Source organism: Cervus canadensis, chromosome 5, assembly GCF_019320065.1.
Source record: "Cervus canadensis isolate Bull #8, Minnesota chromosome 5, ASM1932006v1, whole genome shotgun sequence".
In the NCBI taxonomy this organism is placed as follows: Eukaryota; Metazoa; Chordata; class Mammalia; order Artiodactyla; family Cervidae; genus Cervus; species Cervus canadensis.
The window spans coordinates 19,492,486-19,564,574 of NC_057390.1; the positions used below are offsets into that span (position 1 = coordinate 19,492,486).

A 72,089-nucleotide genomic window follows, 5' to 3' on the forward strand; every position below is an offset into this window, starting at 1 on the left:
ACTTTCTCACAACATGGAAGCTGGGATTCAAGAGGGAGTGTTTGAACATAACAAACCTAATTGTTAAGTTGGTTATGAAACTTCTGCTTGTGTCACACTTGCTAAAGCCTCATTGGCCAAGTCAAATCACATGATCAAGATCAACTTCTGTGTGTAAAAGGGGACTTTACAAGGGAGTGAATACCAGGAGTTATCACTGGATAAGGAGGCCACAATGTAACAACCTACCACACCAGTAATAATAATAACAGTGGTGATATCTGTCATTTATTGAGCACGTACCATGTCAATGTGATTTCTATTTCATCATCATAGTAACATAGCCTATCATCTTGATATCTTTATCATTTCACAGGAAAGGTAATGGAGGCTCAGTGACTCTAACCTGCTAAGATGACAAGAGTGAATTCAAACACTGGTCTTTCTATTTTCAAGATCCCAGTATAATAGATGAGGCTTCCCAGGTGGCACAGTGGTAAAGAATCCATTTGCCAATGCAGGAGACACAGGTTCAATCCCTGGGCCAGGAAGATCCCCTGGAAAAGGAAATGGCAACCCACTCCAGTATATTTGCCTGGAAAATTCCATAGACAGAGGAGCCTGGTGGGCTATAGTCCATGGGGTCTCAAAGAGCTGGACAATACTGAGCTGCTGAGCATACACACACAGTATAATAGATAGAAGTGTGGTATGCAGAGAAGTAATTTTTTTTCTAAAAGAGGAAAATGTATTTTTAATGTAACAATGAATTTTGGAATTTGGAAGGGAAAAAGAAAGATTCTAGTCAGTGGTTTTCTGTGCAGGGTGTTCTCGTGTGTTTGGGGCCTTCTTTGTCCCAAGACTGACGTTCTTCATTTGCAGTCATTCTTTCTAATTCTGGCATTTCAAATGGAGAACATAGTCAGTAAACAAGATTGGGTATAATTAGACTAATCAAAATGCAAAAAGAGTATAATGCAACTTTTCTTTTAATCAGCTCTTGTTTTAATCCTTGGCAAGAAGAGCCAGTCTCTACCCTGGCTATGTTTTCAAAAGTTCTTCCCCAAACCATTTAGGAAGCAGAGAGCTGGAGAAAGAAGAGGAGGGGAGGCAACTAGACCCTATAATAATGCAGATTTCAAAACATAGCTCCGATTTTTGGAAAATCCCTTCTAAGGCATAAAAAGTGCAACAACCTATGTTCAGATGCTTTTGCCAGCTGAAAACCACCATGACACTCGAATGCGGTTTGCAAATGTTCCCTTCTTCCCCACCAGGACCCACGGCTGTGTTCCAGGCAATGAACACAGTGTTTGGCCTGTCTCAGGGCTGAGAGTGTATGAAGCATGGGCACTGTTGGGTGAGCCTGGTTGGGAGGGCAGTTCTTAAAATCAAGGGAATCATGTGGAAAGATTAATGGAAACTTATATTAAAATATGATACCTCCAAAAATAATTTCTTGCAAGCAGTAAGAATTAAAGCATTGTGAAACAAACAGAGCTTTCACTATTAACCTTAGGAAAGAAAAAAGGGTGGCTGGCTCAGTGGAAAATGTCAGCTGTGATTTTTTTTTTTTCTTTTGGCCCTTTTCATGCTAGATGGCACTAAATGATGGAAGGGCTTGGTTGTTTGAAGAGACTCCCAGAGAGGGAGGGATAAAATCAGCTCATATGATTTTTGATATATCAGGGTTGGTGGGTTCCTATTTTATTTTCAACCCTCTGTTGTCTCATTACTTCACTATTATTTTGGTTTTAGAGGTAATTTTAATCTTAAGTAGAGTGTTTGGTTTTTCTGAATGTAGGCACTTGGAGGAAAATCTGACTAACAGGTCTACCAAATCCCTGGAGTGAATGTTGACTGACATTTGCATGGCACTTCCCTGTGTCCTTTCCCCCCACCCTGCACCCTAGTGGCAGTAGTTCAATGGCATGAAGTTCCTGGAAAATAGTACTCTTAACCAATTTCTTTCAAAGTGAAGTCCATAGAGAAAAGGATCATTTTATCTGAGCAAATAACAAATTCTTACAGAAGCTTGTAATCACTGTCAACTCTCCCTCCCACCCCTCAAAAATAGACCTTGTGGTGTGAAGTGAGGACAGCAAGTGATTCATGTGTGAGTTTATAATTCATTTTAGAAATAAAGCTGAGCTCGTAAAGTACAGTCCAGGAAAAATAAGGAAGAATGAATAACATTAAGGGCACATCAGAATACATGGGCCAAAATAAAAATATTTGGTATAACTTAAAATAAGTCTATATTTATTTTTTGAAAGGTAATGTGCAATTAAAATTTCCTCTGTTGAATAGTCACTTAAAAATGCTTTTGTAACATTCATAAAATGATTTTTAGTTTTAGGAAGAGATTGTATACTTTGATCTCAACAGCAGTTCTGTGAAGAAGGCTTCTCATGCAAAGATGTCAGTGGCAAAATGGAGGCTGAAAGATTTTGTCATGTCTAAAGTTTGCAGAGGAACCAGAGACCAAATTACCAACATCTGTTGGATCATAGAAAAAGCAAGAGAATTCCAGAAAAACATCTGCTTCATTGACTATGCTAAAGACTTTGACTGTGTGGATCACAACAAACTCTGGAAAATTCTTCAAGAGATGGGAATACCAGACCACCTTACCTGCCTCCTGAAACCTGTATGCAGGTCAAGAAGCAACAGTTAGAACCAGACATGGTGCAATGTCTGGTTCAAAATTGGAAAGGAGTACATCAAGGCTGTATATTGTCACCCTGCTTATTTAACTCACATGCAGAGTACATCATGAGAAATGCTAGGCTGGATGAAGCACAAGCTGGAATCGAGATTGCCGGAAGAAATATCAATTACCTCAGATATGCAGATGACACCACCCTTATGGTAGAAAGCGAAGAGGAACTAAAGAGCCTCTTGATGGAGCTGAAAGAGGATAGTGAAAAAGCTGGCTTAAAGCTCAACATTCAGAAAACTAAGATCAAGGCATCTGGTCCCATCACTTCATGACAAATAGAGGGGAAACAGTGGAAACAGTGGCAGACTTTATTTTGTGGGGCTCCAGAATCACTGCAGATGGTGACTGCAGCCATGAAATTAAAAGACGCTTGCTCCTTGGAAGAAAAGCTATGACCAACCTAGATAGCATATTAAAAAGCAGAGAGATTTTTTTGCCAACAAAGGTCCATACAATCAAAGCTATGGTTTTTCTAGTAGTCATGTATGCATGCAAGCATTGGAACACAAAGAAAGCTGAGCGCTGAAGAATTGATGCTTTTGAATTGTGGTATTGGAGAAGACTTGAGAGTCCCTTGGACTGCAAGGAAATCCAATCAGTCAATCCTAAAGGAAATCAATACTGAATATTCATTGGAAGGACTGATGCTGAAGCTGAAGCTCTAATGCTTTGGCCACCTGATATGAAGAACTGATTCACTGGAAAAGACCTTGATGCTGGGAAAGATTGAGAAGGGGACAACAGAGGATGAGATGGTTGGATGGCATCACCGATTCAATGGACGTCAGTTTGAACAAGCTCCAGGAGATGAAGGATAGGGAAACCTGGCGTGCTGCAGTCAATAGGGTCGCAACGAGTTGGACACAACTGAGCAACTGAACAACAGCAACAAAAGGTCGCATGTGTTGTAAGCGATAGAACCAGGACACAAACTTGGATGTTATGGCTCTATAGCTCAATCTCTTTCCATTGAACTGTACCACACATCCCTCCACAGGCCTTTATAATAATGATGGCCATGGGTCTTCTCATCTCTGATCCGGGTGGTGAAAAGAGTTTTAGATTTAGAATTAGGAGGAGTAACTAGATTAAAGTCCCACCTTATATTTACATAGCCAAGTGACTTGTTGCACATTAGTAAAGCTCTCCAAGACTCAATTTTATCATCTGTAAATTGGGGGAACAATATTTATCTACAGGGTTGTGGAAACCATGTGGAAAGATCATTCAAGAATATAAAAGTTCTTTAAAAATGGTGATGTGTTCTACAAAGATATACTATTATTATTTGTTAAGCATAGACTATATACCTAGGGCTTCCCTGATAGCTCAGTTGGTAAAGAATCCACCTGCAATGCAGGAGACCCTGGTTTGATTCCTGGGTTGGGAAGATCCCCTGGAGAAGGGATAGGCTACCCACTGCAGTACTCTTGGGCTTCCCTTGTGGCTCAGCTGGTAAAGAATCTATCTGCAATGTGGGAGACCTGAGCTCGATCCCTGGGTTGGGAAGATCCCCTGGTGAAGGGAAAGGCTACCCACTCCAGTATTCTGCAAAGGATCGGATATACCCAGCAAGAAGGCAGGAGCTGTGAGAAATTCAGAAAGCTTGTTTATAGTCTATCCTAACAACCTCTCTTTCTTTCCCATCCATTCTAGAAGCTCCATGCCCTAATCCCATTGAACTTTAAAGTTTTTCTACATAATTTGCTTTTTCCTATCTCTGTTCCTTTACATATTCTAGTCTTCCTGTCTGTAACACCCTTCCTCTAGGAGTTCTTATGTATCCTGCAGAGGCCTTTTCCAACTCTCTTGGGTAGAGTTAATTTTTCCTCTTCTGGAGTCCTATACACTGTTTACATTCCTGTTATATCACTTCCTACAGTGTACTGTAATTCATCTGTTTATATATCTGCTTTTGCCCCTACCCAAACCCTGAGCTTCTCAAGGGCAGTTGCTACCATCTGTATTAAGTGTGCCTGGCACAGGGAGATACCCAAAGTCTTGCTTATTGAATGATTAGAGGTATAAGAATTATTGCCCTGACTTGCAGATACTTTGCAACCTGACTGAGGGGCAAGACAGAGAGACATGAAATGCTAGCAAAGTACACAGAGCAATAGATTATATGATATGATACGTACACCCCTTAGCAGTACATAAAGTCATATGAGCATGAGATCATTTAAAGCTTAAGTAATCAGGGAAAGACCAGTACGTTGTGTGGTATTAGTTAATGATAGGAAATGAGTCGGGGTAGAGAGCAATGAATTCACCAGAATCCCTTTAAGGAGGAAATCCTATGGTTTGGAAGCCCCACTGTGGTGGACACAAAGTGCTGCTAAGTACTCAAGGGATCTGCTTGAGGCCAGAACTGTTCTCTAAGAGGAAGAGAATTTAGAATTTATCTGAAATCCCAAAGCAATAAAGGATGAGTAAGAGGAGAATGGAGATAGATTGAGAAAGATGACTGAAGACTATAATCAGTGAAAGTCGCCTAAATCTTAAGAGCTTAAACTGAGTAGACTTTTTTTTTTTTTTTAAGGAAGCAATGGATGGACTTGAACCAGTCATTTTTCATGAATCCTAGAAGAGGGAGGCAGAGAGGAAAACAAGGCTCACATACTCCTAGAAAGCCTGAAGAGGACTCCTGAAGGTCCAAAGGCATGATTTGGGGTTTGAGCTGGGTTTAACCAAATCTCTAAGAAATGGAGCTGGGGCTCTGAGCGATGGGGGGAGGAAGTGAGGCGGTGGGGGACGTGGCTGATGTCTGGATGACAACATTGAAATGGAGTTTCCTCCAAAGTAAAGAGTTGGCTGTGATTCTTCAGGAATCATTCTTGTTAAAGCAAAAGGCTTCTTCAGTACTCTTTACAGACATTGCTGCAGCCACGGATCTTTAGACCCACAGTCCATTAATACCAGCCTGCTGATCATGCTGAGGTTACAGGAAAAGTGTTCACCTGCGTCTGGCTAAGTGAGGAAAGGCAGCGATAATGTGAGTTGTTTATAATACTTAAATCAGTTAATTTAAAGGACTGTCTTTATCTCAAAATTATATTTTTTGTATATCTCTTTGTTAAAAATGTCCTTTATCAATTGATGGTTTCTTTTTGATGTCCTTACATGGCAAAGTTAAATTGTCCGTCTCCTAAACTTCTTGGAAATTTCATTGATCTCTAAACCCCCAAATTCTAGAAACTACCTCTCTTAATGTGTAATTAAGTATGATTTCAATTAACTAGTTTGTTCTGAATGAAATGGAAGAAAGAAGATTCATTTTCAGCTCCTAAATGCACTATTGCTGGTCTTGATTGGTGTTGTTTAAGGCAATGCCTTATGGATCACATTCACAGCCTCTTCAAATTAAAATCTGTAAGGGAAGGAATTGCCACAGCATTGCCCTCCCTCCCCCAATACTGCCTGCCCGACTGTCTGTATATGCTGGGTTTGTTTCTATAATCAGTATGCCATTTGACAAAGTAAAAATGTGAGTGTGAAAGTGAAGTCGCTCAGTGGTGTCCGACTCTTTGTGACCCTATGGACTGTAGCCTGCCAGGCTTCTCCGTTCATGGGATTTTCCAGGCAAGAATGCTGGAGTGGGTTGCCATTTCCTTCTCCAAAACACAATATCTTGCTTTGTGTTATTACAAAGCAGTGTTTATGTAATGATTACATATTTTCACTTACATAATTACGAAATGCTCAACTGTTATTATGCTGCACAGTAATTGACCACAAACGGCACATATTTCACGTGAACGGCTGCAATTCCTGTGACTTTTCTTATCAGGGCCAGCTTCATGGGCGTGCAAGCCGTGTAGTCCCACGTGGCCCGGTGCTCTGGAGAAACTATTCTTGGTTTAAAGCTCTGCTGTTACTGTCTTGAAATTGTTAATAATTTCTGAGCAAGGGGGCCCCACATTTTCCCTTTACACTGTATGCAAATTATATAGTAAGTCCTTTTTTATATCCATCCACTTTTGCAAGGAATCAGGTCAGGCTAAGGGGTAGACACAGAGAGACTGGGCAGAGGGTTGAGAGACCACGCTTCTCTGGAAATTCCAATTCAGGAGTCCTTGCCTCCAATCCAGCCTGGGGGGCTTCTCCTGTTACTTATAAGATCCTGGGGCTTTTCTTCCCCTGGATGAAGGAGGAAGTTAGCTTTTCAGAAAATAAGTGATTTAAATTAGCTGATTGTAAAGGGGGGAGGCTGAGAATGTGTGTGAAGAGGAGGGTCTGCTGATGGAGAGAGTGGAGAAACAGGAAAGATGCATTTGGAGGTTTGAAAACATGAGGTGATGCTGGAAGTCAGTGGCAGCCCCTGAGCCCTTTGGTACCGGGGGAACTGGGGAAGGAAGTGCTCCAAAGGAATTCTTTCTCAACCCTCATCTCCCTCTGGTCTTGGCCTCTGCCTTAATCTAGAAGCCAGACTCTGCTAGCTTTGTCTTTTTCTTTTTAGAAGAGACTTTTTCTTTTTTTAATTTATTTGGCTGTGTCAGTTTTCAGTTCTGGTATTCGGGTTTTCTAGTTGCGGGTGCAGGCTTAGCTGCTCTGCAGCATGCAGGATCTTAGTTCCCCAGACAGGGATGGAACCCATGTCCCCTGTATTACAAAGCAGGTTCTTAACCACTGGACCATCAAAGAAGTTCCTGGCTTTAAGTCTTATTGAAACTACCTGGTGGGAGGATGAGCAGAAGATTCTGGTCTGTGTAATTTTTTTTTTTTTTGCAGAAAGAATTGGCCCCAAATATCTCCCCATGGCCTAAAATCCCATCTGACAGAGACCATTTAGGTTAATGTGGTGCAGTCACCCTGGAAGGATACAGGGTAGGACTGGGGGGCTCCTCTTCAGTCCCTTCTTTGTCGTAACCCTTGTGCTGGTGGTGTCTGCAGCAGCAGGTGGGCTCTGCTGGGAGAGGAACAGAGAGAACAATTCACAGTGGTCAAGTGGCCAAGGAAGGGCCTTCAGTAAAATGGAAGTACTTAAGGGGGTTAATTGTTGCAGTGAATATGCAGTGCAACCTACCTAGCTCTCTCTGACTCTTCTATAATATCTTCAGTGAAGATGATATTGCACCTTATGGTTTTGTGTTAGTGAATTTCTTTGGGAACTCAAAAAAAAAAAAAAAAAAAAAGGCAAATTCTGAATCCAAGTTGATTCACCTGAAAATAAAGTTTTTCACATGGGCTCAGGAACCAGAGCAAAGGGAGAGTGGGCCATTGGCTTCTGGGTGGTGTGACCTCCGTGAGAATTTCACTTCTGCGGTGATCTTCCTGATAAAGTCGGGTCATGAGAATGAGGGTCTGTGGCCCAGACTGTGGTGGGGATGGTTGATGCTCCCGTGAGCAGAGTCAAGCCTGTGTAAGCTGTGAGCCTGTCAGCTTTGGGATTTGTCATCCTTACTCAGGTGGTCTATAAAACATTTGCATTGGTTAGGTCCATGTTTTGTTTAACTCGTATAGTAGACTTCAGACATCATGGGAAACAGTACTGATACTTTGTCACTAATTATGATGCTTTTAAAGTTCTTTTTCTTTTTCTTTTTTTTTTTTTAAGTAAAGTTCTTTTTCAAGTTTATCTTTTATTGCTTTTTCTCTTTCTCTCTTTCCTCCTTTCTGTTTATGCCTCCATACACACACACACGTCAAGAGACTTCCCTGGTGGTCCCATGGCTAGTAATCCGCCTGCCAATACAGGGGACACAGGTTTGATTGCTTGTCTGAGAAGATCCCACATGCCTTGGGACAGCTAAGCCCCTGCAGCACAACTACTGAGCCCTCACTCTAGAGCCCAGGTGCTGCAGCTACTGAACCCATGTGTCCATGCTCGACAACAAGAGAAGCCATCACAAGGAGAGGCACACACATAGGAACAGTAGCCCCCACTTGCCACAACTAGAGAAAGCCCATGCACGGCAGCAAAGAATCAGCACAGCCAAAAATAAATAAATAAATAAAAATTAAGGAAAAAAGTACATATAAAGCTTTACCAATGCGAGGTGGTTAGCTTTACCAGTGCTAGGAGGTTAACTTAAGTTTCCAGCCACAAGCCAGAACACTGGGAAGCAGAACATTTTGGCAGCAGTATAGCTTAGGAAGCCAATATTTTCACCATAAGTTACAGTAAATATTTACAAATTCAGTCTCATGTGGGTGTTCAGATTTTGAGTGAAAAGCAATCTCATGCACTGATATTTACTTTGAATATGTTCCTCTCTTTTCAGTAACCATGACTAATTCCCCTTTACACAGAGAGTAGAGAGCAAGTTGGCTTTCAGTCTACACATACACACACACACCCCAAGTTACTATGCGCATTCTGTCAGTAGACATACAGGTAGAATGCAGAAATAAGATAACAAATGCAGTTCCTAAAAGCGTAGTTGTTGTTGTTTAGTCACTAAGTCATGTCTGACTCTGCAACCCCATGGACTGTGGCCCACCAGGCTCCTCTGTCTATGGGATTTCCCAGGCAAGAATACTGGAGTGGGTTGCCATTTCCTTCTCCAGAGAATCTTCTTGACCCAGGAATCAAACCCATGTCTCCAGCTTGGCAGGCAGTTTCTTTACCACTGAACCACTGGAAAGCCCTAAAATCATAGTACCAATTAATAAATGAACTAAGCATTGTTGCTAAAAAGACTCAATCACAAGTCCACTGATTCTTACTCTTATTTTCCTCAGAAAGGCAAAGAATCTGCAATTTCTGAGTGTGATGCAGCAAATGAACTGAATCTAGTAGAGACATTTTTTGAGTATTGTTGATGTGGTGAGGGATGTGAAGATAAGTAAATTGCCTTCAAGGAATTCACATTTTTAAAAAGATACATTAACAATGCAAAATTAAGCCACTATAAAAGATGTGAACGACACTAGAAGATAACAACAGAAGAGAGACAGAGATGATGAGTATTTAAATGGAACACGTGGAGTTGTCTCAGAGAGGTAAGAGGTTACTTGGGGCTGTCAGGAAAGGACAATCTCTCAAGAGGAGGTAAATTTGCATTGTGTATTGTAAGGGGGCATTTCAGGCAGCAGAAGCCATGAACAGAATCACAGTGCTGGTGAATGGTTTCTGTGCACAAGAGTGAAGTGAGTAAGCCAATCTGCCTGTGAAAAAGTTTTAGGATGATAAATAATTGGAGATAGCTGGTATGTTGGCTCGAGTATCAGGAACAGGATAATCACCATGCACCATGAAAGACTTGCTCTGACATGGTAACCATCTCCGAATCCACTTTCCCCTTCAAGCCATCTTGGCCTTCTTTCCCTTTCAGCTTTAACCTTGAAGCCAAGAGTCTGTTCTTGTTGGATAGGCCTGCCCTTCCTGGCTCCAGTGGTCCAAGTGTGACACAAATTTAGGCATGGCAGGTGAGTGTCAAGGCCACGTAGTGAAATCGCTCAGTCATGTCTGACTCTCTGTGACCCCATGGGCTGTAGCCTACCAGGCTCCTCCATCCATGGGATTCTCCAGGCAAGAATACTGGAGTGGGTTGCCATTTCCTTCTCCAGGGGATCTTCCCGACCCAGGGACATGTAGGAACTCCTTAAATCTCATTACTATTCCAACTTGGACAGGGCCAGTTTAGGAAACGGAGTGGTGAAGGCTTCTTACCTCTGAATGTATGGAAATTCCCTCTATGTGCACGGTGAAAACAGAAAGGCTTCTCCTATTTACTATCCCCAGGACCCACTCACTTGGCTCTCAACCCAAGAACTCAAGAAATGGGTATAAAATTGAGAATTTGTTCGTGTGATAAGTATTACATCAAGATTCTTTTTTTTTGTTTGTTTTTTTGTTTTTTTGTTTTTTTGGCCGTGCCATGAGGTTTGCAGGAACTTCGTTCCCCAACCAGGGATTGAACCCAGGAGACTGCAGTGTTAAGTGCTGAGTCCTAACACTTGACCAGCAGGGAATTCCTTCAAGATTCCTTTCAATCCCTGAACAAGGCTTTATGAATGCAGACCTGATAAGGCATTATTATAAGACATGAAAAGCACAGACTTTGTGGTGGTACCTTCAGAGTGAAGTAATTCTGGAGAGTAATTATGAAGCAGGAGAATGATTATACAAACGGCAGACTAAACATTTAAGCCACGTGTGTGGGGCCAGCTGACAAGCAAAGGTAATTAATAGGCAGTTCCAGTGTGGAAGATTCCGGAAAATAGAGTTTTGTCAACTGAAGTACAGTTTCTGACAGAAAAATATTAGTAGGATGAATGTTGTTGGATCAAATAATTTTGAGAGGAAGGGTATTCTCAAATCATTTTTGAAAAGAATCCTGGCGGTGTTTGGTTTCTTCTGTCCCTGTATGTGTATGAAAGAGTGTTCTCCTTGTGTATTACAGTTGGCAAGCATGTGAGGAAAAGAAATGTCCCAAGCAGCCGCTACAGCTGTACAAGCAAGCTGCCGGGAGGATCAGACTCTTGTTAGTTTTTATGAAGTTAGGTGTCTGGTCTCTGTTTCTTTGCCTTCCAAAAGCACTTCCTGGCAGAGAGTTACAAACAGTGTCTCACAGAAAACCCAGGTCGGCAGCATCTGCTCTAGTGCTTCGCAGACTACAGCTGGCCCTGAGCATGGCTTGAGAATTTTCTGGGTCAGGTGTGGTTATGGTGGTGATGGCCTTCAGCCAAAGAGACCCAGTAATCACTGCTCCCTTCTCCTGCCCCAGATGTGGTATTATTAACAGGGATTATTCCTGCCTTCTTTTGGGTCACAGAGGGAAAAGAAGGGGAGCCTAGTGGTTTTTCTGGAAGGGCCAGAAACCCAGTTCCCAGAGCTAAGTTTTAGAAAATCATGAGACTGACCTTTGTTGACCATCATCTTCTGTGTTCTTTTGGTGTACCCTATCCTCCACACCACTCTCATCCTCACTGCTAACAGATCCCTTTGTCCTACTCTCTAAATGTCCAATTTAATCTTCCTTTGGCATACCACCAAAGTCTTCTTTTCTTTTACTCCAATACCCCACCTTCCAAAATGATTCCTATAACCCATCTCTTCAGAATGGCTCAAAATCCTCCAAGCTAGGCTTCAACAGTACATGAACTGAGAACTTCCAGATGTTCAAGCTAGATTAGAAAAGGCAGAGGAACCAGAGATCAAATTGCCAACATCCATTGGATCACAGAAAAAGCAAGAGAGTTCCAGAAAAACATGTACTTCTGCTTCATTGGCTATCCTAAAGCTTTTGACTGTGTGAATCACAACAAACTGTGGAAAATTCTTAAAGAGATGGGAATATCAGACCACCTCACCTGCCTCTTGAGAAATCTATATGCTGGTCAAGAAGCAACAGTTAGAACCAGACATGGAACAACGGACTGATTCAAAATTGAACTGAGCAACTCAACAACAAATTCCCTGAGGGCCAGCCTCAGAAGAAGCAAAGTGACTAATTTACACAAATATGTGATTGCTTGGTGCCCTTGGAGGGTTATAAGATTAAAGTGGTTATTCATTATAGAAGACCTTTAAAAGTCAAGTGGTTGAGAATATTTTATATCCTGTTCTGTTGTGATGCAAATCTCAGTTTTACAGTGTTTATGTGTGCTCAGTCATATCAGACTCTTTGAAATCCCATGGACTGTAGCCCACCAGGCTCCTCTATCCAGGGGATTTTCCACATAAGTATACTGGCTTGGCTTGCCATTTCCTCACTCCAGGGGATCTTCCTGACCCAGGGACCAAACTCACGTCTCTCATGTCTCCTGCATTGGCAGGAGGATTCTTTACCACTGCACCACCTGGGAAGCCCTAGTTTTACAGACTGCAGCTCAATAAACATAAGCAACCTACTAAAATAGTCAAGGTAGGTCTTGAACCCAGATCACTGACTCCAAGAGGCCGTGTCCATTCCCTCACACTCTGCTGCCTGAAAAACAGGGGAAAATATTTTTAGATAGTTGATTCTTCTCAAATTTCATTAATAGGGTAATGGATAGTTTAATCTCCATCAATTAGCAATCTGCTAAGGGGGTACAATGAACTGAGTTGTGTATGTGTGTGCATGCTAAGTTGCTTCAGTCATGTCTAATTCTTTGTGACCCTATGGACTATAGCCCGCCAGGCTCCTCTGTCCATGGGATTCTCCAGGCAAGGATACTGGAGTGGGTTGCCATGCCCTCCTCCAGGGGCTCTTCCCAACCCAGGGATAAAACCCGAGTCTCTTATGTCTCCTGCATTGGCCAGTGTATTCTTTACCACTCACATTACCTGGGAAGCCCAATCTCTAAAAAGTAGCAGTCTGCTAAGGGAGTATGAACTGGGTTGTATCTCCACCAAATAAATTCATATGTTGAAGCTCTAACCCCAGTGGGAAGGTATTTGGAGATGAGGGCTTTTGGGGAAGATTGTAGTTGTTCAGTTGCCAAGTCGTGTCTGACTCTGCAACCCCATGGACTGTAGCACACCAGGACTCCCAGTCCTTCACCATCTCCCGGAGTTTGCCCAAGTTCATGTCCATTGAACTGATGATGCCATTGAACCATCTCATCCTCTGTTGCGCTCTTCTCTGCCTTCAGTCTTTCCCAGCATCAGAGTCTTTCCCAATGAATTAGCTGTTTACATCAGGTGGCCAAAGTATTGGAGCTGCTTCAGTTTCAGCATCAGTCCTTCCAGTGAGTATTCAGAGTTGATTTCCTTTATAATTATGCATAAATGAAATCACAGTGGGGGGGTGGTCCTTACGATGGGATTAGTGCCTTTAGAAGAAGAGACACCAGATAGCTTGCTTGCTTTCTCTCTCAGCCATGTGAGAGACAGAACAGGGCAAGTCAGGAAGTGTTCCTACCAAAACCTGACTGTGCTGGCACCCTGACCTCAGACTTCTAACTTCCAGAACTGTGAGAAAATAAATTTCCACTGTTGAAGCCACCCAATCTGTGATACTTTGTTGTGGCAGCCCAATCTAATACAGGAGAATGCAAAGAGAACTAGGACCATTGTGCCAATGTGTTTTTAGCCATATCTTTTTTACTTATCAAATGCTCACCTGATGTATCCCAAGAAACTGAGAAAGAATTTGGGGAAAAAACAGGAAATTATGTTGGTGTCTTCTTACTAGGTTTTCTTAAAATTATATTTTGCTTTGAGACTCTGAGTACAAGCCACTTGCTACAAAATAATCCATAATTTCTCTTAACCTAATGATATTAGCTTGGAGTTTTCCTTTTACCCCTTTCCAAATTGAGTACAATGTTCCCAATTGTATTAGTGATTTAAAAAATGCATAAAGTCATGCATAGTCTTTTAAAATAATTATCTTTTTGACTTAGTTGGTTTCATCTGGTCTTCCAGATGAAAGAAGGCCCTCAAATGAGCTTTCTTCTCTGCAAGTTACTTTCTTTGATGCCAAAGCCACACATCTGGTGAGTGGCAGACAGGAGAGCTTCCCCCAGGATAAGCCGAATGGGGATGATTCATATCACCCAAGGGTGATGTCATAGTCCAAGATCAACTGAAACTTGCTTAGGCACAAGAGGAGCTCATTGTTTCTCATAACTAAACCACGAGAAGCCAGGGATGTGGTTGGGCTTTAGGGTAAAGGAGATGAGGACTCAACCATTATAAGCCTCCATCCCTCCTTTCATGGCCTCTTTGCACTCTACTTTTTGTTTCCATTCTGCCTGACAACATCCTCCTGACAGCTGGAAATAAGACCAGCAGAAGCAACCAATCCACTCAGCTCATAACTTAAGTCCAGGGCTCACCCCCTAAACCAGTTGACACTGATTTTTTAAACCACTTGAATAGGATGGAGGAAGAGATTATCTCCCAAAGATAAGAAGAAATCCTATTCATAAAGGAAGTGTGGAAAGGAGCTGTATAGATTCCAGATAAATGATGTTATAAATGGTTATGGAGAATCACACGTAAATGATGGTAAACAGATTGTTTACATATTATATGTACTCTTGAAATATACTTATTCTTCAAAAAATTTGATTTGTAACATCTACAATTCCCACTATTTTATATTTCTGAAGTAGAAATATGAACAGAAACTTTCTATTTTAAATACATAATAAAGGTATACTTAAAGACTTTTGATTCACACGTTTTAAAGACTGGCAGTTTTCAGATGGAAAATAACTCTAAGGAGAACTTTTCAAAAATAATAGTAATGAGGAAGAACTCAAGTAATGAAGTATTTATTCACCTATCATTTTTCCTTGAGTGTGTACGGTGTAACTGTAAAATAAGGAGACCAAAAAAATAGTGACTAGAACCTTAAGCCAGTAAGTTTAAGTTGTAGTCATTTTGTTGGTATGTGTGTGCTTAGTCACTCAGTCATGTCTGACTCTTTGCGACCCCGTGGACTGTAGCCCACCAGGCTCCTCTGTCCATGGGGATTCTCCAGTCAAGAATACTGGAGTGGGTTGCCATGCCCTCCTCCAGGGAATCTTCCCGACCCAGGGATCGAACCCAGGTCTCCTGCATTGCGGGTGAATTCTTTTCTGTCTGAGCCACCAGGGAAGCCCAAGAATACTGGAGGGTAGCCTATTCCTTCTCCAGGGGATCTTCCCGGCTCAGGAATCCAACCAGGGTCTCCTGCATGGCAGGGGGTTTCTTTACCAGCTGAGCTACTAGGGAAAGCCTTTGTTGTTTTAATAACAGCTAATATTTATTAAATGTTTGTTAAGTGTGGGTGACTATTATAAAGCTTTTATTGGTATTATCTGAATTAATGCTAAAAACAAGTAGTTACCAGACTAAGGTCTATGGACCAAATCCAGCCCACCATCTGTTTTTGTATAGAGTTTTATGGGAACACAGGAGCGCCCCTTCAGTTATGCATTGCCTGAGGCTACTTTCATGCTACACAATCGTGTAGTTGCAACAGACTGTATGGGCTGCCTAAAGAATCTATCAACCAGTCCTTTATAGAAAAAGTTGATTCCTGAAAACAATCCTACAAAGTAACTACTGTTATCCCCACTCGTTGTCAAGGTCACTTACTGGTTAAGGGTGGTAAATTAGACTCAGGTCTGTCTGAATATAAAATCTATAGTCTTTTTAGATATTTTCACAGCAGAGGACACAGGTCCTAAAGTTAGACTGTTTGTTTTCATATCACACTGTACCACTTAATAGCTGCACGTTGGACATTTGCTTGACTGCCCAGTGTCTCAGATTTCTTCACAACTCTTCTGGTTGGTAATACCTGCTGCTGGAGACCTTGACATCAGCACAGCCCTTGGACCCCAGTGTCTGTCTGCTTTAAAATGATTTCCTCAACATTTTCAAAGTTCCCCTCAAATACTCAAGAACAACCAGGGTAGCAGTGTTATCTGGGCAGGGTCCTTGTGGACCCTGGTCCCCTTTTCTCCCTTTGGGGGTGTTTTTAGATCTCTACTCCTCATCCACCATGTTGAATTGACTAGATGCCCCAAAGAGCTCCAGGCCTCATATCTATGGGATCATTCTGGGGTCCCTGCCCTGGCCCTGATTTTAGGAGGGTGACCTGAAAAGCAGTTGTTCCTCAGGAGGGTTGTGTCTTCTCTAATGAGACTTGGTGAGACTAAGTCACCATACAAGTACAGACACACTGGTGACTTCCATCTGGGAGACACGAGTTCATGACTCTGGGGTACCCATGGCCCACTGTCAACCCTTGGGCTGCCATGTGTCGGGTCCATGCATCACCTCTCAGCCTTCCATGTTCTGATATATGGCACTGTCTGGTTTCCATCCCCCCACCCCCGCCCCAGGGCAGCAATGGTGGAATCATACTTCCTTTACTTTGAGACGCTCCCTTCAATGGCACCAGGATGGTCAAACCTCCTCCCTGCCCAGTCCTCCAGAGATCTGTGACATTCTCCTCAGAGGGCTTTCCAGCTGTTGGCCTGCAATTCCTGTAAATCCTTTCTGACTGACACCTTCACTAGGCTCCAAATATTCATGTTTAAGCCATGTTGGTGAGAGATAGGCATTCTTTGCGCAAATAAGACCACTCATGTTTGTATACTCCCAGGCTCTTCCCTCCCCTCCCCCTCCCTCTGATGATGGTCTGTGGAAGGCAGAGGTACAGACAACATTGGAAGAAATCACATTCTAGGAATGCAGTAATTCCCCAAGGGAGTTCAAGAGAAGCTATGGCCTGAAAATGTGATGTTCTAGGTTTATTCCAGAAAATTTCAAGCAGTGAATTTAACACTGTCAGAAAGCCAATTAACTTCACATTTTCTTTTATACTCAGGGTGAGTATAAAAGGGGAAGGCTTGCCTTTGTGGTCACCATCCACAAAGCCAGTAACAACCCTTGAGAGAGTCACTGGAAGCTGGAATTCATGGGTGCCAGGATAGGTGACATAATCAGCATTAAATACATAAATAGTATCAGGGAAATGCAGAGGCAAGCAGATCTTATGTTGTTTCAGTACAAACGTGTTCTGAAGGGCTATGATGCTGTGAATAATAACAGCTTCTCCTGGGGACAAGGAGGTGGGTGGAGGTGAAATTAGCACATCTAACAATAAAGAACACAAAGAGATGGTTGTGGCACTTGCATAGGAAGTGTCTACATACTGTGAATAATCTTCACTCACACTCATTAGACAATAAACAAATGCGAAAATACCTCTTCTCTACCCAGTGTTCTGTATCTCCATTAATAATTAGTATGCCTCATGCAAAACCATGAATTTTTAAAAATATTAAAAAGCCAAATTGCAGGGACCCTGAAAAGTATATTTGTCTGGAGACACTCACCTTAGGGACTGTCTGCCTTGGGGTCATCTTATTTTCTTTCCTATTAAGGTGCTCTTGCTTTTATTTGCAATTTCTCATATCTCTTTTAAGGCTTGTGTTTTCTTGCATGTTTTTTTTTTTTTCCTTTATTTATTTATTTATTTTTTTCAGTGGGTTTTGTCATACATTAATATGAATCAGCCATGGATTTACATGTATTCCCCATCCGATCCCCCCTCCCACCTCCCTCTCCACCCGATTCCTCTGGGTCTTCCCAGTGCACCAGGCCCGAGCACTTGTCTCATGCATCCAACCTGGGCTGGTGATGTGTTTCACCATAGATAATATACATGCTGTTCTTTCTAAACATCCCACCCTCACCTTCTCCCACAGAGTTCAAAAGTCTGTTCTGTACTTCTGTGTCTCTTTTTCTGTTTTGCATATAGGGTTGTCGTTACCATCTTTCTAAATTCCATATATATGTGTTAGTATGCTGTAATGTTCTTTATCTTTCTGGCTTACTTCACTCTGTATAATGGGCTCCAGTTTCATCCATCTCATTAGAACTGGTTCAAATGAATTCTTTTTAACGGCTGAGTAATATTCCATGGTGTATATGTACCACAGCTTCCTTATCCATTCATCTGCTGATGGGCATCTAGGTTGCTTCCATGTCCTGGTTATTATAAACAGTGCTGTGATGAACATTCTTGCATGTTTTCTGCTTACTTAGATTGCTCTTTCTTTGTTGTCTCTGTTTCAAAAATCAACTTATGTCTCATAATATTGTGTACCCCTCAACTTCTTTTCAGGCTGATAAACTGCCACCCTTTCTCTTTATCTCTTTGATCATCTGCCTGTTTTAGTCTGCCATTCTCTTTCTTTCTGTCTCACTCTCGCTCTCCCCACATACACACCATACCACAAATATACACACACAACTGATGAACGTATTGCTTTAATGAATAGGCAGCATGTTTACATAGAATTTATCCCTTGCTTTCAGTTCAGTTCAGTTCAGTTCACTTGCTCAGTCGTGTCCAACTCTTTGCAACCCCATGAATTGCAGGACGCCAGGCCTCCCTGTCCATCACCAACTCCTGGAGTTTACTCAAACTCATGTCCATTGAGTTGGTGATGCCATCCAGCCATCTCTTCCTCTGTCATCCCCTTCTCCTCCTGCCCCCAATCCCTCCCGGCATCAGGATCTTTTCCAATGAATTAATTCTTCACATGAGGTGGCCAAAGTACTGGAGTTTCAGCTTCAGCATCAGTCCTTCCAATGAACACCCAGGACTGATCTCCTTTAGGATGGACTGGTTGGATCTCCCTGCAGTCCAAGGGACTCTCAAGAGTCTTCTCCAACACCATAGTTCAAAAGCATCAATTTTTCGGCACTCAGCTTTCGTCACAGTCCAACTCTCACATCCATACATGACCACTGGAAAAACCATAGCCTTGACCAGATGAACCTTTGTTGGCAAAGTAATGTCTCTGCTTTTTAATATGCTATCTAGGTTGGTCATAACTTTCCTTCCAAGGAGTAAGCGTCTTTTAATTTCATGGCTGCAGTCACCATCTGCATGAAATTCATGAAACAAAGAGCGCCATATCTGATGCAGAAAATACAGTCCAGAATTACTTACTGTCATTCTCAGATTTGGCATCCAGACAACCAAGTCCTTGTATGCTGAGAATGCCAAGATGTCCAGCATGGCACAAGTGGAAATTCTTCTAGATGTCTGTTGGGCATTCCTGTTTGTGGTTAGAACTTAGCTCTTTTGAATGTTGACTTGCCTGTGGATCAAGTGTCCTGTGACTTGTGACAGCTGCAGTGTTAGATGAAATAATGGGATGTTATGTGTAATTCAATGGCTAGGGGTCTACATTGTTAGTATGGAAAGCGACTTAACTAAAATCACATTTTATATCACTTAAAAATATTTGGATAGCCTAAGATTCAGTCTTTGCTGTCTACCAGGAGAAAATATAGTCAATTTTTACATGTTAGTCCTCTTGGTTACTGTGAATAATTTATGTTTTTATTCCTGACACAATTTGACTGTTCTAGAAATAGCCAGTGCCACTGATTAGGACATGAAATCAGTTACTGCTGACTTCCTGTCCTATTATGTATTCCTGCAGCAGTAGGGTAGGGTATTTGAATGCATTTGCTTGAGCACATTTAGATAATGTATGGTAAAGGTGACAGGCCTTTTTTTCTTTTTTGCCAACTTATACATTAGCGTCTCTTAAGAGGCAGCTTAAAAATTTCATAAAGCACTAACGCTGATTAAAAATGTTTGTTTAGGCTTGTTCAGGACTCTGAGTGCTTATAGACTCCAAATTACATTCTCGTCCTTCTTTAAACCAACAATATTTAAAAACATGCTGTAATGGCTTTATCTTTTTGGAGCAAATAATAATAAATTTCTATAGGGCTATATTTTTCTTTTAGAATAACGAAAATGTGTAAACATGTAAAACAATCTGTGGAAACATTTACATGTGTATATATTGGTGCTTTTAAATGTTTCAATCCTATTAGTCTCTACCACCTCCTTTGAATATGTTGAAAACATGCATTGTACTTTATTTTTTTTTCCTTAAAAGTGCTTTCTCAGTATTTATGGCATTTTTCTCATTCATTAAGGCTCCTGAGAAGTCTTAACTTCTTGTGGACTAATAAAAAGAACTCTTCTGGTGAGCTTCAATTTTATTATCTGCTTTATGTCCATTTATCCATTTAAATGATCAAAACCTTTAAAAAAAACACATCACCAACAAAATGAAAGAAAATACATTGGCAGAGGTCATACTGAAGACAAGGAAGTTGTTACAAATCTATTGCCCTCATAGAAGCAAGGAATAATGAGGATCTGAAAGTTAGTGGCAGTGGGAATGGAGAAAAGAGGTTAAACATGAAGAATGTCAAGGGGGTAGAAGTCGAGGGTTGCTGGGGGTGGGATGGAATCAATTCCCAGGTTTTCATCTCAGGCAGCTGGCTGGTGGTGTCATTCGCTAGGAGAAGAGGAGGAGGAGAATGAAAGCATATTATTGGTGATGGTGAACTCCATTTGGAATAAAGTGAGTTGGGGGTTCCTGGAGGACCAACAAGTAGAGAGGAGCAGTCCTTGGTTGCACATTCAAGTAAGAAGCCTAGGAGTTGAGTTTGGACAGGAAACACAGATTTGGGAGTCATCAGAAGTAGCTGGAAGTTAAAGCTCTGCAACCAAACTGAGGGACCAAGAGAAGGACAAGGATGACCCCACAGGTGTGCAGCCTGGACAAGGCACATAGAGGAAGAGGAACCAGGAAGGACCCAGAGTGGGGTGGTCAGAGGGAGAGGAGGGTGTGAGAGACCAAGCAGCACCCAGTGGAGTCAAAGTCTGCAGAGAAGGAAGGGAGGTGGGATGGGAGACGTCTGTGACTTTAGGAACAGAATCTATTGGTGACTGTTCAATGCAGCTTTGGTGGCATGGTGGTAGGGGTAGAAACCAGGGGCTCAGCGAGGTCACAAGCTGGGGACATAGGTGTCAGCTACCCTTTGAAGGACACGAATGGGTCACAGCTTCAAGGCTGGCTGTTTGGTTTCCAGTGGGAGAGACTTGAATAGATTCTCCGCCTCATGCTCTCTAGCAGTCCACGATGCTGAAAGGACTGTTGCGGCCACCGATGGTTAGAAGCCGTCTCAGTTGGGCTTCTCCTATCGCATGGAAGACTTTACTTTTACTTTTCCGACTCACCAGATGTCTCGCCAGCTTCCCAGGCTCCTGGTCCTGGGTGTGCTTCCTATCCACTGTCAGAGGCAAGCAGCTCGCCATGCCCCTGCCGCCGCCTCCACTATCACCACCTCCACTGCCGCCTGGCAGTCAGGCCTCACCTCTGCCTTATTCTGTGTCCCCTCTAGACCCATACTTGCTCCTCACCACTTGTGCCCACATGGGTCTCAGGACTCCGAGTCCTAGCAAGAGCCTGGCATGGTCCCATAAGTAGCCAGGTGACCAGTGTGATGATAGGGACCCTGGAATGGGATTTTCCACACCCCAACTTTTGGGTTTTGGATGCATTACAAGGGTGCTGAGGTGTTGCCCCTGTACCAGCTGGGGTAGGCGGGGGCAGGGCTGCCTCAGTCTAGCAGCCCTCTCATTCCCACAGGCTGTCCTTTGAAAGAAAGTGAAAGTGTTAGTTGCTCAGTCATACCCAACTCCTTGCCACCCCATGGACTGTAGCACACCAGGCTCCTCCATCCATGGAATTCTCCAAGCAAGAATACTGAAATGCGTAGCCATTCCCTTTTCCAGGGGATCTTCCTGACCCAGGGATCAAACCTGGGTCTCCTGCATTGCAGGCAGATGCTTTACTTTTGAATCCCTGTTTCCTTTGCGAGTTGTGATGTGGGAAGCTCTACCCTACAGGACTCCAAACCCCCCTCCCCGCCCCGCCTTCCCGCCCCGGGAAGATACCCTTTCTTCCTAGTGTAACTCAGAGTCCCTCTGCTGTCTGTCTTCTCCGCTTCCCTTTCCTTGTTCTCTGGAGACAGGGACAGTCTGGCCCCTGCCCACATCAAATGCTGTCTGGGGCTGGGACAAGCCTCAAAACACACTTTAAATCACTTCTTTCCCTCCATCTTCCCCAAGTCTGCCCACCACGCACACCCTTGACCTGTATGCCGTGAGTGACAGTGACCTTCCTGAAGGCAGTTGACTCTGCCCCCATGGGCCAAGGCATCACACCAGTGTCTGATTAGACTGTGTTACCCCGTGGAAACACATGGTGCGTGAATGTAGCTTTCTCCTGGGCTCTTATAGGTACACGTCCTGGGACTGTTAATGCGGGGCTGGACTTTGCTCCTGCTGATCTCCTGCCTGGAGTATCTTCCCCTCCCTCGTCACCACTGACTCAGTGTAAATCTTGTCTTACAGGGGAGACTGACAACCAGGGAGGTGGGGTCAGCTGGGCTTTATTTTCTTGAAGAGCCTAACTCTTAAAAGGGGTCTTCTTTGTCAACTACTTGGGCTGCCAGAACAAAACACCACACACTGGATGGCTTAAACCACAGAGATTTAGTTTCTCAAGAGTTCCAAGGTGCCACTGATATTGGTTTCTCCTGAGGCCTCGCTCTTTGGCTTGCAGATGCCACCTTCTTGCTGTGCCCTCACAGAGCATTTTCCGGGGTGGGGGAGGGGAGACAGGAAGAATGAGAGGGAGGAGGAGGAAGAGAAAGGGAGAGTTTCCTTTCTCTTCTTGTAAGTCCACAAATCCTGTTGGATTAGGGTCTATTTTACCACCTCACTTAACCTTAATTACCTCTTTAAAGGTGTCATCTCTAAATACAGTTGCATCAGGGGTTAGAACTTCAGCATATAGATCTTGAAAAAAGTGAAAGTTAGTCGCTCAGTCATATCTGACTCTGCGATCCCATGGGCTGTAGCCCGCCAGGCTCCTCTGTCCATGGAACTCTCCAGGCAAGAACACTGGAGTGGGTTGTCATTACCTTCTCCAGGGCATCTTCCCCACCCAGGGATTGACCCTCCCGCAATGCAGGCAGATGCTTTACCTTCTGAGCCACCAAGTAAAGGTATATAAACCTTGGGGGAACACAATCCAGTCCATAACATTCTATCTTTAACACATTCTATTTTTCTGCATTTTCTCCAGTGCTTGGGTATTGCATTAGTTTCCTATGACTGCTTTAACAAATTACGACAAACTTGGTGGCTTAAACCAACACTAGTCTATTCTCTAACTGATCAAGAGGCAAGAAGTCCAAAATTGGTATCACTGAGTTGAAATCAAGCTGCCAGCGGGGCCTCAGTCCCTCTGGAAGTTCTAAGGTGGACCCTGCTCCTTATCTCTTCCAGTTTTTGTGCTTAATAGCATTGCTTGAATTGAGGCCACATCATACCAATCTCTGCCCCTGCAGTGCTCACTTTCTTTCCTCCTCTTCTGTGTATCAAATTTTCCTTTACTACTCTCTCATGAGGACAATTGAGATTGCATTTAGGGACCCCCTGAATAAACCAGGAAAACAACCTATCTCAAGATCCTTAACTTACTCATATCTGTAAAGATCTGTATTCCAAATGTTACATTTTCAGGTTCCAGGGACTTGGAACTGCTACTTTTCGTGGGGCCATTATTCCCTCCACTACAGGTATATAATTCATATACTATCATTTGGGGGTTTTCCTGGTAGCTCAGAGGTAAAGAATCCTCCTTCCAATGCAGCAGATGTGGGTTTGATCCCTGGATTGGGAAGATCCCGTGGAGGAGGAGGAAATGGCAACCCACTCCAGTATTCTTGCCAGGAAACTTTCATGGACTGGAGGAGCCTGGTGGGCTACACTCCGTGAGGTCACAGAGTCGGACACGACTGAACACACACACGCACTATCATTTGGTGTTTTAGTAACGTAGTCAACCTATGAAAGACTTAAAAGATGTCTTTCTTGGGTGTGTGTAGGCAGGATCACACCCCTCCAAACCATCCGGCTGGACAGGTTTGTCCATCCAAAGGACAGCTGCTCTGTCCTTTGCTGTGGTCTACTCCTAGGACCTGAAGGGTGGTCTGGAGGTTGAGAAGCTGAGAAGTCTCCCTGGAGAGAAAATGCTTGGATGATCAAGGATGGGAGAGCAAGGAAAGGAGAGCATCTTCCATGGATTCCTATTTCACGGCTGATTAGAGGGCTGGGTATCTCACTCCTATAAGCCATTTCACTTGCAATAATTTTACTTCTAGTTAGAGCAATCTCCAGGCTGAGTCTCGGGCAGTAAGACTCTGCTTTCCCCCCTCTTACAAAACAGAGTCTGTCCCTAATCTGTGTTCTGTGTCATGATGCTTTTTTCCCCCTTTCTGGATTACTTAAAGTACCTGATCAATTTTCAATTTACTTATGAAGTCCAAGGGCTTCCATGATAGCTCAGTTGGTAAAGTATCTGCCTGTAATGCAGGAGACCCTGGTTCGATTCCTGGGTCAGGAAGATCCCCTGGAGAAGGGATAGGCTACCCACTCTACTATTCTTGGGCTTCCCTTGTGGCTCAGCTGGTAGAGAATTTGCCTGCAATGCAGGAGACCTAGGTTCAATCCCTGGGTTGGGAAGATACCCTGGAGAAGGGAAAGGCTACCCACTCCAGTATTCTGGCCTGGAGAATACCATGGACTGTATGTATAGTCCATGGGGTCATATGAAGTCCAAAGAGGCAACTGTGTTGAAAATTAGCAATTTTAATCAATGGTGAAAGCACCACTTTTTTGTTTTGTTTTGTTTTAACAAAGAGGGTTACTGCAGAATCAATCTTCACAAACAGTGCTTTATTTGGTCACAGGATCCATGGTCCACTATTAGGATGGGAGAACTTTATTGGATGCTAATCTAACATCTAAAATTATATTTGTCTGCTCTTCTTTCTTGCCATTTATGGTAAAAAATCTGAAGCCAGAGCACCATAAATGTTTTGCTTCTCATTTTCTAGTCTCATCCCAATTTCATTTTCTCGCAATGAGAGGAGGGATTGGAAGATAATTAGCAATGTTCTTCTCCCACATTTAACAACATCTCTGCTTACTGTGCTCTATGTTACTGCTTACTCTGAAAAATTCAATATGTAACTTGAATATTGTTTCAGGCTTTTCAAAGTTTTGTGTGTTTCTGGGACATTACTAATGGTTTACCTTAAAATGAATAGAAACTATTATGAAGGAGACTTCAGGATAAAAGCATAATCCCCTCTAGGAACCACTTCACTAAAATGCCATTGTTAAGGGATGGGGCGGAAGAAGCAGAAGGAAGGTTAGACAGTGACTTAGAAATATCAACATTTGGTGTCAAGGCATTGATCCCTTTATACCTGTTGATCTGTAGGGTGAATGGAACCATGTTTATCACTGGGAACTTTATATTCATGTTCTCTTGTACTATCTAATTTGCATCAATTCAGTGCATGCGTGCGTGTGTGCTTAGTCACTTCAGTCATGTCAAACTCTCTGCGACCCCATGGACCATGGCCCACCAGGCTCCTCCGTCCATGGGATTCTCCAGGCAAGAATACTGGAGTGGGTTGGCATTTCCTTCTCCAGTGATAAAAAATGAAGCGAGTGAAGTGAGTAAAGTGAAGTTGCTCAGTCATTTCCGACTCTTTGCGACCCCATGGACTGCAGCCCACCAAGCTCCTCCATCCATGGGATTTTCCAAGCAAGAGTACTGGAGTGGGTTGCCATTTCCTTCTCCGCACCAATTCAGTATTAGATTTAATTGCACTGTTTGCATTTATTCCTCCGACACCAGGGACATGAGTCAACTATAACCTTTATTATCTCTTCTGGTGAAGGTAGCCCCATTGGTAATGGGTAAATCTTTTGGAAAAGACTGTCTCCCCACTCCCTCTTTTTTGGGGTGCCAGGCAAAATATTGCATTACATGAACTCACTCTTCATGCTGTTCCTGTTCTCGCTTATTCTCTGTGTTTCCCTTGACCCAGTCCAGTTGCTAGAGGCTTATGCTCCTAGAATAGACACCTGATAAGTGAGTTCACATCCTGCTGTTGGTGGCTTTAAGATGCTGATATTCCTGGGAGTGTTTTAAGGAGACTCCGTGCTTGGCATAACACCTTATCTAAAGGAACCAATCTCCAATGGCAGATTTTCTGGTCCTAGGGCAGTTACACAGAGGAGAAATTTTTTGAGCAGTTTTGTCTTTCTAGGGTCCCTCAAGTTCTGCCAATTTCACTTACAAATAAGACTGCTCATGGATATGGGGACAACATCCTTTGGGGATTGTAATACACACTTCTTGTGACTCCTATTAAAGATGGAATTTTCCATGGAAGCAGAATCTCAAGGGTCTCTTTGTTTAAGACCCAAATGCAATGAAAGGATCTTTCCACTTCTCACTGTGGATATTTGCGGTGTAAATGTTGGGGACTTCCTGCTGTGCTGAGATGACCTTTTTCCTGATGTATCTCCTGGGTAAGGGCTCATGCTAGGAGAGAATCTGGACTTTGCTGAGAGGTGCACGGCCCACAAGTCACCCCTGGGAAGATGCAGGTCCTGAGACAGGAAACCAGTCTGGAAGTCTGGACTTTCGTCTCTCTGGGCCTCAGTTTTGTGAGACTGGGCTCGAAGGAGTTGGAGAGCATCTCAGGAAGGGTCTGTTCGCCTCTACTCCATTTAGCTGGTTTTTATCCTCAGCCTAGACTCTTCACTGATACTTAGACTTTCCTTTCTGTTTTCTGCGGCACTTTCTCCTTTAACCCTGGGCTGCTCAATCAGAAATTACAACTAAGACCTGGGGAAATGAGTTGAAAAGGGGGCCAGAGGAAACTCTGGAGTGCTGCTGGTGGGAGAGCTGCCCGAGTGTTCATTCCAGGTGCCAGGACATGAACTCGTTTTACATGGTGCTGTTTCAGGAGAAACGTAGCCCCTCTCGCTGCTTTCATCATGAATGACTTTTCCTTGATACCCAGCAGTCTGCCTGCCTTCAGGTTACAGCACAGGCAGGCTGGCAGGAACTTTCACAAGATGGTGGCTTATTATACACAGATTCCTAACCCTGGGAACCACCTCTTCAGCACTCTCAGATTCCAGTCTTTTCTTAGTCCACAGGGAAAGACTTCCCAGGCTCGGACCCAATCCTTTCAGGCCTGGAACTGAACATTTTTTAATTTACTTTTTAAAAAATGTATATATTTTTGACTGTGCCGCACAGCATTTGGGATCTTAGTTTCTTGATCAAGAATGGAACCCTCACCCCTTGCATTGAAAGTGCGAAGTTTTTAACCACTGGACTGCCAGAGAAGTCCCTGGAACTGAGCATTTTCTATGTCAATCCCTTTTCTGACCCATTTTGAGTAGAAACTTTGCTAGGATGTAGTGGATCCTTTTATTTGCTCAAAATCTTCCTCCGTGAGTATGTCCCTCGCCCTAAAAAAAAAAAAAAAAAAAAAATCTCACCAGTCCCTTGAGGCCCCATTTGGGTCCTGCTCTTCCATGGAGCCATCCCAGGTCTTTCCCTCCCCAGAACTCAAAGCTCTGTTTTCCCAGTGATTTGGCAATGAAGCACACACATGCCTGACGACTTCATGATACCAATTTCACGTTTTCAGCATCACTAATTTTGATGTATGGCAGACATCTCTGTCTTCGTGATGAGTCTCTAAAATATTAACTCTATTCTGCATAGCGGTCTTGATTTGGGCAGATTTTTAAAACCTATCACCTGCTTCAATCTGCTTCCCACAAAGGAAATTTGGCTAACCTTCAAAGGATGATTATTGACCTCCCTTAAAAGCCAATGGAAGTAAATTCTCTATCAGAGTATCTGAAGTAAAGATGGAAGATAATTAAATGCAGCACATTAGTTGTAAAACAGATCTCACTGTGTTGTACCTCACTTCATAAAATAAGCATACCTCTCATTCTTCCTCACAACTTCCTTTGCAGCACTTTACCACAGAATAATGACTCCCTGACAACTCAAGTTAGATGCTGAGGCCTACTTTTTGATAAGCACTTGCTCTAAGAATAAGGTGAAAATTAAACATTCTCAGGAAGGGAAGCCTGGCTGGATAAGATGGTATGCCATCAGAATAAAGCATGTGATGTTCCAGGTATTGTCAGATGAAACATTTCTTGAAAACCTACAAGGGAAACCCTCTGCTTTAGAAAATAAACATACTGCTTTCTCAAAACCAACACGCTGAATACGTACAAGTATGGTTTTGAGTTGCATGATGTTATTGAGTCACATACAGTCAAGTGAACCAGAAGGCTACCCATCTGGGTCAGTAGTAGCTTTTCACTTGGCATCTGTAAAGTACAATTTTATTTTCTCTGTTTCAAAATATTTATCAAGTTAACTCATGGACTCATGAAATTCCTCCTTACCATGATTTCAAGTGTTTTCATGGGGAGACTTGAGAAAAAATGGTAACTTTCAGTGACATAAAAAAGGAATAGACCATGACTCTGGAAACTCTTTTTTATGTTCAACCAATTTAGTCTTTTGTTTGTGACTCTGACTCACTGAAATGTGATACTTAATGACTTTACATTTGTGAAGACCTAAGTACCTTGATATTTTATCTTTTTCAGCAGGTAATTTTAGGTACAAATAATCTGTCTTGTTCTTTGTTAGACCTACTCAAAGGGAAGAACCTTGACTGCTACAACACCAAGGGTCTCTACCCTGTACAAACTGCATGGTCTTTTTTTCTGGTTGTTGGGTCACCGGGGGCTCACATCCTGGATCTGCAAATAAAGTGCATCTTGGTAAATTAGGGTAAAAGTGGCAGAATGGTCACTGGCTGAGAAAATCAATTCAGCTCTCAGCAGGTGCAAGGAGGAAGAGCTTTTTTGCAGGAGAAAATGTCCACCAGCCCTGCACCTGCTCCCTAGAGAAGGAACTGAGCATTAGAAAGGCTGCCACAGGAGAAATGACTCAACAGTATGGTTCAAAAGCCGGATGTGGCTGTTTCCTTTCTTACAGGGTATGTTTGTTGCCATCTCAATGGTATCTAACCTAACGGGAGGGACCATATGTAAAAGGGCTCAGAGAAAGTCTAGCAGATGCATGATTGCTTAGATTCTATACACGAACCCAACCCTGGCAGAGCTGTCCTCTCTACCTGTCACAGAAGGAGCAGAGGAAATACACAGACGTTCCTTGTCATTTCACCTAACAGTTTAATCTGCAGATGAAGAGTAAAATGAGAATATGATCAGTAAAAAAATTAAGATGTGTTGAAAGAGTCTGCTTAAAAAGGATGAGATATACTGGACTCTTGCTCATGCATAACAGTTAGAAGAGGCTGGGAAGTCTCTGTGTGGAACTTGAACCATGAGTGCATGTGGTCTAGCAGAAAAAGAACACTGGAAATTGTGAGGCAGAAAGACAGCAGGGAAATTAAGGCAAGAACTCAGTGCATTAGGGGAGCTTGTTGCCTCTTTTACTGTGTTTCACTTCTAACTCAAAGATTCTTTCAGCTAACCAGATGACAGAATTGCAACAATTTCAGACATGGTGACAGAATCGCTGAAGTGTTTGGAAGCAGTAGTCATTTCAGGGATACATTTCAAGGAGAAATGAAAGAATGAAAGTTTTTGTGAGTGTTTGTCTTAGAGGGGGAAAGGGTGGTTGACAACAGGACAGGAATCGATGTGTACATTTCCTGTTCCTGTTTCCTTAACCAACATTCTCAGAGCATCTCTGTCTCCTTGGGGGGCCAAGTGCTTTCTACTGCCCTGTTTTTGGCCTCCTTAATCTTGTCTGTATGGTACCCGCAGCAAGGAGACATCCATCTGATAGGGACAAGGTTAGGCCTGCATGAGTTTGCTGTGTTAAATTTAGGTTGGAGATTCATGGAAATGAATTTTTTTGAGAGGTTGGCGTCAGTGTTGCCTAAAAAAAAAAAAGAAAGAAAAATCGTCTCACATGTTCAGTTTTCCTAAAATTGAAGGGCCTTGTTTCTGGATAATAATCAAAATAATCAAAATTACTGAGTGAGTAGAATACACCTCTTACCTCATTTAAAGACTTGTGTACACTTTACAGAAGCAATTTTTTCTAGCCTTGGATGTCAAGAAAATATAACCTTTGTCTTATGTTTTTGTTTAGTACTATAACCAAGCAAGCTGATTTTAACATTTACTCTTTATTGTGTTGTAGGAAGTACCTATGTAATGCAAGTATGTACTGCACTAAAATACCCATATTTCCAAAGAACATTAGGTGGTATAGCCCACAGTCTCTGCAGAAGCATTGTGAGTAACCTGTGCCTTTACACTTTACAATCCACTGTTGGCTGCTGTGAAAAGTATAATAGATGAAGAAAAAAAAAATAAAGCTAAGTATGAGTACACTTTTCCAAACATACACATACACAGCTTACAATGGAACCCAATGGAAAAAGTCAAATGACCACATTCGATGTAGTATCTATAAAATGTAGACTTTGCAATAAAAAGCCAAAGGCACATAAAAATATATTTTAACTTTAAAAATAACTTAGTTACAGTAATACTTCGCTTGTGTCTTACCAACATGTAGCTGACAGTCAAAATTTCGCAATATAGATATAACATATAGGGATATATAAGAGCTACAAGCAAATCCCTGGAACCCAAAATGTTCAAATGTGGAAACAAGAGAAAAGTTTTAACACTGAAGAATTTGCTATGGTGAGCCCAAACCACATAATATAGAAAAGAGTCTAGAAAAAAAGGCGTGGGTGTTAAATAAATTTTGACTTCCTCTTGCTCAGAAAATGCAAGTCCTGTAAAGGCCCTTAATGTGACTGGCACAGCCCTTCATAGCTAAGTAATGCCAGTCCTGGCCAAGTCATATTTCTCACGTGTCTGGAAACAAAAAATGTGAGCTGTATACATTAGCATGGCCCGCTGAAAATGGGTTCTGACTCACTTCCTCTCTTTTGGCAGGACAAGTTTTTTTGTTTTTTTTTTTTTTCCTTTATACTGTTTTTGCAAACAGGGTATCCCAGGTAAAAAAATATTTTGTGGGAAGGTTTTTTAGAAACCCATCACATGACAGCAAGTATAGCCAGTGAAGCTTTCCTCTTTGTGGTTAGTTTTCTTCCATTCTGTCTTTTGGTATCTTTTACACCAAAGGAAAAGGGCCCGGCGGTGTCCCGTTACTTATTTTTATCCATGACATTCAGCACCTCATCCAGAAAGGAGGGCCCGAGATCAAGCTGCAGGGACAGGAGGGAACCCGTGAGGTCAGAGAGGGACTCCTCCGACTTAGTCTTTTCCTTGACGAGCTCGCAAGGGGCAGGAGGGTCCAATATGTCCTCCGCCGCCCAGTCGGGGTACTGTTCCGAGAGGCTGGAAGAGTGGCTGTCCCTCCCCTGGCTGGACTGGGACGCGGACCCGCTCGACCCCCACGAGACGTCACCTTGGTGGGCCGTCCGGTTCTCCAACACACTGCTTTTCTCTGGAGCCTTCTCCTCCATGACCGGCTCACAGCTAAGCCGGGGCAGCTTTCCCGGCCCAAAGGACTCCTGCTTGGAGCTGAATGTCACCGGGGACAGCAAGGGCAACATGAGGGCTTGGGACCCTCCGATGGTCGGCAGAGAGATGGCGTTCTTGAGCACCGGCGAGGGCGTTTCCGTGAACATGGAGTCGGAGGTGCTGTTGGCCCGGAAGAACTCGTTATGCCCAGGGAACTGGCCCATGTGCGCTTTCTCCTGGTTTCCGGGCAGAAGCTCATAGTTGCCTTGGAGAAAGGAAATGTCTCCAAAGACATCGTGCTGGCCCTCCTTGCCGATGTGAATGGTGTGGCGGAAGTCTCCGAGGGGCGGACTGATCATATCGGGAGACAAGATGTCCCTCAGTTTAAATTTCTTTCCTTTCTTGTTATTGGCAGCTTTCAGGTAAATCGGGGTTTTGGCTGGCATTTTGGAGTTTGAGAATGTCGATTTTGCAAAAGGGAAAGAGGGCCACTTTCTTCACGGATGTTATAAGTTTCCCAATACCCTTTTGGATAGGTACTGTCACATCATTTTTCTCAAATAGCTCCAGAAGTGGCTCTGAAACAAGAAGGAAGCTAAGAGGCCTTCCTGGACGCACAGCCAAGCAGGCCTTTCTGGAGAGCCACTCACATCCTCCAGCCTCTTCCACAGCAGGGAGAAACCTGGAAGAGAAACCAAAGCAGGTTAAAATTGGCTGCCCCTTCAGGGGTCCCTTGGGCTTCCTTGGTGGCTCAGATAGTAAAGAATCTGCCAGTAATGCAGGAGACCTGGGTTCGATCCCTGGGTTGGGAAGATCCCCTGGAGAAGGGAACAGCTACCCGCTCCAGTATTGTTGCCTGAAGAACTCCATGGACAGAGAAGCCTGATGGTCTACAGTCCATGGGGGTCACAAAGAGTCGGATACAACTTAGTGACTAACACACACACAGGTCACGTGGGCCTGACTTTTCCACAAGAGCCTGTAAATAATGGAGGACTTCAGTTCCCATTTGAAGTCAAGCTTTATTATGTTTCCCTCCATTAAGTAGGATTAAAAACTTTAATCCTAACAAGGGTGCACTCATCTTAGTCTTACTTCAGGAGAAAAAAAGAAAAAAGGGAGAGAAAGAGAGATTAAAAAACCCAAACATATGATATCAGCACTTTTTAAACATGGTAATGGACACAAATTTTCTGGATATTTTTAAGCTTTAAGTCCTTTTCCTCTAAGAACTGCTGTCAGCACATGACCAGAGTGACTGCAGCTCCTTAGACACAACTGAATTTAAGATATATTTTCTCTTGTGCTTTGATGTTCACATCAGCAAGGCTATTTTGTTGTTGACTGAGTTCTATATATAAATAATGCAATACAATGAAGTCCCATAAGGAGCTGGAATTATCATTTACTAAGGGACAGTGTTGCTAGTGTCCAAAAAATCTCCGTGAAAATGCATTCTTACAGATAAGAAAACTGAGATTTGGGAGTAAAACAACAACAACAAAAAACCCAACAGCCTTGCTCAGTAACATACAGTCATTATGGAAGTTGGAGCTGGAATCAACTTGGGGTAGAGAGAACAGGGCTGGCAAAAATTTTAGGATTTGGAGACATTCTGAAACGGAAGGAAAAGAACAAAACTGCTTCTTTTCAAAGAAAAAAATGGGATCCTATATCACTCACAAGTGGTCTTCACTTGTGAGTACTTTTGAAACATTTGCTGATAAGCTTGTATCCTTTCCCTATATTAGGCAAGGTTCCAAGTAACCCCAGTGAGTTGCCGCCTGGTGTTGATGCCTTCCGCATAGGTGGAACCTGTGACTTGATTCCAAGCAAGGTAATGAGATATGGTTACATTATAAAAGACACCATCTTAGCACACTGGAGGGAGACTCCCTTATTGGTTTTGAAAAAATAGGCCACTATACTGAGAGGGCATATGGAATTGAATTCTGCCATTAAGCCGAGGGAACCTGGAAATGGATCTTTCCCCAGCTGAGCCTCGAATTAGACCACAACTTCAGCCCCTAGTTTACAGCCTGATGCGACTATGCATCTAAGCTCTGTCTGCACTCCTGGCTTGCAGACGCTGGGAGACGATACACGGGTAGGGCTGTAAGCCACCACATTTATAATCTACCACCACATGTGTAGAAAACTATCACACCCTCCCTGCCCATGCTGTATGATACAGTTAGAAGTGATGGGCTGCAAGAAGGTTTGGGGGCTCTCATCTTACAGATGAGAACCTCTTCATCTCTTGAAAAGAATCCTTCAAATCTTCAGTCACATCAGCTGACCTGGAGAAGCTAAAACCCTCCCCACTGTGGGAATTCCTGAAATGGCTCTGCTGTGACTTCTTCCACTGGGCTCTCCCCTTATCCACAGAGCAAATAAATAATCCTCCAAGGGTTGGGTTAGTTGGTGGCTTGAGGGGAGCTACATTTGTTTTGTAGCAGCTGGAGGCCGTCTGCATCTGTTCCATACCCCATATTTCTTTCCTTTCAGCACAAGTTTTAAATTCATCTGCCTGTGGCAGGTGGTGAGAACTGTGCTCCAGCACCCACTGGCAAGGTAAGAACTGACTCTGGGAAGTCACACAGGCCTGAGAAGGCAGGGAAGGATGAGCTGGAGAGACCCATCCCCCACCCCCACCCCCACCCCCAGCTTTGGGAGCAGGGAGGAGGCTGAGGTGGCATGAGGGTTTGCACCAGAGCAGGCTACCCTGGAAGCTGCCAGAAAAGACCTCACACTCTCTGGAGGAGCCTGGTGGCTCTGCCTTCCCACTTCAGACTCAGAGGCCACGGAGAGACTATGTTATGAAAAGAGATGCTTGATACCAAGCAAGTCAATGGGGAACCCCAGCACAGGAAGACATGCTTCTGGGTCTGTCATTCTCATAGTTTCAACTCTCATTTGGGTCTTGTAATAATAACTAAAGGGGAAGCCCTGGGTCTTCCTGCTAAAACAACAGAACACCCTTCCCCTCTAAGTGTATAACAGCCCAGAGCCCCTGCCATCCCAGGAGGCTGGCACTGCAGTGAGCACCTGCAGAAGCAGCAGGGGCTCTGGGGCCGCAGAAGGTAGAGGGCAGCCCCGAACAACAGCTGCCCACTGGAGCTGTGTCCTCAGCAACACAGCCAGGAGAGCAGCTGCCATGGAAAGATACTGTGTGTCCACCACAACTCCGGGGCATGCCAGGGTGAGGGCTGGCTGCGTGTGGTCGGCTGGTGGAGCCAGGATTATGCAAGGCCAGAACAGGCATGGCATTCATTTCAGATTCTTGAGAAAAATAAAAATATCATGAAGATGCAGCCAGACTGCTTCTTGGTCACTCTGACTGAATCACTCACATGCACCCTTTACCTGTACAGAGACTGGGGATGTTGGGAGCAAACGTGAGAAAAGGTAAAGGCTACTCCCGCTGTACCTGCGAGGCTCAGGGAGGAACACCCAGTCCTCAGTCCCTGCTGGGCCACGGCCACGGCCACGGCCACGGGCACTGCAGGCCCTTCGGCAGAGGCTTGCCTGGTCTGGTAGAAGCTGGATTTTATGTTAGTGGACTGCATGCAAAGATGGGAGAAAAGAACCAAAAAATAGAGGAAAAAGTAAGAAAAGAGTTGGTGAGTAGAGGCTAGATAAGCTGCAGGCAGTAGATTCTCCAGAGTGGGAAAAGAGAGGAGATACCTTAAAAGGCGTTTTTCTTTCTTTCTACAAATATTTACATCAGTTTTACTGCATGACAGGGCTGGAGGCTTGTAGGACTCTGCAAAGAATAATTGGTATTGAATTTCTACTGTGTGCCAGGGTGAGGAGCCCCCCAGTTCACTGAAAGTTTGGGTGAAAAAAAGAAAGAAATTTGGTGCAAAAATGTCAGTTTTATAGCTTTAGATGAGTTTATGTTTGTGGGGAAATATATGAGCGCTCAGACCCATCTGCCTGTTGTATCTGTTATCTTTCCTCTTCCAGCGCAGAGGAAACCATGCCTGATCCCAGGAGAGACCATCCAATATCATGACTCTGTCCTGATCGCTTGCTCCCCTCCTTTCTCAATGTTCCTGGGCTCCTTGGCTTATCAGTCAGTGGACAGCCATGCCTCAGGCCGACTGCTCAGCATCTTCTCTGCACTCACTAAAGTAGGAAATGACAAGGCAGTGTCTTCATAGGGAACAAAGTATCTGGTCCTGGAGACGGTATGTGTGTGTCTCCTGGGAACCACCAACACTTCCTATGACAGGAAATGTTTGAGAGCGTCTCACTGTGCCAGGCACTGCTTCAGCCTTTGATGTGTTCTAGGTCACTGACAAGGACCCCTGTTAAATTCCCATTTTACTGACAAAGCACTGAGGTACAGGTTTTGCCAGATGGCATGGCTCCCAGGCACTAAGCCAAGTGTCTAGGCTTGAATTCCAGACATAGAGGTCTTGACATTTAAGGAGCATGCTCCCTGCGAATTGTCAGTGATTGAATTCCAAATGATAAAGGGGGTGCCTTCCAAAACCTGTTTAAGATATAACATGCAATAACACGCTGGGCTAATAAGAGTAGGGAAGCATACACTGGTCCAACCCCAGCGGAAGTCAGTTATCTATGAAAACTACATAACACACGCCTTTCACCCCAGATTTCCATTTACATAGGTTTATCCAATTTATGTATATGGGAAATAAGGAAATAATATTATACAAAGGTGTCACTCCAGCATAGTTTATAGCAGCCAAGAGTTATAAACTACTGCAAATTTCCTGATGGTCCAGTGGTTAGAGCACAGAGCTTTCCCTGACGAAGGCCTGGGTTCAATTGCTGGTTGGGGAACGAAGACCCCACCAGCCACACTGTGTAGACAAAATTAAAGAAAAGAAAAAAAGAGTTGGAAACAACTTAATTGTCCACCTTTAGAGGATTAATTCTACAAGTTAAGGTACATCCATACAAATGAGTATTACATGGTCTACAAAAGGACAAAGCAGCTCCTGATATGTTGATATAGAAAAAGCTTCAAAGATGTGTGTCTTCAAAGTAAAAAAAGATTGGTGCCAAAGTGCGCAAATAACATCTGTCCTGGCTTGTATGTCAATAAACTTTTTCTGGAAGCACACACAGGGAATAATGGTGAGTGCCCACAGGGAGAGAAAGTAGGTGGAAGGGGACAAGGGTAGAAGAGAAACTTTTCACTGTATATCCTTTCATGATTTGGGATTTTTGAACCACACAAGTGAATGAGCTATTTAAAACAACAACAACAAAAAAAGTAGAGGGTGGTTTTGGGCTCAGACTGCACTTTCCTGCAGGCACAGTTTTATACACAGGTCCTGAAAAGTCTACTCAACCTATAAGTTACTGATCGTAATGCAAACACAACTATGGGAAAGTGGGCTCAAAAGCCAAGGTCTGCAGGGGAAGTGCATGGATCTACAAAGACCTCATCAGAAGGCTGAGCCTCATCTTGTCAATGGGACCGAGCACACCTTTCTGCGTTAATTAGAGCTTCACTAAGAGGTGCCCCCAGTCCATATTTGCAGAATGGAAGAGGTCTTAGAAGAGAAGGGTTTTCATCAGAAGGAAACGAGAAGAGGAAAGAGACCCAGGACACTGGGGAAAGGGTGGGTGCAGGGTATCTACATGGAAGGCAGCACGGGAAGGTGGAGGTGCTGGGGCTCAGGGGTATAGCTTCTTGTCTTGAGAGATGGTGGCCACACAGATGGGCAGCTTCTTATGGTGGAACAACACAAAATCCTGTCCCTCCTCTCCATTTCTGAAAAGGAGACTTGGGCTCCATGAGGATGTAGGTTGACCCACGTGGCAGCAGACAGAGCGAGGGATGAATCAGAGGGAAAGCCTGAGTCAGGGGGACACCCAAGAGGAGAAAGTGTGAGAAGAGGAGAGGAAGAGCTGAACCAGAAGGGCTCACAGGCCTGACTAGAGCTGGAGAGGGAGGCCTCCTGGGCATTCCACGAGCCAAATGAAAAGCATCAGAACTCTACCGCCATCACTAACTCTCCACACTCAGGGCTCTCCTGCTGGCCAGCTTTTCTGCATTGCTGTCATTCCTCCACTCCCACTGTCTTTGAAAGAGAGAAAGGAAGGGAGGAAGGGATGAAGGACTAGAGGGAGAAAGGAAGGAAAGAAAGAAAGTGAGAGAGAAACCAACCATCCTATGTGTAGACCTTTCTCAAAACTCTCCCCTTGACCCTGAAATCTGAACACTCCAAGATTGCTAATCCCTTTCTCTGGGAGTTTTTGGATCACTATTTGCTCCTCTACCCACCATCCCCAAATGACACTTGACATGATATTTATCTGGGAAATTAGATTCCTCTGAAATCAAAGGTTCCAGCTCCTGGGCACTGGAGAGAATAGATATGCCAACAAAAGGTTTCAACTCTCCAGTCGGTCGCCTGTCAACCTCTGTCAAGGTTAGAGAGGGTGTCTGGCAGATGGGTGGGGATGGGTGGGCATGGAGTCCAGGTGCAAGGGCACAGGTCCCCACTCTCAGGAATTTGAGAAGCTTAAGGGTTCCAAGACACAAAAAGACTCAAGAGGAAGTTGAAGACATGGTTTTGATAAGAAAGGTAGAGTGTCAGGTGGTCATTCTGATACCAGGCTAAACAAATCCAGTCTCTCACATGTGACTGACTTAAGCATAGGTGACAGTGTTAATAAGAGAAATCAACACAGCCATAATAATTCTATGAAGAAATAAAACTGAAGTGGCCACCTTTTGCTTCATGTCCTTATCATCTTTTAGGTAAAGAGAATGATGCTAAGAAGACTAAAACAGGAGGTGGGAGAAAAGCAAAGGGTTATGAAAAAGTTACACCCTGAAAAACCACTCCCTAGATGACCAGAGCTGGCAGTACTGGCAAGTCACAGGGCTCTGAAAAGAACAAAGGGGTTGAGATTTTTTAAAATTCCATTTATTTTAAGAAAGGAATGTGTGGCTTGTCTGCTAATTGTTTTTAGATTAATTCTTAGGGGAGAGAGAGGGTAAAAAAATTCTTGCATCCTGAACAATAGGTTGCTAATCTAAAACACAAATGCATGAAACAGGGCAGGTGGGGGTGAGGTGTGTGTGTGTGCGTGTGTGTGTGTCTGTCTGTCCTGAGGGACCTGTGGGCCTTTTCCTTTTTTCGACTTGCGGGAAGTGAGTCTGTGCTGGACTTCCCCTTTCTTGCTTGTTGCCACATGTGTGAAGGACCCCCCAGCCTCTGCTCACTTTTTGCTTTGTCTCAGTGTAGAATCAGCAGGCCCTTCCTCCCAGCTCCTAGATGCTGCACCATCTGGGCCCCAAACAAAAATGCTCAGTTATTCCCCATTCGTGCCTGAATCCACAGTCCCAGGGAAGGATGTTAACTCAGCCAAGAACCCGCTACTCCTTCCCCACCCACCACTGTCTTTGGGGTATTACTCTCCGCTGCCAACACAGAGAAACACAAGGGAGACAATGCCCTGATAAGCCCTGGAAAAGTGATTTCACCCTGGGCTCCACACTTGAAAGGGATAAAGGTGACTTGGAACATGTTCCCGCATGTTCCCAGGAGTCCAATCGGGAGACGACAGGACTCGGGACACGTGAGAAGGTAGAGTGGGGCAGCTTGAAGAAAACTCAAATACAGAGGGAAAAGGAATCGTTAGGGATCTGAAGGATTCATTTAACTGTAATGTAAAAGGGATTAACTTGTTATGAGAGCCCTAGGGATACAAAGGCAGAAGCTAAAGGGAAGCAGATTTGGGATCCTCTAAGGGAGAACCCAGGGTTCTGGAAAGATGGAATGGGTGGCCATGGTGAGAGGGGCGGTGTACTGAGCATGTGCGAGGCTGTCACAGCGGCAGCCTTGACTTTGAGCCTCCGGGATGTGCCCAGGGGGTGGGGTCTTGTCCCTGTTCATTCTGAGTCTCCTATAGGGGAAAACCATCACTGCTCACTTCCTTATGGCCCCACTTCACACTCACCTATAGAAAAAGCACTCACGGACTTCCTGGAAGACTTTCCATTTGAAGACGGCAGTTATTACTAATATAGGGATGACAACCTCCCGTATCAGAAGTACTAAAGTATCATTACAATGAGGGCCTCTTTAGGAGTACTTCCTTGGACCAAAGAATTTTAAAATTGGAGGAGAAAAAAAAGGATACTATCAGAGATTCAACAAAACCTAAGACAGAAGTAAATGTAACCAGAGAATACCCTGGTAAATGGCATCCTGGAGGGATGCTTTCCATATTTTTAGTCTGTTTTACTCCACCCACAAAAAGATAAGAAGATGCCTTTTCTATTTTTAGATTTTTTTTCCTCTCCCCATATTATCTGAACTGAGGACATGGCTATATGCTGCAAGGCTGTAAGATGCCATTAGCTCAGTTCCCAGCCGCCTGGCTGTCATGCAAATGAACTTGTAGCCAGACTGAGCAGACAGCATTTTATAGACCCACTAAGAAAGTCTATGCTACATCTCAACCCTCAATTATTTATAAATGGACTTTTCCTTTATGATTCAGCTACAACTTGTATTTATTTTTCTTTTACAACCCCGACTATACAGAGACCCACAAATACCATATGGGAGACTCACTGCTAATGTGCATACACTCCTCACGTTTATAGGATCTAATTGTACTATTTGAAAGGGTTTTTAGAAGCAAAATTGGAAGAAAGAACATCTACCTCAAAGTACTGACCCTGCACTTTTGAAGAGAGGCCATTACGCCCTTTCTCCCTATTAAAATGAGTTATTGGGGAGGACTTAAGGCGGACCTGGATCCCTGGCAGTTATAACGAGACAGGGGAAGGGTCTGGCTCATTTATCATGACTAGTTTTACAGGGGACTCAGCCTCAGGGCTGGTCACAAGGACCAAGGCAGACAGACGCTCTAGCTGGTGGATGTGAATCAAATGGGATGATTCCCATCAGTTGCTTCCATGCTTCTAGAACGAATGGATCTGAGTTGGTTTGTGAAGCAGCAAGGACAAAATCAATACAGGCAGAGAACCTCACCCTTAAGTTGTCAGCAATGTTCAGCCAGGAACTGGCTTGAATCTGTAGACTCAGCTCAAGTTAAATAACTGGTAAAGCTGCTCACCAAAACAAAACAAAACAAAACCCAAAACCACTAATATTAAAGTCAGCAATTACTCTATGAAAACTCTAGAAATAGGAATATCAAATGTTCCAAACAGGTTTGACAAGGGTCCAGAAATTCAGACTATGATCATTTCACTCATACTACATAAGGCATGGTTCTCTTCATCCTGTCTTCATCGCACATCCTCTACGTTAGGTCCCTTGACTACCTTGATTATTTCCCTAATGGGATAAGGGGACAGATAGGGATTTCCATGCTACCCTCCCATCCTGCTAGGGCCCTTGACAGTCATCCACAGTCACTGGATGGACTGAAGCTTGGCTTCTCTGTATCACACCAGCACTGAGTATATTTGGAGCCTGCCAGTGGCCAGTGCATACTTTACCCACTTTCACTGCAAACTCCTCTGTGCTATTTGTACATAAATATCTGTACACAAATATTTGTTGAATGCATGAATGAATATCCCTTTTGACTAGGCTGAGAGTTTTACTGTGAGCGTGAGCTGGATCTTAATTCATTTCTTTTTCTCTCCCACAACACATGGCACACAAGTAAAATAATTAAGAAGTGTTATTTAAATCCCTAAGACCTGCTAGACCTTCCATGATGAGAGATAGTTGCTTTGTGCTTAGGAACCATTCCCCTGTCCGAGTCTGCAAAAAAGTATAACATTTGAAATGCTGAGTCCTCTGAGACTGTACATATATGAACAGCAATGGCTCAAGCGCATGCTGTGGGCCAGGCAGGTGAGTATTAGAACATACTTCTTAGGAAGCAGGGCTAGACCAGACCTGTGTCTTAGGCCCATCAGCCAAAACATGGAGCAGCTAGGATTTCAGTCATGGCTGAACTCCGCAGTCTGTGCTTTTAACCGCCGCTGACTCGAAAACTAACGTGAGGTCCTCCAAGGAAATGGGTTGAGAACGGGAATGGCTGTTCCAGGCCATCTGTCCTGTCGTCCAGCAGCACTAAGGGGAAATGATACACTATGATCTCAACATCAACAAGAGTCGGAGATAATAATCTGACCTTGTCATTAACTAAGAATGAGTAGAATGGTCCCAGACACCAGTCTCCCCAACTCACTAGGAATTTTCACTATTTTTGCCCTTGGCAAAGAGAATCTCAAATGGTATTTGACTTCATGTGAAAGAAACACCCAAATATTAAAATTTTGAGGTAATAAAAGCCCCCTGAGTCTCGAGGAGAAAAACAAATATCCTGTTTTGAGAAAAAACCGTTAAGTGCCATTAATTTTTTTTTCCCAGAGGAAACACGTGCATCGTGGCTGTGCACCGGGGCGCCCTGTACATCCACAGGCTTTCATCGGGACAATGGCTCCCTTCCCCCGCTATTGACACTTCACTTCCCTCTTGACTTTCTGAAACCAAGAACCCTGAGTTCCTTACGTGAATTGTCCTCCCACCTCCTTACCATCAACCACTATTCATAACATCCTCCAAGACCCGCTTCAGTCACTTCCTTCCTGCAGGAATTCTCGAACTCACCTCACGCAATCTAGGCTCATTACTGCCTTACTTGGAGGTTTTCTCAGGGCTCCTAGAGAGCTGATATTTGCTTTCTTTCCTGTTCCCGGATTTTACAATGTTGTATCTGGTATCTCCTGATAGGTAGTAAGCACCATAATAAGGTAGGCAAAGGTGGTATAAAAAAGAAGTGCTGCTATGATAACAATCTCTTTTGTTGGATCACTTACAGAGCTGCCTCTTGGGCTGTGAACACAAGAGACCCTTATAACTTATTGAATAAGCACTTTTAGTTTTCCCTATGGCCATCCCTTGGATCAAGGGTCTGCAAATTATGACAGGTGAGTCAAATCCAGCCCTGTACCTGTTTTTGTAAATAGAGCTTTATTGGAACACACCAGTGCTCCTTCTTTTATGTATTATCTTCAGTTCAGTTGAAGGTGACTCTGTTCCCCCTACCCCTGGACATTTGGCAGTATCTAGACATATTTGTAGAGGTGGTGGTGCTACTGGCATTTTTGTGGACAGAAGTCAGAAACACTACAATGCACAGGACAGCCCCCCATAACAAAACATTATTTGGCCCCAATTCTCTGTAGTGCTGAGGTTTGGAAACCCTGGTAGAGCTGCTTTCCAATGACGAGGTCGGAGTTGAGTAGCTGTGACAGACTCTATGTGTCTGATGCTTTATGGGAAAAGCTGGGACCCATGCCTTAGACGTTGGCATTTTCACAGGGTTGGACAGTGGTTGTCCATCCCCCAACTCTCAACAGTGCCCTTGCAATCACACCCCTGTCCTCGGCTTCAACCACCACCTTTAATGCTGACTTCCAAATTGGAGTCTTCAGCCCACACATACCTCAGTCTACACCAGTGAAACTCAAAGTGGGTCTGTGCCCCAGGGCCAGTCCATGAGGAGATATGGAAAGAAATTGAAAGGGAGCCTGTAGAAACTTTCTCACGTAATCAAGCATGCAGATCAGTGGATTTTTCCCATTGGTCAGACTCTTGGCATGTTTGAGAGTGTGTATCATCAGGTTTCCATGGAAGCTGGGTATGGTCCAAGCAGCTACTCGATGTGGCTGCTATCAGCATACAATGGACTGGAAATTGAAATAAACAAAACGCTAAAAATCACTGGTCCTTCACAGAAAGACGCACTGGACTTTTCTAGTCTTTCAGACTTGACTTTGCTCCCCTCAGGTACTTCCTGTTTAACTTATCCCTGATGGAATATGCCATCTCTCCTCCTCTTGTTGGCCCTCAGCTTTCACCTCCTATACTTTTCCCTTTTGGTAAATGGCAGGAAGTCACCAAGATCCAAAACCCAGTGGTCACCCAGAATTCCTCTCTGTGCCTCCTTCTCCTCATCAAGTCCTATTGTCTCACTTTGTCCATCCTCTTTACTTCTAGCCCTTGAGATCTCTCTCCTAAACAAGGGCACTGGCCTCCCTACCTGTCCCACTGTCATCAACCTCATCGCCTCCCCCTTTATCTTTCAATATCTATCAGAATGAGGCATCTAGAATGCTCCCTTAACCTTGGGTGGCAAGCCTACCCTTAAAGCCTAGAGATAAGATAGCTGGAGAGGCCCACTTCTGCAAACAGCATCTCACCCAACCCTGCAGCTACAAGTCCAGCCAGATCCCATGGTCCACACTACCTTGTTTATACCTCAACCTACCAGCTCGCATTGGGCTTCCCTTGTAGCTCAGCTGGTAAAGAATCTGCCTTCAATGTAGGACACCCAGGTTCTATTCTGGGTCGGGAAGATCCCCTGGAGAAAGGAAATGGCAACCCACTTCAGTATTCTTGCCTGGAGAATTCCATAGGCAGAGAAGCCTGGCATGCTACAGTCCATGGGCTCACAAGAGTTGGACGCGACTTAGCGACTCAACCACCCCACCAGCTCTCATACTATACTACAGTTACTTCTGTCTGCTCCACAAGCCTGCCTTCTCCTGGGGGGAGAACTATAATTCATTGCTGGTACTGAACAAATGTTTGTTGAATGAACAAGTGAGAAAGCTTGAGATTGCCCTGACTTCTTTCCTCTGTAAACCTACCTGTCCTACTGAAAATGCAAGCTGAGTCTTTCTGTGACTCCTATAAGAAAGAGAGAAAACCACGGAGCAAGGAGCTGTCATCTATTTGCTTGTGGCAAAGAATTTCTTTGATTTCTCCTTTCTCTATCCATGCAGGGTAAGAATTTAACAGCTTATCAATGCAAGCCACAGTTAATTCTACAGGCTCATACAAGATCTTTGGGATTAAGGCAAAGAACATTTGTTGACATGATGTTTCAAAGGGAAATGACTTCCATCCACCACAACCATGTGCAAACAGAGAGACAGGCAAGACTCTAGAAAAATTTGACAATACGTTTCCCGGGAATGCAGACTGACTAGTTACATTTAAGTCAATCTTACAGAATGAGGCCCAGGAGAAACAATGGGCTTGCATGCTGACCTCTCCTTTCAATACGAAACGGATTAAAGGGGGACTTGGATTTTTTAAGAGACCGTTGCTCCTTGGAAGAAAAGTTATGACCAACCTAGACAGCATATTAAAAAGCAAAGACATTACTTTGCCAACAAAGGTCCATCTAGTCAAAGCTATGATTTTTCCAGTAGTCATGTATGGATGTGAGAATTGGACTATAAAGAAAGCTGAGTGCTGAAGAATTGATGCTTTTGAACTGTGGTGTTGGAGAAGACTCTTGAGAGTCCCTTGGACTGCAAGGAGATCCAACTATTCCATCCTAAAGGAAATCAACGCTGAATATTCATTGGAAGGAATGATGCTGAAACTGAAACTCCAATACTTTGGCTACCTGACGTGAAGAACTGACTCATTGGAAAAGACCCTGATGCTGGAATAGATTGAAGGTGGGAGGAGAAGGGGATGACAGAGGATGAGATGGTTAGATGGCATCACCGACTCAATGGACATGTGTTTGAGTAGACTCTGGGAGTTGGTGATGGACAGGGAGGCCTGGTGTGCTGCCATCCATGGGGTCGCAAAGTCAGACACGACTAAGTGATTGAACTGAAGTGAACTGGATTTTTTAGCCCAAGATATGTAGGGGAACCTGTAAGAAACTCTAATGGATATTCTATAGAAAAGGACTGTTTTGAATATTAAGGTGTCACTAGCACAGATCATGTACTTAAAAAAAATTTATTAAATGAATGAACACATGGGCAAGCAAAACGGTAGAAAGAACTCTCGCTGCTACTGTAGGCCTTAGGGGAGGAAAGAAACTTTGAGCTAAAGCTATAGGATTCTTATAAAATGCCAGACCATACAGGTGCCAGTTACCTCCTGTGTAAATGGGGATAATCACCCCAAACCCATATATCTCTCGTGATTATAAGAGCTGAGTATGAGAATCTTTCTAAGTGACAATCTTCATAGAGTGCTTTGCAAGCACAAAGCATCTTCATCTCAAATGAAAAACCAGAACATCTACTGAAATGCAATGTGAAGGAGGGGAACCATTCTAATTCCCCAAATAATCAGTCCATTTTCTCCTTAAATGTTGTCTGCAGCAGTCACCAATGTATGATTGCAGATGGGGCTAAAATGGTTTGTGTCTGCCCTGTGCACAAGCTCCACAATTGAAAAGGATTCTTATTTCAAGTGTTGTTGTTGTTGTTCAGTTGCTAAGGTGTGTCCAACTCTTTGCAACCCCATGGACTGCAGCATAACAGGGTTTCCTGTCCTTCACCATCTCCTGGGGTCTGCTCAAACTCATGTCCATTGAGTCAGTGATGCCATCCAACCATCTCATCCTCTGTCGTCCCCTTCTCCTCTTGCCCTCAATTGTTCTCAGCATCAGGATATTTTCTAATGTGTTGGCTTGTCCTATGAGGTGGCCACAGTATTCGAGCTTCAGCTTCAGCATCAGTCTTTCCAATGAATATTCAGGGTTGATTTCCTTTAGGATTGACTGGTTGGATCTCCTTACAGTCCAAGTGACTCTCAAGAGTCTTCTTCAGCACCACAATTTGAAAGCATCAATTCTTCAGCACTCAGCCTTCTTTCAGGTCCAACTCTCACAACCATACATGACTACTGGAAAAACCAGAGCTTTGACTATATGGACCTTTGTGGGCAAGGTGATATCTCTGCTTTTCAATATGCTGCCTAGGTTTGTCATCGCTTTTCTTCCAAGGAACAAGTGTCTTTTAATTTCCAGCTTAATTAGAGAATAATTCTTTCTGTCAACAGGACAGGGAGCTAACTTCTAAAATACACATGTATCCCTTATCTCCATGTGCAATTCTTCCAGCCTTGAGAACAAGTGGGACTCCTTTGAGTTAGGAAAATTACTGTTATTTATTGGTCAGATAAAGAAAAATTTAAGGGCACACAGTTATTTTCTTTAAATATTTGGTGAGCTATCAGGTGAGAGGAAACCAGTACCATCCCTTGAAAAGAATTAGGTGTGTGATTAGGGTTCAAGGAGAGGGCAGGTGGGGCTGGATAGGAGGAAGAAGTCTAACCAACTTGAGTTAATCAGCTTGAAGAATGGGAGAGGCCCATCAGGGGAAGTTTTCCAGCTGAGTCTGAGACTGGTAGCGATTCCAGAGGCGAGGGAGAAGGAGAGCATTCCTGTATTGGGAGAGGAGTTAGTGGAGATACCTGCTGGTCTCATTTCAAGCAGCAGTCCCTGGTATGTGCATGTAGACTTCATATACACACAGATAGGTTTTAGAATCATAGATCTGTGTTTGAAGTTTATTTATAGTTAATAAAGAAAATGAATGTTAGAGTTCTGTGATTCTATATGTTTACAGAAATTTCTAGCTTCTAGGGAATTTTAAGAAAAAACACGTTTTTTTTAATGAAGTTAAGACTATCCTTAGAATTGCATTTTCATTATCTTTTCTCATCTTTCCTCACATTAAGTTAAGGGTACAAGGCAATGCCAGTGACTTTCTCTGCAAGCCTCAGCTTGTGCATCTGTGGAGTGGAGCTAGTGAGAGAGACAACACACATAAAATGTTTGACAAAGTCCTGTGAGGCAATGAACTTAAAATCAATGGGAGATATAGTTATTGTTATTAATTATCCAAAAACCTAGAACTGCATAAGGAACAATACAAGCTGAAAGTTCACCATCAGAATTTTTTCCTAACTTTACTCGGCACCTGTCTACCCAAACTGATTGTTTTAAATAATGTGAAAGCCGAAATGGTCTAGTTTCAAGTACAGTCACCCCCAGTATCTGTCCAGTGTTAGTTTTAGGACATCCCATGGATACCAAAATCCACAGATGTTCAAGCCTCTTATGTAAAATGGCATAGTATTTGCATCTAACCTATGCACAACCTCCCCATACCCTTTAAGTCATCTCTAGATACTTATCATGCCCAATGCAATGTCAGTAGTTGCTAGCACGTGGCAAATTCAGGTTTGCTTTTGGAACTTTTATTTCCCCCCAAAAGTTTTTGATCTGTGGTTGGTTGAGTCCACAGATGCAGAACCCACAGAAAGAGAGGGCCAACTATCTTAATTCCTCACTCTGAGAGAAAACTGGAATTGGGAAGACATCACTGCTCTATGCTTCCCTTGTGGCTCAGCTGGTAAAGAATCTGCCTGCAATGCAGGAGACCTGGGTTTGATCCCTGGGTTGGGATGATCCCCTGGAGAAGGGAAAGGCTACCCACTCCAGTATTCTGGGCTGGAGAATTCCACGGACTGTATAGTTCATTGGGTCACAGAGTCGGACACGACTGAGTGACTTTCACTTTCCCCGCTCCATTCCCCAGGCTGCCCCTGAGACAGAGGGCTCGGGGTGCTGGCAGGGGAGCCCTACCTGCCCCATCAGTTGAGCCCACAGCTTAAGGGCTTCTTTACGGGGAATACAGAACAAAACCCACTCATGAATGTAACTTCTACGAAACTTAGATAAGGCCAAAGATCAACCCTAGTTTGGAAGACATTTCGCTCTGAAGTCATCAGAGGGCAGGAAAAGAGTTTCCGGTCTGGTGCCCTGCCGTGCACAGCAGGACATGTGGCTTAAGCTGATTCATTCAGTGAGCAGCAGGCCTTGGAGAGAGCCTTCCTCTTGCCTGCATCCAGTCCCTGGCTAGTGACTCACCTTCTGAAACATTCGTTCAACAACAAACATCTACCGAGAACCTATTGAGTGCCAGGCAGCATCCCAGAAACTGAGGCTACAGCGACGATGTGTCACAGAGCCGACATCCCAGGGTGGAGACAGATGATCGGTAAGCATACCCATCATGAATGGCTCATGTAGGCATGGCTGAGCAGTCCAGGAGGGCACTAGGAAACAACGCTCATCCTTCCACCCCCGGGGCTGCCCGGCCTGTGCTCTGAGTGGACACATGGTACCGAGCTACCGCAATTACACCCGGGCAGGAGAAAGCTTCCATGCAGGTAGCAATGGCCAAGCCAAGAAGACTTTGAGGAAGTTCTGGTGGTGGCCTGAATTTCAAAGTGCCCTGGATGGGCTAGAGGTGCTTCCTTTGGAATTTGAACATTTGGTAGCCTAGGAAGAAATTATTTTACTATGGTCAGACTTAAGGTGGGTAACTGAAAAAGATTTCTGGCTTGGCAGCCTCTAAGAGAAAATAACATGAGTAGGACTAATTGTTCCTTTTTTCATTAACTCCTAGTATAAAAAAGATGAGTGCCAAGCTAAACTAGGTTCAGTCCCTACTTTTATGGAGCCAATATTCTAGGTGGTCACAAAGGTCAATAAATGAAAATTTAAACATAAGTGTTAAAATAATATAAGACACTATGGAAAATGCCTAAGATACAAGGGGTGAGTGGGGGGGAGAGTAATAGGATCACAGCTGTTTAGAGCCAGGAGAGTGCTTGGAGAATTTCAATAGCTTCCTCTACATCCCTCCCCTTCTACATCTTCACAGACATCACTCACCCAGAGATGGGCAAGGATCTGCCTTGAGACACAGCTGGCCAATCAAGAGCTTAGAACCTCATCTGCTGTGTTTAAGATCAATGGTACATGTCTTTTTAAAAAGTTTAGAAAATAAGTATATAAAAAAGGGAAAGAATTCACATATATTCTGAAATGGCAAAGCCACATTTCACCAAAAAATGTCTTTGCTTGTTTAAAAAGTTGTGTGTAGCCTAAATGATTATAATGGTTTTGAACAGAAAAGGTCTTTTTCAACTAAACACACAGTCGTCTATCACTGGCATGATGTGTCTACAAATATGACCTTCAGGTTGTCATCAGAACATGACGGATTCCCAAACGTGTAAGCTGTCTAAATAGAGGCCTGACTTTGAAGTTCTCTGCCTTCAACGCTGGCTCAGGCTGCTCTGCCTGGATCTGCACTGGGTCTGTTTTTCAACACAGGGTTTTTCATGATTAGTATAATAGTAAGATTGCTATGCTCATAGATGTCGCTAATCCTGGCTCACTGGCTTCTAGAAGCTAGAGACGATCTGAAATCCTCCAGCACCAAATGTCTCTTAGAGTTGAGAATAAGACCCTGAAAGGTCACAGTTCCACAACTTGGGTCAGAGGTACGATCAGAATCTATGCTTTCTGATCTCCAATCCCTCTGGGATTGTCTCCATTTAATTCTGCATGAGTTTTATCAAATAGCAGAATGGCTGCATGTTTGCCAGCATCTTCCAGTGTGTTCTGGTGGCCCTGTTCCTGTTCCCCTGAATAGGCTGGAGGGCAGGCTGCAGCGTGTGGCTTCAGCCTCTGGCTTCATGGTTCCCAGAGTGTTTCCTGTCAGACTAGTTTTGCCAGCTGCTCTCTGGGCAAAATGATTTGATAGATACCTCCTCCCTGTGGAGATTCACTGCACACAGTGACATCAAATGCTCTGAAAAGTCCTGCACAGAGGGACCTCTATCAGACTGGTTTCCAAAGAACCATTTTTTGATCCTCTTCATGTCTCAGAGTTCACATGATGTAGTGCTGTATAGTAACCCACTCCAGTATTCTTGCCCGGAGAATTCCATGGACAGAGGAGCCTGGCAGGTTACAGTCCATGGGGTCGCAAAGAGTCACACACAACTGAGGAACTAACACTTTCACTTTTTCTTTTTTCAGTGCTGAATGAGCTAACTGCAGGTGTGTGATCTCTGGGACAGTTTAACGAAGAATCAAAGGCTAGGTTGATGATGACTTTCTCAAATGTGCAAATAAAACCCAAATCATTGAAAATCCAGGTTTTAAACAATTTAACATTTGAGATTCTAGGATTCTACTATTAATTCATGACTCGGTCAAGCAAATACTAACTTGAACTCACCAGCCCTTAAACTCACTCATCTGTTCTCTTGGTTATTCAGAAACAGCAAACTTTTTAATATCAGTATGATTTGTATTATAACACTATATGCTTTAACTTAAAAAAACTGCTCTTCCATCAGAGGTACTGTCAGACTCCGTCCTTCACCATGAGACTGGTGAAACTTGGCACTCAGAAAGTACATCAAGGCCAGGGAAGGCATTTTTTCCTAAAGGAAAGAACATACCTGCCTGCTACTGTAGAGCTATTTGGCTACTGATATTATTTATTCTGGTCTGTGGGATCCATTTTGATTTGTAACCCTGAGAGGATGGGGCAGAAGCAGGGAAGAAAATGGTGGCAGACAGCCCTAAGGCTACTTAACTGCCCTTGGTTTTGAGACAACCTGGATTATTTCAAGCCAAGACATCCTTTCCAGAAACCCTACTTCAGTCTGAGCAGCCTCCCACAGCTAATCACAAGCCTGCAGTATCAAAGGCAGTGGAGGCCAGGCAGTCTCCTTGGGTTATCCGGGGCACCTCTCTCTGTTTCAAAGGCCTCCTTGCTCTATCTTTCACACCAGAAGCTTATCTGGCAGAGTCTGGGTCATGTGCAGAACTTAGAACTGGAGTGAGGGCAGACTTCCTCCAAGAACAGAGCCTTCCTGCCCGCCTTACTGGTGGCTCCTGCCTTTTGCTTTAGCTCCCCTTGGAGCAACATCATTATGAAATGTGTATTAAATGTCCATTGAGTGCCAGGGACTGAGGGGTCAGGCACCATGGCTGTGGTCACTAGTCTCAAGGAGGTGACCGTCCAGCTCGCTTACCGGACCCTGTAACCCCTGACCGTCCAGAACGTTATTTATTTATTTATTTATATTAGTTGGAGGCTAATTACTTTACAATATTGTAGTGGTTTTTGCCATACATTGACATGAATCAGCCATGCATTTACATGTGTTCCCCATCCTGAAACCCCCCTCCCACCTCCCTCTGCATCCCATCCCTCTGGGTCATCCCAGTGCACCAGCCCTAAGCACTTGTCTCATGCATACAACCTGAACTGGCGATCTGTTTCACATTTGATAATATACCTGTTTCAATGCTATTCTCTAAGATCATCCCACCCTCGCCTTCTCCCATAGAGTCCAAAAGTCTGTTCTATACATCTGTGTCTTTTTTTCTGTCTTGCATATAGGGTTATTGTTACCATCTTTCTAAGAACTTTAAAACAAGGATGTTTGCCGCACACTAAACTCCAGTTCACGTTTGGGTCCCGAAATTCCTAATAAATCTCTTTGTTTATGATATAAACTAAACTGCTCGAGTTACTGCTAGTAGTAGTTTGAAGCTGGATCCACTGCAGGTGACTGTTGACTATACTATGAGATTCAACTATCTCCAATAAATAAAGCAATTCAGGGACTTCCTTGGTGGTCCAGTGGATCAGACTTCCAATGCAGGGGGCCTGAGTTTGCTCCCTGGTCAGGTAACTAGATCCTACATGCAGAAAGGATGATCACACGTGCCGCAACTAAGATCCAGTGCAGCCAATTAAATAAATAAAAATATTTTAAAAAACAATAAAAATATAATGATTCATAAGGTGTTCCCAAAGGCTGGCAATCACTGTCATCTTCCTTGGGGCAGTGGTACTATGTGATACAGTGTGTTGCAAAGTGAGTTCTCTGCCAGAGGCTAAAAACCCTTATAACAGAGTCAGATTTATCAGCTTCTCTGGCCTTCCTCTCTGGTGGTGAGGGTGAAGTATTCATTTAGGGTAAGGTCAAACAGGTCTGAGTTCAGACCTGATTCTGCTACTTTACTCAGTGGTATGACCTTGAACCAGTTACCAAACCTTTCTGAATCTGTGTTTTCATCTGGAAAATAACAATACTATCCACCTCAAAGAGCAATTGTGAGTATTAAACAAGACCAGTATTAAGCACCTAGGGAAACAACAAAAGCAGTAATGAAAGCATCAACTTTTTATTCTGTCTACTCTGTACCTGGTACATTCTGAGTGCTATTTTTTAACTTATATAATCCTTAGAGTAGTACTATCTGCATTTTGTAATTGATAAACTGAGGTATACCAGCTAAATAATTTGCTTCAAATCACAAATGTATTGAGTGCCAGGGCCAAGATATGAACCCAGACAGCCTGTCTCAGAGGCTCTTAACCTCAAAATTTTTTCTCCCATTTCCTTAAGCAGGAGATGCTGATCTTTGTGGAAAATTAGCCATTCATTTATGCACATATTGGGTCGCTAAATTGCATAAACCTGTTTAGGTATGTTCCTTATTGTGTAATTTGGGCTTCCTTTGTGGCTCAACTGGTAAAGAATCTGCCTGCAATGTGAGAGACCTGGGTTTGATCCCTGGGTTGGGAAGATCTCCTGGAGAAGTGAACGGCTACCCACTCCAGTATTCTGGCCTGGAGAATTCCATGGCTTGTACAGTCCATGGGGTAGGAAAGAGTCCCACACGCCTGAACGACTTTCATACTTTCACTTATTGTGTAATTTGGCACAAGTTATATAAGACATCTGTCCTCAGTTGCCACAGCTGTAAAATGGGGATATTAACAGGCCTGGCGTGCTGCAATTCATGGGGTCGCAAAGAGTCGGACACGACTGAGCAACTGAACTGAACTGAACAGTGCTTTCTTCCTAGATTATTAGAAATAAATGAGTTAATCAAGGTAAAAGGATAGAACAGGGCTTGGCACTACTGGCAGGCTCCATGTAGGAAGTAGCTTTAACATATAAATTCACTGAACAGTGTGATATATTAGAATTCTTTGGCTTTGGTGCTTGGTAAAGATTTTGTGGCTGGCTCCATCTAGTCGTTTCAAATGACTATACTGTCCTTGCTCTCTGGCAAACATACTGGATTTAAAAAACAAGTTTAAGTTCTTAATCCATCTATGAATAAACCGGTCAGCAGGATTCTGATAAAAAGAAATTAGGCCAGGCCTAAATAAAATCAGACTGAAAGCAAAAATTGTAATAATAAAAAAAAAATCAGAGCAGTCTTCCTGGAGTTTTTTCAGGTTATGAACTGAAGTCCACCCATTGGATAAATGTTATGGCTACTGGGCAAAGAGCTCGTGAAAAATTTATGGCCTGGTAAAAAAAAAATCTCTGGGTGATGTAGGTTAAAACAACTCTATTCCCAATGCTGTTGAATACCATGAATTTTAGAAAGGAAAAAGGGCAGCTTTTGTGAACATGTTGGACATAAAACACCACTTTAAAGGAAAAGCTGGAGAGCAAACCAGCTCATATGAATAGTTCTGCAATGATTTTTATGGCTTTGCATTTATTCATCTTGCACCACGTTTAAATTTACAATAAAAGCAAAACAAAGTGCAACACTCATTACTCTAGCTGTCTTTACATGTTCCACTGAGATACAAAACAGGACTTCACTACTCAGATTTTAAGGGAATGGGGAGCTCATCTTATTTCATGTCTGTAGCTGCTGCTGCCATAGCACCATGTTCCAATCATGAAATTCATAACATAAATCTCTTGCAGATGATAACCACTGGAAAACAGAAATGGCCATGGATCCTGAAAGGCTTCCAAATTTCCCCCCCAAAGTTCTTATCTGTGTGCCCAGAGACTGGTGCTGAGTGTTTTATTCAATGAGTGAGGCCTGTTGGGAAACCTACATGCTTTAGGAGACTTAATGAAGAAATTTGAACCGTTCCTTGGTTCTCTATTAGCCTTTATTACTTATTTCACATTTGACAATACCAAACACTTCAAAACTGCTCTAACTTATCTCAGAGTGTTTACATTTAATCTGAAAACATACCCCTGTAGCTTATTCTTAATTGTCAACAAGAGCTCATACAAATTTCAGCGGGTATCAAAAAGAGGATCTCTGGAACTGTCCAGAAAAGAAGTTGCATTTCCTGCTCCTTAGATGAAACATCTTTAGAAGACTACAGGAGTCTTTTAAATTGACTTTAGGAATACCCCTGGGGCATCATCAGGCCATTTCAGTGAGTCTTTGTCTCCCAGTGCTTCCCAAGGAAGTCCCCAAGAAAGGCTTTGCTATTCAAATTGGGACATCTGCTGCCCTCCAGATTTGTGTTCTTTTTTTGAAAGGCAGCACCCCCAAGAAACTCTAGGATATTATGAAGCCTAAGAGTTGGGGGGTTGGGGAGGAAATCTTTGTCTCTCTAAGACATTCATCAGTTCCCTCCGCCTAGGCAGCACCTCCCTCGCCACCGCCCCCCACACCCTCAGCACGCCTCAGCAGCGACTCCCCCAAATACACCAGCTCTGGAAAAGATTCATGTTGCAATACCCTCGTGACATTCCTATTCCCGCCCTCGTTTTAATTCACTCACTTTTTTTTTTTTTTTTAAACAAAATGTAATTACTTGACTGTCAGCCTGGGCTGCACTCTGGGGCTTTTACTCCTTTCAACACAGCTGCGCTCCCGGCTTTGATGCTGCGGTCTACGCAGCTTGTCCCTGCCACAGCCTGGCTCTCGGTAATGTAACATTCAAGTGCATATTTATTTTTAAACTGACCTCTCGGGCTGTACAGTATAAAGGTCCTGCCAAAAAATATGCTACTTTCTATTTATAAGATGAAACACATGCCTCCCGAAGTCGAGAGGGGGATGGAGCATAATAATTCATAACGAAAAAATGACTGGCCAGATCCATTCGTCCTCGTGTCTGACACTTGTCTGTGTCAAGACAGTTTCAAAGAGAAAGGGGAAAAAAATCTTGAAAACACTTCAGTTGTTCAGAAACCACCTAAAAAAAAAAAAAAGCAACTGCCAGATCTGCACGTTGGAGCCTCAGCCACAATGTCCTCAAGTGGAAACAGGGCACCGGAGATCTGAGCCGTGCACCCTTGTGCGGCCCTGATGCCAATCCACGGTGGGAGGGGAGCGGTAGCCATGTGCGGCTTGTTCTCAGATGGAAAAATGCAACACGCGCCCCGAATGGCTGTCAATGGCTCGGAGGGTGCAGTGTAGCCGCGCAGCCTCATCCTGCAAAGTGGTAGGCACAAAAGGTGAAGCTCTGCGTCCCGATCGGGCCGCGTGTACCCCCACTCCCCCAGCTTGCTCTGTGCTCCCCATGTCCTTTGGACACCAGCTCAAAGGTGATGCCCTGGTAATCCTCTCTCCCTCTGCTTTACCAAACCGAGCAGCCGCGCACGCCGGAAGCCGCCACGGCCGCCGGTGGGACAGACTCGCAGACGCGCAGAGAAGAAGCCGTGGGCAGGCAGAAACTCACCAGCGGCGCCAAGGATCCCAGCCGCTGACCCAGGGACCCGGCGCCCGGCACCGACCTCCCGAGGGCGCACGCAGTCCCTACCCGCCACGCGCAGATCCAACCCGGTCGGCCGGCGCGGCGCCCGCTCACAGCATTATCCGCTCCGAGATGGCGTGGAGGCGCCCAAGGCCGGGGTCTCTAGGCTCGCCCCCAGTTCGGGCCCCACGGCTGCGCTCCCCCCCGCCCTGTCGGGCAACAGCTGGGAGGGAAGGTGCGAGCTAGACTGAGCGTGCAGCCGCCGGACTCCCGGACTGAACCTGCGAAGGGCGGGGAGGCGCGGGGCGGGGCCGGCAGCGCACGGGGCGGGCCGGGGCGGGCCGGCGGGCGCGGGCTGCCGGCCGACCCACCCTGCCAGGGTACCTGCTCCCCGGCCCGGAGCGGGCGGACTGGGTTCACCCGCTGCGGGGCCTCCGGGCCCCCGGAGGACAATGGGCGTTCATTGTTACGGCCCCAGCGCCACCCCCAGGGATGTGGCTTCCCTGCGAGAGGCTGCGTTCAGCTCTCTCCGCACAAAGAAAGGATTCTGGACGCTCGGTTCAAAGAGGGACCTGGAGTGCAAGTTCCAGGTGCCCCCAAACAAAGGGACCCATCCCGCACCCCAGACACCTGTACTAAACCTCGTGCGCCCACCTCTTTCCGTCCCAACGACCCGATCTAACCCGGCAAGGCTCCGGCGCGGCGGGGGGGGACTCTGGCGGAGGAGAAGCCGCTTGACCGCGCCGCCCGCGTCGGGCCGCGGGCCCCCGGGCCACTCGACGCCCGGGTTTGGGAGGAGGGTCGTGTTCTGTCAGTTTCCAGCCTGATCCCCTTGGAGCTGCCGCCAAAACCCGGAGAGTGGATTTGGCAATTGGAGACGCCAGGGGCTGCTGGCTGAGCAGGGGCACACGAACTGCCGACGCTGCAGGTTTTTCCAGTCCAGGGGGAGGCGTTTCCTCTCCCGTGGGGACCCTAAAAGAGATCTGCCCAAAGCTGGGGCAAGCGGGTGGAGGCTGCCGGGGACGAGCGACTGGGCACTAGCGGCGAGGCGGCGGCCCAGGAGCGTAAAATTCCGCCCTGGGCGGCACCTGCGCCCTCCAGCCATTCGGGCCACAGCCGCTGCGCGTCCCGCCCCTCCGCCCGGAGGCCGAAAGTGGACCGGGTTAATTAATTTTCTTAATCCGTCTCCTTCTCTTCCTACTCCAGCAGTCAGCCTGGGGAATGAGTAGGCGACAGGAAAGGGCGGTGTTTTCCGGTTGTAAGGCCCCAGCCCGCACGTTCTGCCTGGGGAGGGGACTGGAACCCAGGAGAGCCTGGCACTCTGGGCCTGGCCCCGGCCCCCGGGGCTCTCAAATTGAATGGAAAGCCTGGCACAGAGAGCAGTCCTCCAGGGGACCTTGACTTTCCGGTGTGGTATCAGCTTCAGGTCATCACCGCAAGGTCCCTGGGTCTGTCTGAAACCTTAGAGGATGCACATTAAGCCTTACTTTGTAAACCTCGGCTGAAGTTAAGGTGAAGTGAAAAAAAACCAGACACAACTGCTCTGGAAAGCAAAATACTTGGGTGGAGTGTTAAAAGCCTCAAAGAAAATAATAGTTGGCAGGTCAAATGGCCATGAAGTTGGAAGTCAAATACAAAACTCAGCTGAAGTGATGTTAGAAATCTGACAAGCCAAATAGTCCGCGAAGATAAGAGACACAGCATCGTTTCCTTTCTTCAAGTGACAGCTACTCCGAAGTTTCCTTTGGCAGATACCTGAATTTTACTCCAGATTCTTGAGAGTTTTACTAGACGTTCATATTTCAAAATATATGTTCCCTTTGGCACTAATGTATATATTTTATGTATGAATTTATTGAAGAATATTAAATGTTACTGGCCTACTTAGATAAAGGTAGTTTATAAATATTTACGCATAGCTCTTATTGCATATGGTAAAAGTACAAGTAATACGTATATATTTATTAGATACCACATGAAAAATTCCTTTTACACACACATTCTTTACACGTGTCTTGTGTGTAAACTTTTTTTTTCATTTTGCTCTGTTGTTAGATTAGATGCTGTTAATAACAATTTATTTCCACATGACTAAATAACTTCTTTTATATCTTGAGCAAATATAGAGTAGTAAGTTTTTTGAGGTAGCAATTTTATTCCCAAGCCCCATTTTCCCTTTACTACACTGTTTTTCAACTCCTGGAGACTTTCCCTCTCTACCCTTTCTTTCTTCATGAGACTTCACTTCTGGGCTCTAAACCATTAATCCCAAACCTACCCCTTCACAGGCCTAGTGGTGCTAATTTGATTTATCCTGGCTTCTTTGACATTCCACATTATTTATTTGCATTGAACATCTTGGTACTGAACATCTCCCGTGAGGGAGAATGCCCTTGTATAGTGGATTATCCTTCCAAGCTAGGTATTTACTGTACTATGATGTTTTTTAGGTTTGTTGGATTTTTATTTCAATATGGAAGAGAGGGGAAAACTACTTTAGGAAGATTTTAAGGGTTTGGTGATTCTGCTCTGTGTTACAAAAAAGTTTAGCACCTTGAAAAATAGGTGGTTACCTTAGAAAACTAACTGAGACTAAGAAAGTGGACATAGGGAAGATATTTTGATCAGGTTCAATTAACTCACTTGTATCTATAGAACAAGCCTCTGGCAGGCCCAATGGTGAGCTATTTTTCTATTAGTCCCTGCCATGGGAGAAGAACTAAGAAGTGTCAGCAGAAACCTCCCATCTATTTAGGGGGCAGAGAGCAACAAGCCAGTGTATGCAAACAAGTGCAGACTCAAATATTCTGGCCTGTTGCCATTAAGTATAATCCTGGGACCAGCAGCACCAGCCTCACTTGAGCTACTGAATTGGAATCTTCATTTTAATGAAATGTAGATAGTTTGTGTGCACATTTGGTGTGTGAGAAGCACTGGTCAAAAAGTGTGGATCTCAGTCTTTTAAATCACAGACTCATTTTAAAATCTCATGTGACTTAGGAACACTCTTAGGAAAACATGAAGGGAGAATTACACAAACTCTTTTGCATTCAATTTCAGGGTTGCCCCGAATGCTAATCTGTCAATGATGAGGAAGTCCTAAGTAAAACCTCCAGTCATAGTTTCAGAGGGGCTGCTGAGTGTCAGCCAGAAGAGTTAGGGGAGGATTCTTTCAGGAGGCAGAGCTTAAGTAAATTTTTTTTTTTTTTTTTGCTTAAGTAAGTTTTGAAACATGAGAGAGACTAAACAGGGAGAGGAGTCAAAAAGGACATTTCAGGTAGAGAAATGCCTGGGTAAATCGGTCCAGAAGAGAAAACAACAGACATGCATTTCTACACAGAGTAAGGGGAAGCTCAATGAGGAGACTGTAGTTTGATAGCAGGGTTTCCTTGCAATTCATTTTCACTGTTTGGACCTCTGAGAAAATGAAACTGGACTGTGGGTTCAGTGGCTCTTCCACTTGGCAGGGTCGGGGTGGGGGGCACCAGGAACCCTCTGACATGTGGTTCTGTTAATATGTAAGACCTCATTTCCAATGATCAGTTCTCCCTCGGTGGACCTTGGCCACATGGCCCCTAGGCTTTTCCAGGAACTCCAGCATGCCTGGGGCACTCCGTCTGCCTGGGTACTTCTTCCTCAGGTAACCGAAAGGACCTTTTAAGGTCTTTATTCAAATGAGACTTCAGCAGAGACTCTGTCCCTCTAGAATAGCAGCCTCACCCACCTTCCCTTTCCTTGCTCAAAGCAGGAAGAATTTCATTACCTGACATTACATTATATTTACTTATAGATTCATTTATGGCCTTTTTTCCCCTAATGTATTGTCTTTGTTTGCTGTTGTAGCTTACATACCTAAAATGGGACCTGGCACATAGTAGGTACTTAATAAATATATATTGAATAAGTGGTCCCTTGACTACAACCAGTGAAGAACGTAAAAGCCGTGTTCACAAACTCCATAGCTCCACAAATAATAATGTATGAAACATTCCTGAAATATACCACACATATGCTGAGACTGTTTTCAACCACTTCTCTTTAGTCTAGCTGAACAAGAAATACTAAACACATGGAACATTTTAAGTCCTGAAATTCAAACATTTAAAAGCAAGGCTTACAAAAAATGTCTTTATAGCCCATGTATAATGCATAACTATTTCTCTTGTAGCAAAGCTGAAACACGCTGGTGTGTACTCAGCTGGGGTTTTCCTCCAAAATGCCACATTCAGACTGAATTCATACGTATTGTATGTTCTCGATTATCCCAAGTTTGATTTAAGGAAAAATGTAAGAGAAACTGAAAGTTTAGAACATTTTGAACAAGAATGTCCTTATACCTGGAGGATTCCTCTCCTTGCTACCCAAATAGAACTGTACCAGTCCTGGAAATAAAGTTAATCTGTGCTAATGAATTTGACTGAACAGCTGCCAAAAATTAAGGAATTTTCTAACCAGTGATTTCCCTGTAAATAAAGAACGTCAGGTCACATCTTGGTTAGGAGATTTCAGTTTCACCTAATCAAATGCAGCAGGAAATGGTATATATGAGACAGTGTGAGCATGCAGACGACAGTCCTAGCTTACAGCCCTGAGCAGGTTAGACAGTGAACCACCAGATCCTAGGACTCTTGGCATTTGAATTAGCTTTTGAACTCAGGCAGCACCGATTTTATTTGTGGATAAGACCTTCAAATATAGATGCATACTTGGTTTTGATTGTTGACTGGAAACCAGTGACTAATAAATAGCATTACCTAATACTTAAATGGTCTTCCAGGCTTAAAAAATGAAAAAGAAAAAGAAAAACACATTCATCTCTTTTCTTTCTCATCTTAGGTTGTTTGTCCATGTTGGGTAGGTGAGGCCCTTAGGACTGATTTACACTTTGTCTCTTTCCAGAAGAGATTCTAGGCAACGTAAAAGGCTTCTGTGTGTAATGAGGAGTCATTCCTATTATGTTCTTTGTGACAGGTTCTTTTTCTGGATAGCTGTATGTCTCCCTCCTTATATTCTTTCAAGGCTTTGCTTAAATCTTAGCTCCCCAGAGGCCTTCCACGTGTCCTATATATCGGCCTTCCATCTCCAAACATTCTGCACCTGCAGATTCAACCATCTATGGATTGAAAATATTCTGCTTCCCTGCTTGCATGTGGGCTAAGTCGCTTCAGTCATGTCCGACTCTTTGCAACCCTATGGACTGGTAGCCCGCCAGGCTCCTCTGACCGTGGGATTCTTCAGGCAAGAATACTGGAGTGGGTTGCCATGCTCTCCTCTAGGGGACCTTCCCGACCTGAGGATCAAACCTGTGTCTCCTGCAGCTCCTGGATTGCAGGGGGATTCTTTACCACTGAGCCCTGGGGAAGACCATTCTGCTGTCCTAGAGAGTTCCAATAAGCAAAACCTGAATTTTCCATTCACTGACAACTATTTACATAGCGTTTATGTTTTCTTAGGTATTACAAGTAATCTATAGATGATTTAAAGTATACAGGAGGATGTGTATTGGTTATATACAAATACTATGCTATTTTATATAAAGAACTTGAGTATCCTGTGATTTGGGGATTTTCAGGGAGAACTGAAACCAGTACCTAGGATTGACTGTATAAAATATCACTAATGGCCCTCTCTATCTCTTTACCCCTCTTGACTCATAACACTTACCATTCAACATACTGTATATTTCTTGATTCTCTCCTCTACCCAATGTCACTAGAATATAAGCTCCATGAGGGTGAAAGCTTTGCTTGTTTTATTCACTGCTGCATCCCAACAATTTGATCAGTGTTTGGCACATAGTAGGGACTTAATAAATATTTGTTGAGTGAGTCAATGCATACCTTCTCAAAACTTAGTACAAATACCTGGCACATGATAAATATTTGTTGAATAAAACAATGCCATATTGAATGAACTAGAAAAAGGTGTGTGATTCATTCAAGACCATGCAAACAGATAATTTGGCTTGTATAGATTTCAGGGAGGCCTGACATGCTACAGACCATGAGGTTGCAAAGAGTTGGATACGACTTAGCATCTGAACAACAACAACATAGATTTCAATCCCTACTAGTTCTTTCTCTAGATGTCTCTTCGTTTGTGTACCGGGTGGCAAATCCAAACTGTTATATTGTCAAAGTTTCTTTTTTCATCCAATTTGGTACCTGCCAAAACAAACATTGTATGACTGACAGTGATTATAAGGTGAGCAGAAAGTAAAATTTTGTCTATTAATGTTCCTGGCTAGTAAGAAAATGAAAAAAGAGAGACAAAGAGAAAGGTCTTCAATGATGCCCCCATTTCTCCTGCTTCCCTACATGCAGTCAGGAACTTATGTGGAAGGACAAGTACCCAGATACCTCTCCCCAGCACAGGCACTCAACATACTCCTGCCCTCCAGGGACTTGATGTCCTCACCGTCCCTGTCTTTCTTCTATCATCTTTCTTATCTTACACAGTGTCACAAGTCCTATGCATAAAGGCAGACCAACTTCTGGAGGTTTATTGCAGGTCACTGAATTTGGACTCCCACACAGAAAACCAGGGCTTCCCTGGTGGCTCAGAGGTTAAAGTGTCTGCCTGCAATGCGGGAGACCTGGGTTCGATCCCTGGGTTGGGAAGATCCCCTGGAGAAGGAAATGGCAACCCACTCCAGTATTCTTGCCTGGAAAATTCCATGGATGGAGGAGCCTGGTGGGCTACAGTCCATGGGCTCGCAGAGTCGGACACGACTGAGCGACTTCACTTCACTTCACAGAAAACCAGGAAATCTGCACTGGGGGACACCCAGGACTCTCCTTATGTTTACTTCACAGAGAACATTCCAAAGGACGTTTGAAAACCACAGCTGACAATAATCTCTTTTAGGATCCTGAGGTCACTTAGGCTCAAGCTCAGGGCCATTTGCCGCACCTCACTCTGCTGATGGACTGGACTCGTCAGGCCTCTCTCCCACCTGCTGTTGTGGATACTCTGAAGCCCACTCGTTAGAGTTTGTCCTCAACCCTCTAGAAACAATCATTCCTTGAGGAGGATAATAATAGATAGATGCAGCCTTGAGAGTGCTTTGAGCTGCCTGACGGCCGGCTGAACTGGAGCAGGAGGAGAGGGGAGCCATTTCACACATTCAACACGAGTTTATCGGGGGCCCAGCCTGTGCCAAGGAGTTGGGCCAATAACATTGGCACCGCTCTCAGGCTGACCTGTATTTCCTTCATCTCTCCAAACCTGTCTGAGTGAATATGAAAACTGTGCTCTGAAGGCCTTCACCTTAACCTTCCTGGGACATCTAGATGCCCTTGACTGGGGTCTGGTCATTTGTCTGAGCAGAAGTACATGTTATGCAAATTAGGCACCCACACAAGAGTCAACACATGGTGACCCTATGCTTTTTACCTACTCCCAGAAATGCTGTGAGACTGACACAAGTGAACACTGAATGCTGAGCTTTCTCAAAGGTAGCTGTCTCCTTTGTGGTGATGGTTTAGTCACTAAGTCGTGTCCAATTCTTGCAGTCCCATGGACTTAGCCTGCCAGGCTCCTCTGTCCATGGGATTTCCCAGGCAAGAATACTGGAGTGGGTTGCCATTTCTTTCTCCAGGGGATCTGCCCTACCCAGGGATTAAACCTGGGTCTCCTGCATTGGCAGGCAGATTTTTTACCCCTGAGCCACAGGGAAGCCCAATCGCTGTTCCTAGAGTGGTCTAAGACTTCCTTTTTGGTTTGTAAAGTCCTATTTTAAATTGTTTCTAATTGTGAATCTGTCTAGAAAGCAAAGATGAGAGTTGTGAGCATCGTTTCATTATGTTGTAACTCTAAGGACCTGCTGAATAAGTCTGCTTGTTAGGGATTATGACCTTACATTCTTATTGTTATGCCACTTGTTCGTGTTGAACACAAGAGTGTAAGTCTCTGTGACAGCTACTCTAAAGGATGCAAAGAAGAATATGCCCCCTATACTCGTTACCCTCTAGGGTTCTTGGCTTCCTTAATCAATAGAAATTGATCAGAGGCCACACAAGAAATTCAGGCAAGGCTTTACTGGGGCCCTGCTGCAGCAGGGTGCAGTGAGAACTAACAATGGGTTCCCTTGCTTGCTTGCTTCTCTTGGTGGGGGGGGCTGGTGGTGGCAAGCTGGTCCTATGTTGGGGTGGGGGGGCAGTAGCTGGTTCAGGAGTCCTGCCAGAAGATGGCCTAGGTGGTTTTCCCACATCTTAGGTGGTGGTGTGTGTAGGGGGCATGTGCTCTGGGTTCTTCAGAAGTGGCAGTTGGGTGTTTTGGTCTCTTTGTATCTTTTGTCCAAAATGTGCTCCAACTGCATGGTTATTTTTGGTCCCATACAGTTTCTTTGTATTTTGTTGCTTCAGGTGCTGCAGGTATATTTTGCCTCTAGGTGCAAAGCATTGCAGCACTGCAGCAAAGGGTCCTCCGTCCCAGGCCTGGCTCACAATTTAGTTTAAAATGCTATAGAGGTGATAAAGCAAGTACACAAGTAACTATAATATACAAGAAAATATATGATAAATGTCATCAACTCTATGATATTTTCCAAATGTCAAATAGGGACACTTACTCTGCTGTGTTATCCAACAATGGGGTAATAGGTATTTAAACTGAGATCATCTGGATTATCTGGGTGAACAGTCAGTAATACTGATATTTCACTCTACGTTAGTGGTTTTAAAGTTCTTTCCTTTTTAAATAGAATTGTAAGAAGGACCTTGGCATATGTCATAGGCAAATGTGTAGTTGTTCTGGTTGAGCTACAGTGAGGAGTCCCTCCCCTTCCAGTCCTCTACCGTTTCACTAAAGAGTTACTTGAAACTCCCTCCTGACTCTCATGGGCTCCAAGAAACATGGTGGAAACTATGGAGAGATGATGAGTAAGTGGAGAGATTGCTTCTGGTTGGGCTGATCAGGTGGCCTGCTGGAGGAGGCGGCATTTGAAGTTGGTCTACATACAAAGAGATCATTGGACTTTGCATTGTATAGTACTGGGTCACGTGGTCTGGGTGCACCTACTCTGGGCATACATCTTCATGACTTGTGAAACGGCCTTCAGAGACAGTATGAGGGAAGATCCCACACTTGATCCCCTCATGGTCATGTGCACTCTGCCCCTCCAAAAAATTACTGAGTTTCATGGTGGTGAAGGATCTGAAGTTCATTCCTGGCCTCCTCTGACCCTTCCCTTGCTCTTCCTCCTTTTCCTCTAAGGAAACTTTATGCTGTTCCTTTGTCAGCTCAGGGGCCCCGCTTATCTGGATATTTGTCCTTTGCCAGCAGCAACACTTACAATGGATTCTAACATTTATTTCTTTAGCATTGGACCCCAGAAGCAGATACACAGTTCAAGGCAATAATGATGAAACTACCACCCTCAGGAAATGCTGTGCTTTCCTTCAAGGAGGGCAGGCTTGGGAGGAAGGACCCACTCAGGAGCTGTAGAACCAGTGGTCTAGAACCCTAGTCCTTTTGCATAGCTAATTATGACTAATTGAAGTTTTATTGCACCTTGGAGTATAGTTGGACTTCCCTGGTAGCTGCTCAGCAGTAAAGAATCTGCCAGCGATACAAGAGACATAGGAGACTCAGGTTCAATCCCTGGGTCAGAAAGATCCCATGGAGGAGGTCATGCAACCCACTCCAGTATTATTGCCTGGAGAATTGCGTGGACAGTGGAGCCTGGCGGGCTACAGTCCATAGGGTCGCAGAGTCAGACACGACTGAAGTGATAGAGCACGCACGCACACACGCACACACGCATGGAGTAGAGTTAACACTGCTTGGAAAGTGGGCTGCCTACTCCAAGCTTCATGCTGTCTTGCAATATCCAAATGTTAGGATTTAGATGGAGGAGTGACCAAATCTCAGACACCATTCTCTTCCTTAGTCGCTTTGTTATCTCTTGTCCGGCTAAAGCCCTGGTTAGCTTTAAGACAGGCCTGGGACCTGGGAACCTTTGCTCCAGGGCTGCCCTGATTGTACCTTGACACACCTCTCCTTGAGGAACAAAATACAAAGAAGCTTTAGGGGACTAAAAATAACTGCATGCAGGTGCAGATGGGGCAAATTCTGGACCCAAAAGATACAAAGAGACCAAAAACCCCAACTGCCACTTTTGAGGAACCTGGAGAAAAATAGAGCAAAAGCAGGTACTGAGCATGCCCTCTGCACTCAACACCATACCAGAGGGGTGGGCAGCACACCTAAGCTGCCCTTCTGCCCAACCCCTGGACACACCCCTGTCTTCCCCTCTTATAAGGAACAAGCTTGCCCCCCTCAGGGGAGTGAGCAAGCAAGGGAACCTGTTGCTGTTTTCGTTGCCCCCTACTGCAGCAGGGGCCCGCATAAAACCTTGCCTGAATTTCTTCTCTGGTCTCTAGTCAATTTCTATGGATTGGGGAAGGCCAAGAACCTTGGCTGGTAACTATAAAAGGAAGCAGGGTTTCCACAGAAAGATGGACGTCATACCCAGACTTACAGGTTTGTGAGAACTGTGCAGAAAATTCAGTTCGATTTAAAAAAATATATTTGTTGAAATTTTTTTAAGCAGTCTTAGGTTCACAACAAAACTGAGCAGAAAGTACATAGTTTCTATACACCATCCGCCCCCCCAACACATACAGCCTCCCCCACTATCAAGGTCCTGCAGCAGAGCAGTCTATTTGTTAGCATCAGTGAATCTACATTGACACATCATTATCAGCAGTCTACAGTGGGCATTAGAGTTCTCTCTTGGTGTGTACATTCTGTGGGTATGGACAAACATGATGACCTAAATCCACTATTATAGTATCAAACACAATGGTTTTACTGCCTTAAAAATTGTCTGTGGTTTACCCATTCATCCCCCTCTTCTCCCTTTTTCCTGGCAAGCAGTGATCTTTTTACTCTCTCCATAGTTTTACCTTTTTCCGAATGTTCTATAGTTGGAATCCTAGCCTTTTCAGATTGGCTTCTTTCACTTTGTAATATACACTTAAGTTTTCTCCATGGCTTGACAGCTCGTGTACTTTTAACACTAAATAATATTCCTTTGTCTGGATGTACCACAGGTTATTCATTCTCCTACTGAATATATGTTGAGTTTTTACTCTGATTAAAGCATTAAGCTATGTTCAATTAGAGCATATAATAACATAAGACATACATCATTCTGTTGTTCAGGCAGCTGGTTTATAGCCAATTAAAGTCTTTTGTTAGGGGCTAGACTAGAACAAAGTTGTTACAAGGAAAGAGAGATTCCAACTGGTTAAATTCCAGGCTTCTCAGAGAGAAAACGCATGAGGAGGAACTAGAAGATGGGTAGGATTCCGAAGTTGTTATGGACTGAATTGTGCCCCCTCAAAATCCATATGTTGATGTCCTAACCTCCCAAATCTCAGAATGTGACCGTATATTGAGATGGGTCCTTCAAAGAGGTCATTAAGGTTAAATGAGATATCCTATGGATGGACCCTAGTCCAATATGACTGGTGTCCTTACAAGAGGAAAAGATAGGGACCACACACAGAGCAAAGGCCCTCTGAAGACACAGTAGGACAGCAGCCATCTCCCAAACAGGGGGAGAGGCCTTGGGAGAAAGCAACCCTGCCTGCATCTTGATCTTGGACTTCCGGCCTCTAAGATGTAAGGAAACAGCTGCATGTTTTTTAAGCCACCCAAGCTGGGGTGTTTTCTTATAGCAGCACCAACAAACTAATACAAACGTGAAGATGGGAAGGAGGTTAATTTGACAGTAAGAATGGAATGAGAGAGGTGCAGAGGGATACCTGGCCAAGTTCAAGAACATGATGGAGCCAAGGTTGGTTGGCTATTGGGAGCTATGTTACCAGGCTGTGGTTGACCTTGGGGTAGGCCAGCACAGGGCAGTTTATGAAGGTGCCAAGGTGGGATGGGCCCTGAGATTTCCCTTGTGAGTTCAGCTAGCAGGGCGACAGTGCCTTAGTCTTAGCAGGGGTTTGTTGTCCACAAGTGTCTTTAAAATGCATTGGTTTGCTTCATTTTACCCTTGGTTTCAGCACACAGTGGTTTTAATATGCTGAATCTGCAATACTAAAAACCATGTTTTGACAGAGAAACACTAGCTAAGATGATTCTGAGATGTTTCTTGTTGTTGGGTGAGCACCTGGCCTTTCCTGGCATTCTTCCTCAATCTCAAAGCAAACAGTTCTTGAACCGGTGCTGCAGACATGTCTGATTGATTCAAAGAACATCAGAATTTTATGAGACCTTAGAAGTCACTAGTTCTGCCCTCCTATTTTATAGTAGAAGAAAAGGAAGCTTAGAAAAAGTTGGTGATTTTCTCAGGATCATCCACTCAGTGGCCAAGGCTTCTAAGTCCAGAAAAGTTGCTGCTGTTGCTATTATCATGATTACATTTTGCTAAATAATTTTTATTTTATCTGGACAAAGAGGCCCATCACGCAAGGATCAGGATGGGAGAGAGCTATGAATTATGTCTTTGGGGGGACCCATGGCATCAAGATGAAAACTGTGTGCTTTGGAGTCAGACACCTGGGTTCAAACACCAGCTCTCCCTTGGCTAGGCATGTGACTCAGGGTCTACTGCTTAAGTTCTCTAAAACTTAGAGCTTTATCTATAAGAACAGTGCTGGTGAGGGGAAGTTAGCATAGAAGTCACTGTGAGCGTGGGAATCAAGATTAAGTGAAACAGTTCTTATGAATGTGACTGACCTTATCAAACCTCAAAAAAAATGTATAAACCTCAAAAAGAAAGAAATCTCAAAGTGCTTTTCCTACCTCCAATGATAGACAGTCTTGTTTGTCTGTGTCACCAGGACTTGGCACCATCCCTGTCACAGACACCATGTGCAACAAAAGTGTGTTGAATGAATGAAGTATCAGAAGTGACCCAGGAGGAACAATAGCCCATATAGCTGGGAAAAGAAAAACAGAGGATAATAAATGGATAACGAAGATCTGTAAATATTTAGAGTCTCAGGCAAGCAGAAAGATTTGAGAAATGGTGTATGTGATAGTTGCTAAGTCATGTCCAACTCTTTGTGACCCTATAGAGTGTATAGGGCTCTTCTGTCCATGGAATTCTCCAGACAAGAATATACTAGAGTGGGTAGCCCTTCACTTCTGCAGGGAATCTTCCCCACCCAGGGATCGAACCTGTGTCTTCTGCATTGGCAGGCAGACTTTTTACCATCTGAGCCACCAGGGAAGCTCCTTTGAGAAATGGTAAGTGGGAGTAAAAGGAAAAGAAGAATCCCTCACCTCCAGGGGGTTCACATGGGGCCACACAACAGGTGCACTTGATATGACTTGCAAAGCATGAAGTTCAAAGCAGGTGCACAGGGGCCATCAATAGAAGCAGCAGCCTCATCTTACTAGGATTTGAAGGAGAGGTTGCCCCAAGAATCTGGGGAGACTAAGCAGATTCTTAGCTTGCTTAGACCTCAGGAAGCAGGGAAGTCAAGAGGGAAGAGACTGAAGACAGTCTCAGGCAACACCAGTGAAAATAGACTCAGCAATAAAGACTTTGCAAGGTGGAGTGTATTAAGCATGTTTTTTTTTTTTTTTTATTATTCTGATGCTTTGACATGTTGGGGCTATGTGGATATTGGAAGGGGCTGTTCCTCCCAGGTTAGCTAATTCCCAGAGACAGCAAACAACTTGCATGGGAATGTGTCTTTTATACGCATACCAACCAATCTGAAGGCCAACCTCAGCCTCCCCTTTTATATCAGGCTCACCAAGGGCTCTCAGTGGGGACCCATCATCCCCTGCCCCAATCACCTGATCAGATATGACAAGAGACCTGCAACCTTCAACCCAGAGCCCACTGAAATTATTCAAACTAGCTGATCCTAAACCTGCTGACCCTGTCTTATTTTGTCTTTCCCATAGAAACCATGATATAGTCTTTACTCATGTATTCCCCTGGTTCCTCTTCTCTTGAGCCCTGGTGCTTCCCTATGGGGTCTGCATGGTGTGCCATGGCTCCTGTTTCTAGCAGTCTATGCATATAAAATTATCATGACAGTTTTTCACCCATGTCTGCAGGTCTTACCACAGCCAGTTAAAACAAATTTAAGGTATCCTTACAAAAAGGAGCCTTCAGGGTTTCTAGGATTGTCCCCTCTACCCAGGTGATAACCCTTTCTTCCTTTATTTTCTTTTCTGACATTTATTTATTTGATGGCACTACATCTTACTTGTGGCATGTAGGATCTTTAGTTTTGGCATGCAAACTGTTAGTTGCAGCGTGTGGGATCTAGTTCCCCAACCAAGGATCGAGCCCAGGCCCCCTGCATTGGGAGCATGGAGTCTTAGCCACTGCACCGCCAGGGAAGTCCTCTTTCTTCCCTTATGGAGCATGTTTTTCATTTTGGCTTGGAGTTGATATTCTGCTGTGTTCTGAGAAGTTCCTTTCTGCATATCTTTTTCTCATTGTCTCTGTTGGTCTGTCTGTCTCTCTCATTTATCTTATTAGCCCACACATCTTTTTTTATTCTCTTATTTGAGGATGGAGAGCATAGGAGCTAAAATTGAATGTAGGAAACCAGCTGATGGCTTCTACACCCCATTTTTAACATGACCCCAAAGAGGTGATGGAATTCCAGCTGAGCTATTTCAAATCCTAAAAGATGATGCTGTTAAAGTGCTGCACTCATTATGCCAGCAAATTTGGAAAACTCAGCAGTTGCCTCAGGACTGGAAAAGGTCAGTTTTCATTCCAATCCCAAAGAAGGGCAATGCCAAAGAATGTTCCAACTACCATAAAATTGTGCTTGTTACACATGCTAGCAAGGTAATGCTCAAAATCCTCCAAGCTAGGCTTCAATAGTACATGAACCGAGAACTTCCAGATGTACAAGTTACATTTAGAAAAGGCAGAGGAACCAGAGATCAAATTGCCAACATCTGCTGGATCATAGAAAAAGCAAGAAAATTCCAGAAAGACATCTACTTCATTGACTACGTTAAAGCCTTTGACTGTGTGGATCACAATAAACTGTGGAAAATTCTTAAAGAGATGGGAATACCAGACCACTTTACCTGTCTCCTGAGAAACCTGTATTCTTATCAAGAAGCAATGGTTAGAACCGGACAAGGAACAACGAACTGATTCAAAATTGAGAAGGGAGTATGTCAAGGCTGTATACTGTCACCCTGCTTATTTAGCTTCTATGCAGAGTGCATCATGAGAAATGACAGGCTGGATGAATCACAAGCTGGAATCAAGATTGCTGGGAGAAATATCAACAACCTTAGATATGCAGATGATAGCATCCTTATGGCAGAAAGTGAAGAGGAATTAAAAAGCCTCTTGATGAAAGTGAAAGAGGAGAGTGAAAAAATTGACTTAAAACTCAATGTTTAAAAAACGGAGGTCATGGCATCTGGTCCCATCACTTCATAGCAGATAGATGAGGAAACAATGGAAACAATGGCAGATTTTATTTTCTTGAACTCCAAAATCACTGTGAACAGTGATTGCAACCACAAAATTAAAAGATTCTTTCTCCTTGGAAGAAAAGCTATGGCAAACCTAGATAGTGTGTTAAAAAGCAGAGTTATCACTTTGCAGACAAAGGTCCATCATGACTATGGTTTTTCCAGTAGTCATGTACAGATATGGAAGTTGGACCAAAAAGAAGGCTGAGCACTGAAGAATTGATGATTTTGAACTGTGGTGCTGGAGAAGACTCCTGAGAGTCCCTTGGACAGCAAGGAGATCAAACCAGTCCATCCTAAAGGAAGTCAATCCTGAATATTCGTTGGAAGGACTGAGGCTAAAGCTGAAGCTCCAATATTTTGGCCACCTGATGCGAAGAGCCAATTCACTGGAAAGATCGTGATGCTGGGAAAGATTGAAGGCAGGAGGAGAAGGGGATGACAGAGGAGGAGATAGTTGGATGGTATCACCTGCTCAAAGGACATAAGTTTGAGCAAACTCAGGGAGATAGTGAAGGACAGGGAAGCCTCGTGTGCTGCAGTTCATGGGGTTGCAAAGAGTGGGACATGATTTAGCAACTGAACAACAGCAACAAAGAGGAGTACCTCTACTCCTGCGCTGCCCGCAGTTGCTCAGTTATGTCCCACTCTTTGTGACCCTTTGGACTGTAGCCTGCTGGCTCCTCTGTCCATGGGATTTTTCAGGCAAGAATACTGGAATGGGTTGACATTTCTTCCTCCAGGGGATCTTCCTGACCCAGGGATCAAACCGACATCTCCTACATCTCCTGCGCTCCAGGAGGATTCTTTACCACTGAGCCATCGGGGAAGCCCAGTCTTACCACAGGACCTAAGTTGCTATAAACATTACCATCCTGGTTTTTGTGTGGACATAAGTTTTCAACTCAGTTGGGTAAAAACATAAGAGTATGACTGCTAGTCATACCATGAAAAGTGAAAGTGAAAGTCACTCAACTGTGTCCAACTCTTTGCAACCCCATGGACTATACAGTCCATGGAATTCTCCAGGCCAGAATACTGCAGTGGGTAGCCTTTCCCTTCTCCAGGGGATCTTCCCAACCCAGGGATCAAACCCAGGTCTCACGCATTGCAGGCGGATTCTTTACCAGCTGAACCATAACGAAGCCCAGTCTTACCACAGGATCAAGCAATCACACTCCTATGT

At 44.0% G+C, this 72,089-nt stretch overlaps 1 protein-coding gene and 1 non-coding gene across 3 annotated transcripts; one reads left to right on the forward strand and one right to left on the reverse strand.

The window, feature by feature from the left end:
- Positions 1-24,303: 24,303 nt before the first annotated feature.
- TRNAY-GUA lies at positions 24,304-24,377 on the forward strand. The gene has a single exon. It is a non-coding gene; the product is annotated as a tRNA-Tyr (tRNA).
- A 5,648-nt stretch (positions 24,378-30,025) lies between these two features.
- On the reverse strand, positions 30,026-56,313 carry CDC42EP3 (CDC42 effector protein 3). Of its 2 annotated transcripts, none has more exons than XM_043468352.1 (2): positions 56,126-56,313; positions 30,026-32,041 (listed from the first exon to the last, which is right to left on the reverse strand). In XM_043468352.1, the coding sequence occupies exon 2, from the start codon at positions 31,803-31,805 to the stop codon at positions 31,041-31,043; it is 765 nt and encodes a 254-aa protein (XP_043324287.1). In that variant the 5' UTR covers positions 31,806-32,041; positions 56,126-56,313; the 3' UTR covers positions 30,026-31,040. The 2 variants fall into 2 exon arrangements, with proteins under 2 accessions (XP_043324287.1, XP_043324286.1); XM_043468351.1 differs by lacking the exon at positions 56,126-56,313 and adding an exon at positions 55,457-55,588.
- Positions 56,314-72,089: the final 15,776 nt, after the last annotated feature.

Bases quoted from the DNA above. Each gene is read 5' to 3' on its own strand.
- CDC42EP3 (XM_043468352.1), bottom strand. From the start codon at position 31,805: ATGCCAGCCAAAACCCCGATTTACCTGAAAGCTGCCAATAACAAGAAA.